The sequence below is a fragment of the Typopeltis vanoorti genome, chromosome 11 (assembly GCF_054136105.1).
Source record: "Typopeltis vanoorti isolate ZY-2024b chromosome 11, IOZ_Tvanoo_1.0, whole genome shotgun sequence".
In the NCBI taxonomy this organism is placed as follows: domain Eukaryota; kingdom Metazoa; phylum Arthropoda; class Arachnida; order Uropygi; family Thelyphonidae; genus Typopeltis; species Typopeltis vanoorti.
In genome coordinates, this window is record NC_143559.1 from 61,219,138 (window position 1) to 61,291,226 (window position 72,089).

At 35.5% G+C, this 72,089-nt stretch overlaps 3 protein-coding genes across 3 annotated transcripts in view; 1 reads left to right on the top strand and 2 right to left on the bottom strand.

The window, feature by feature from the left end:
- Positions 1–18,170: 18,170 nt before the first annotated feature.
- On the bottom strand, positions 18,171–18,902 carry LOC150101646 (lactosylceramide 4-alpha-galactosyltransferase-like). The gene has a single exon (XM_090399876.1). The coding sequence runs from the start codon at positions 18,900–18,902 to the stop codon at positions 18,171–18,173; it is 732 nt and encodes a 243-aa protein (XP_090256002.1).
- Positions 18,903–27,087: 8,185 nt separating this feature from the next.
- LOC150101647 (trace amine-associated receptor 1-like) lies at positions 27,088–32,512 on the top strand. Its single transcript, XM_090399878.1, has 2 exons — positions 27,088–27,159; positions 31,493–32,512. The coding sequence occupies exons 1-2, from the start codon at positions 27,088–27,090 to the stop codon at positions 32,510–32,512; spliced, it is 1,092 nt and encodes a 363-aa protein (XP_090256004.1).
- A 38,989-nt stretch (positions 32,513–71,501) lies between these two features.
- The window catches only part of LOC150101648 (kappa-type opioid receptor-like), a 12,008-nt gene continuing 11,420 nt past the window's right edge, over positions 71,502–72,089 (bottom strand). The window contains exon 3 of the mRNA XM_090399879.1: positions 71,502–71,911. Coding sequence (XP_090256005.1) covers positions 71,502–71,911 — 410 coding nt within the window. The remainder of the gene's footprint in view (positions 71,912–72,089) is intronic.

Consider the following 72,089-nt stretch of genomic DNA (forward strand, 5'->3'; position numbering starts at 1 on the left):
ATCTACACTTGATTACAAACAAATAATATAAATAAATTATACTTTTAATTTAATGATCTATAAAAATATTACTAACCTGTATTCGTAAAGTTCGTCACCAATAGATTGTCGACAAAATTCCGAGTGTGTTACAATACCGCACTCTCTTTCGAAGTGTGTATCGTATTGAGAACGAGGGTATATACTCCCATCGCGAGTGCCGGTAATGATCTAACACAGTTTGCTGATGCATATTTCGAAGTTAGCACATAATTTGTGTCCTCTGTACATATGAAGTAGTTCTGTCTGTTTTAAAACCTAAAACACAGAAACGGATGTCATACCCTGCCCTTTCAGCAGATGTATTGTATGCTGCTATATAAAGCAGACAGAACCTAGTGGTTCTCTGAAGATAAAAATATTTTAAACGACATGTGAAAGAAGCAGGATGCTGTATTAGTAGCCTATCTATTTAGACCACTGGAAAAACCTGCAGCATTCACGATCAAAAGATGACCCCTCAGTCAAGAAACATTCAGTAAATGTCAGTGAGCTAAACCCTACGCTGCACGAGACTATGTGACACTAGGAATTCTCGTCAGTGTAAAGCTGTTCAAAGATCTGCATGTCAGTCGTAGAATGTACCGAGACAGCTGTGCAGCCGTGGTTGTTATAGAAGAACAGTAGCAACAATGACAGATTACACTGGTGTGGAGATCATCGCGACTGGTCTATGGAGCATTAGAAGTCGATGATGTGGTACGATGAATCACACTACGGTTTTTTCCATCGGTGGAATGGTAGTGAGAGTATATGATGGCTGGGGAATTTCTTATGCCTATGAGGCCTGGTAAGAAAATGTCTGACGGATATGCAACACTTCCGGATAAATAGTGCTTCTTATTTAGTGGCAGTTTTACAGAACTGACTCATATGTCCTTCAACATAAAAATGCACCGTAACATAAGAAAAGGGCTATTGCGATATGGTTTTAGAAAAGAGATGGCAAAAAACTACCAAATTCGACATGATTTGGATCTTTTTCGCTCGATAGAATACCTTTATGAGAAAGAAGAATGAATTCTTTTGACCTGGTCACGTGGTCACATTAGAGAAAGAATGAACCAAACTATTTCAACATATTCTCAGTATTTTGACATAAATAATATAATATTAATCAAGAAATATTGAATGAGTTAACATGTTATAAATCATTAATTCAAACAAAAATACAGTATGGCCCCCCCCAAAAAAAACCACAACGATGTACGTTAAGGAGTAAAGGGGTTTATTAACAAAGCAAGATATGTTTACATTTGATCCACGACTATCGGTGAAGAGCGTAATCTACCATCCAATTAACGACGGTAGATTACTTGCTCGAAATGAGCACCTTGTTTTTCAAGACAGGTTTCTTCGCGCATACGAAGGTTCTTCGTCATCTTGGAGAACAAAGTTTGGGACATCTGCTGAATATATCGTGTAATTTCATCCCTTAGTTCATTAAGGTTTGAATCATAGGCTGATCATAGTGGAATACTAGTTCCTTCAACATACCCGAAACGGAGGCACCAAGTGATGTGAGATCAGGAGACCTTTAAGGGTACAGGCATTTTTTGCACTTCGTGTGCCCTTTGCATTACGGCAGAACACCACTGGTACGTCGAAACCTCTCGATTTAGTCAATGATACTATTGCTAAAGGCACATTTACGGAAACGACAAACAAACCGCCCTCAACCTTGCTGCAGTCGTTGTCCATTTCCTCTACCAACTGAACGAAAATAATGCTCAGCAATAAACATCTTTTCTTCCAAATTCATCACCATTGCAACAGCTAAATATAATGGCATTGACTCTGCAAGAGCCATTCTATTAACGTGCATGCAGTCGAACAGCATATCTCACAGCTTGTGTACTGAAATGTGGATGGGGTGTTTGTAGTTTTTTTTGCGCAATAACTTAGTTAACAGTTTCTTCTATTTGGTTGAATCATTATGGATATTGCATACAACGCGTAAAGACACACACACACACACACACACACACACACACACACACACACACACACACACACACACACACACACACACACACACACACACACACACACACACACACACACACACACACACACGCACGCTACCTATATATGTGCCTGACAATTTTGCATTTGTTTCCTGTAGTCAAACTATCCTGACTGACTAGAGATAGTGCCTATAACTAACGAATATCATCATCATCATCAAATTCCTGCCATATACTCTCAAGGGGTGTATAGATATGATGGTACTACATGAAAAAAATTACATCATTACTAACTTCCTATCTACAATTTTCCTCCAAATCAGTCTGTTACTTGTCAAGACTCCAACATTATCAGATCTTATATTTCTATCGTCTAAGGCACTTTGTACCGTATCAATCCACCTATATCTTGGTCTTCCTCTGGGTCGTTTTGCTGCCAACCTGGCAGAGCACACTTGTTTTACTAATCTTTCTTCGCCCATTCTGTTTAAGTGACCATATAAAAATGATGACAAAATAAAAATGATGATACGACATGACAAACTAACGAATATTATTCTATTTAAAAACAGCAAGCTTTCTGATGACTTCGAAATTAATTCGACATTAAAAAATATTCGAGTTCTTTCTATTTCGATTTTTTTCTTAACATTTTTTTCTAATTTCTTCTTCGGTATGTAACCACTAAATGTTTGTACTTGTATTTATGATTGAAATGAAGTTAACATAAGATATGTGACAAATGGGGATACTCTCGGCCAGATATACATAGAGAGAGAGAGATCGATTTTCATAGCAAAATATGTGACATTAGTAGGTTAGCATTGCAATTGCCGTTTCACTGCTAAGAACGATACGGTGCAATCATTTAATATGCCATAACTTGTTCTTTATGATAGTAGTATTTAATGTCCTTTCGCTGAAGTACTGTAAAATCCATCTCTAATAATTAAATCAAGAGTGATATCATCTTGCGCCAAAAGAGCAGCCGTATCTCGAGTGAACAATTAAATTGTTGTGTCAAATTCACGTAGTATGACATCATTGCTGATCTTGACTGTTTTGCTGTTTACTGTTTTTAGAATGAAACTGCTATACAAATTCTTCACTTTGAATAATTCTATTTAAGTTGCGTTATTTATTAATAGCAACAATTACTAATTGCTTATAAAAATTGTTACTGCAAAGTTGGATGTCATCAAATAATGAATTATTATTCATTCATATAGAATCATTTTTCACTGCATCCAAAACAAAAAAGGACTCTCATTGTGTACGAAATGTGAGCTTGCATTTCTTAGCACTGAATGCTAGTGTTCATCTATCATCTCATCACATCATATTTTACATTATAAAAATAATATTAATAAATCACACTTTTAATTTAATGTCCACAAAAATATTACTCACCTGTATTCGTAAAGAACGTCACCAATAGATTGTCGAAAAAATTCCGAGTTTGTCAAAACACCGCACTCTCTTTCGAAGTGTGTATCGTATTGAGAACGAGGGTATTTGCTCCCTCTGCGAGTGCCGGTAATGATCTAACACAGTTTGCTGACGCATATTTACAAGTTAGCACAGAATTTGTTTCCTCCGTGTACATGTGAATTGTACACTACACGTACATCTGACTATGATCCTAATTAAGTACGAGTAGTACTCTCTGTTTTGAAATCTAAAATACACAAACTGATGTCATGCACTGCGTTGTCAGCAAATTTATTGTATGCTGGCGTATAAAGCAGACAGAACCTAGAGGTGCTCTGAAGATAAAAAATATCGTAAATGGCATGTGAAAGAAGGAGGAATGCTGTAATAGTAGCCTATCTCTTTACATAACTGGAAAAGCCTGCAGCATTCACGATCAAAACACGACCCCTCAGTCAAGCAATATTCAGAAAATTTCGGTGAGCTAAACCCTTCGCTCCACGAGACTATGGGACAATAGGAATTCTCATCGGTGTAAAACTGTTCAAAGAGCTATATGTCAGTCGTAGAATGTACCGAGACAGCTGTGCAGCCTTGGTTATGATAGAAGAAAAGTAGCAACAATGACAGGTTACACTGGTGTGGAGATCATCGCGACTGGTCTATGAAGCATTAGAATTCGGTGATGTGGTACGATGAATCAGACTAATGATTTTTTTTATCGGATGTATGGGAGGAGGCTACATGATGGCTGGGGAATTTCTTATGACGATGAGGCCTGATAAGAAAACGCCTGACGGATATGCAACACTACCGGATAAATAGTGCTTCCTACTTAGTGGTATTGTAAAAGAACTGACTCATATGTCATTCAACATAAAAATGCACCGTTAACATACTACAACGGCTATTGCGATATGGTTTTAGAAAAGGGATGGTAAAAAAAAAATATCAAATTGCACAGAATTTCGATCTTTTCCGCTCGATAAAATACCTTTGTGAGAAAGAAGAATGAATTCTTTTGACCTGGTCACGTGGTCACATTGAAGTAGCAAGTCATCTATAGTTGCTTATTCTATTTTATTTTCCTTGTTTCATTTCAATAATTTTCTTTATTATTTTGAGAATAACAGAACGGATAATATTTTATTTCATTTCGTTTTCCAACCTTTATTTTTTGGTCTTGTTAAATATTTTATCTTGTGCCAATTTAATATTATTATAAAGGATATTTTCAGATTTCGAAATACATTTTTGGAAGAGCAGCTGCCTGTATGTCATCAGGCATTCGATCTTGTTTATGTTTTTTTCGCACGTACTAATTCTTTGTTGGCAAGTTTTCATAGCATTTTGTGATCCCGTAATGTTTCAGAGGATTCCGACTTTGCATGAAGTGTAGATTTATGAAGCAATAGTTTGCGTTTAAGCACATTAAGTAGCTAGGAGGCAGCTACTTAATGTGCTGGCTATCTGTTTGATTAATATTAGAATATTATATTATGTAGTATATTGGGTGTGTCATAGCATGTGGTAATGTATGGAGAACACGTCTAGTGTTGCTGTACTACTGAGATTTTTATGTGGGGTAAGTTTATATCTCAGTAGTACAGCAATATCTAGTGTTCATCAAAGGATAATTATTATCTGGCGATGATGATAGTTGTTGTCATGTTGTGTACATTAAAATATACATCACACTAAAACATTTTATTTTTATGAGAGAATGCGGTTTACAATTTCAAGAGATATTGAAGAATTTAAATCACTCCAATGCTCCTGGAATACTCATACGTAAGTGGACAGTTCTCTCTTGATTCGATTTCGTATGCACAATTTTCTCCAATTCGCACTGCTTAGTTTATTGAAAACGTGAAAAAAATAACTTTCATTAAATTTATCCACAGTGTTTCTTGCAATTGATGGATCGAAATATTTTTCCCATTTCAAATACATCAAAGGAAAGGCCATACTCTGATTATAAACTGTAATGTTACAATTATTATTTGAAGGATCTTTCTTCACTGCACAATTGGACTTTAACACTCTCAGTAAAAATTGGGGTCCGTTATGCCCCCATAAATCACCTCTGTATGTTTTGGAGTATTCAACAAGACACTGAAACAAAAATGGGTGAAGTTTGTCAAAGATGAGAATGGCACATGCCACGTTTTCATTACATTCCTTAAATAATGCATTCCGAAATCTTTCTAAGGAACGTAACATCAACGTATCTAAATCAAGGTAAATTCCTCCATACTTCCACACTATAGTGAATCTCAAGGCATCACTGAGATGAGAAACTTTGTATGGACTGTTTTTCCAGTCAGATTTCCACAACCATTCTTTCAGTGGAGTATCTTCCAGCATTTCGTGTACATCCAGCTGTCTGAAGTTTGTATTAGGATAAGCTCTGACCAAATCCAACATGAGTGAGGTATATTGGATATCTGAACTCTTTACGAACACCGTGACGCTCATGTCGGGATTGTGTTTAGCTGCAGACTCAACTGCGCATGCCTGACGTCCATTTAGCAATGGTCTACCCGAAGTCTCCAAGAAAAATATATTTGAAGAAGTTTTGGAATAATCACGATCGATGATCCTGTAGGGGATGTGCTCTAACATATTATGAAATAATAGTAATTATTGCAAATCAATATTATTTCTGTTTTTTATTTTATTTAAAACACTTATAAAATATTATTAATTAAAACAAGAAATCTATTTTTTTTTATAACAGGGTGGGGAGAGATAAGTACAATACTCAGGATAGAACTTAAGCGAAATACCCGGAAGCAAAAATATTTGCTATAAAATGTGTATAAATTTTCATCTTTGTCACGCAAACCGAATCCAGTCTCAAATGACTGAAGAACGGTTTATACGAATTGCATAACATGTACTGAATATCAATTGAAAGGCGAAACGAATGATAATCTTAATCTTATTTGTATAAAATACTGCATCCATGCATCCCATATATTACTAAAAAGTTAATTATAAAATATCGTTTTGTTCCTTCGCTTTTCTGCTGTGTGATCTTCAATCATCACAAAGTCGGATGCTACAAGAATGGTGGAGGAACAATAATTACACAATATCCATTCTTACTTTGCATTATTCTTTTATAGTTACATTTGTTGTTAAAAACGGGTATTTTAAAACTGATTAATTCCCACTTTTCTTAAGTACGTTAATAAAAACATAACTTTGGTTCCTTATTTTAAAATATTTAATTCGCAGCTGAAATAAGAAGTCCAACACAACATAAAACGCTCTGCGTCAATCCTTATTACATCAATGCAATCCTGACTTTTTAAAGATACGAAAATAATTCTGGATTGTTTTTATTAAAATGCTTAAATTCATATATGAATCTTATTTTTTAAATGTTATCTGTTTTATTTAACAAGACAAAAGAAAAAACTTACCTACATCATCCCACTGCAGTTTTGTTATAATTATAAACAAAGACAGTCCAACTACAACCACCACTAGCAGCGACATCTGGATTTTCTTCATTTTGTTCTCTTAAATGCTGAAATAAAACTATCTAAAAGTATACATATTATTTCTGCTTCATTATACATAAATATTACGTTTGTATTTCAATTTATAATCATTCAGTTGATAATAAAAATACGAACCAAGTAAGTGGACAAATCGACTAGTATTATAATAAAATTATAATTGTAATAATTATTGTATTACCTCGTGTATTAAAAGCAACATTTTAGAGATTATAAATAGGCTTCATTAGTACTAAAATTTTATTTCTCATAAAATCGCATCTGTAAATAAACTTAAACTTAATCAGTTTTAATATTTAGTCACGACATTTACTTCATATACAGAGATGATAGAACATTGGAAACGGCTCTCTCATATTTACACCAAATGGGAAAAACCTTCTTGTAAATCTGTCCCAACAAATCTCTCATACGAAAACCTTGAAAGCAGTCTAATCTGAAGAGGATCCAGAAAAATGCTATCATTTTACATTCTTCACATTTTATAAAATGAATTTCCTTAAGAATAATGTAAAACAGTATATATATAATAACAGTATTTCACGTGATATCGTGACCTACTCCAGTAATGTTACTGAGTACGTAAAAAACTGTACCTGAGGAATTTAGCAGTGAATTAAAAAAAGTATATCGAGGGCATTGAATTAGCATTCTAAAATATTCACACATAATTTGCCATTCCTATTAATTCTTTAATTAATTTTATATCAATTTCTTTTTTTTTTTCGTATTAAAGTGACTAGGAAAATTCAAATGTTTTTAGGTATTTCCTAAAAGATAAATATTTCAACAATTTCTTTAAAACGTATTTTATGTAATATACAGTAGCTGAGATAATATACTTATAAGTAGAATTAATAATCGTAAAAACAAATTAATATTGGAGTATCCGTAAGCTATTAACCGAAATTCTTGTGTAATGGGAGAATTCACACAGGCATTGGTACAATGCGAGATTTGAGATCACAAGACAGTTAGGCGGGGGGAAAAAATCATCATCATCATCATGCATTTCAAGGATTTAGGCCTAGATGTCCTGGTCCGGACTTAGACGTCATCATTGAATCGTTTAAGAGGACGTTCTGGTTTTATTTTTCCTAATGGCTTGTACTTTAAGGCTTGTTTTGGTAATCTTTCTATTTTCATTCTTTGAACGTGTTCCATCCCTTTATGTTTATATATTTTTAATTTTTTCCTATTAGTGGTTCTTGGTTTAATTCTTTCATAATTTCTTCGTTTCTTTTGTGATGAAATAGGGTATACTTTGCAGTTTTTCTCATAAACTTCATTTCTGCTGTTGTTAATCTTTGTTTGTCTTTTTGTTTTATTGTCCAGATTTCGCTTCCATACATTAAGTCTGGCAGGGCTAATGTATTTTATACTTTTATTCTGGTTTGTTTTTAAACTAGGTTTGGTTTAAATATAAAGTTAATTACACCTGTTATTTTTAAATATTTTGCAATTTTTAGGTTTATATACTTTTCGTTTTCATCCTAATCCTGTGGATTCCTCTCTTTGAGAGGGTTGCAGCTGATTACTAGGGAGATACTGTCGCAAGGTGGTTTGCCGTTGACTTCTTTAACGTAAGTATTTATGACTGTAACCTGTGTGTTCATGGGGCCGGTTTTCCAGCTTGGGGGATGAAAAACCCCAGATAAACTGACAGAAAAACCCTGCTGTCCACGACCGGTTAACTTGGCTATGGTTGAGGAATTTCCTTGAGCTCCTAAAGACGTCGACGGGAATCGAACCTAGTACATTCCTTCCCCAGGCATCTGGTTGCGAAGCGCAAAGTCACTTGGCTAACCACGCGGACTTCTTTTTCATATGTTATCAAAAATAGTAATAAAATAATAATTACTAAAATAAAGAGACAAAAGACTTCAGTTCTGCGATGCAAAATTGCATAAGCAAAGCGGATATTAGATCCAGCATTATTTCAAAGCCGTATGTAGAAATTAGGAAAGTTTTGTAAGGTAAGTTGACCAGAGAGCTTACGGGAATACACTTCTCGGCATTCACGAGTTGCCTTAGTGCGGACTATGGCACCAATAAAAAGTCGAATATACAGTCGCTTGGGCGGCGCGTATATCTTTTAAGTAGGAGTAGTCCGCACTAAGGCAACTCGTGAATGTCGGGAAGAGTATTCCCGTAAGCTCTCTGGTCAACTTAGCTTACAAAACTTTCCTAGTTTCTACATTCAGTTTTGAAATAATGGTGCATCTAATATCCACTTGCTTACAAACAAATAATAGAAACAAATCACACTTTTAATTTAATGATCTATAAAAATATTACTAACCTGTATTCGTAATAAACGTCACCAATAGATTTCGACAAAATTCTGAGTTTGATAAAATACCGAACTCTCTTTCGAAGTGTGTATCGTATTGAGAACGAGGGTATTTACTCTCGCTGAGAGTGCTGGTAATGATTGTTATGTAACACAATTTGCTGACGCATATTAGAGTCAGCACACAATTTGTTTCCTTCGTGTACAAGTGAATTGTAAACTACACGTACATCTCACTATGATCCCAAAAAGTTAAGTAAGAGTATTCGCTCTGTTTTACAATCTAAAATACAGAAACGGATGTCATGCCCCGCCTTGTCATCAAATTTATTATATGCTGCCGTATAAAACAGGCAGACCCTAGAGGTTCTCTGAAGATAAAAATATCGTAAATGACATGTTGAAGAAGGACGAATGTAGTATTAGTAGCCTATCTATTTATACCACTGGAAGAGCCTGCATCATCCAAGATCAAAATATGACACCTCAGTCAAGAAACATTCACTAAATTTCGGTGAGCTAAATCCACCGCTCCACGGGATTATGTGACACTAGGAATTCTCGTCAGTGTAAAACTGTTCAAAGATCTGCATGTCAGTCGTAGAATGTACCGAGTCAGCTGTGCAGCCTTGGTTGTTTTAGAAGAACAGTAGCAACAATGACAGGTTACACTGGTGTGGAGATCATCGCAACTGGTCTATGGAGCATTAGAAGTCGATGAAGTAGTACGATGAATCACACTACGGATTTTTTTCATCGGATGTATAGCAATGAGATTACATGATGGCTGGGGAATTTCTTATCCCTAATTTATGACGGATATGCAACACTTCTGGATAAATAGTGCTTCTTATTTAGTGGCAGTTTTACAGAACTGATTCATATGTCCTTCAACATAAAAATGCACCGTGACATAAGAAAAGGGCTATTGCGATATGGTTTTAGGAAACAGATGGCAAAAAACTAAAACATTGCACAGAATTTCGATCTTTTTCGCTTGACACAATCGTTTTGAGAGAAAGAAGAACGAATTATCCGACCTGGTCAAGCGGTTATTTGGTCCTATTGGAGAAAGAATGATCCAAACTATATGACTGATATTATCTCAACCTTCAAGCGTATCAATAACTTATTTTGACATATTCAGTATTTCGAAGTAAATAATACAATATTAATCGCAAAATATTGAATGAGTTAACACCTTACGAATCATTACTTCAAATAAAAATACGGTTTGGCACAAAACAAAATCTATAATGATGTACGTCAAGGAATGAAGGGGTTTATTAACAAACCAAGATATGTTTACATCTGATGACATGCACATCCACAACTATCGGTGAAGCATGTAATCTACCACCGAATTACGACGGTAGATTACTTGCTCGAAATGGGCACCTTGTTTTTCAAGACAGGTTTCGTCGCGCATGGGAAGGTTCTTTGTCATCTTGGAGAACAAGGGTTGAGACACCTGCTGGACACATCGTGTAATTTTATCCCTTAGTTCATCAAGGTTTGAAGGTGGATCATAGTGGAATACTCGTTCCTTTAACATACCCCCAAAGGAAGTCATCAAGTGATGTGAGATCAGGAGACCTTGAAGGGTACGGGAATATTTTGCATTCGTGTGCTCTTTGCATTACAGTAGATCACTCTCGGTACGTCCAAACCTGTCGATTTAGTGAATGACACTATTGCTAAAGGCACACTTACGGAAACGACAAACAAACTGCCCTCAACCATGCCTCAGTCGTTGTTCATTTACTCTTCCAACTGAACGAAAATAATGCTCAGCAATAAACATCTTTTCTTCCAACTTCATCACCATTGCAACAACTGAATGTAATGGCATTGATTCAGCACGAACTCTTCTGTTAACGTGAATGCAGTCGAAATGCATATCTCATAGCGCATGTACTATGAAGATTCCTGTGGGTGGGGTTGTCGTAGTTCAGTACTTTTTTTTTTTTGAGCAATAACATAGTTCACGATTTCTTTGATTTGGTTAAACCATTATGGAAATTGCATAGAACGCGTAAATAGACATCCACACCCACGCGCGCGCACGCACGCACACACACACACACACACACACACACACACACACACACACACACACACACACACACACAAGCTACCTACAAGTGCCTGAAAATTTTGCAATTGTTTCCCGTATCCGCAAACACACACAAATCCAAGCTATGCTGACTGCCTAGAAACAGTGGCTATAAATAACTAATGTTATTCTCTTTGAAAATAGGAAGCTTTCAGATGACTTGGAACTTAAATCGAAATTAAAAAAATATTCGAGTTCTTTCTATTTCTGTTTTTTTCTTAACACAGATTTTTTTCTATTTCTTCTTCTTCGATATATAACCATTAAATGTTAATTGTATAGTTCGCCCACTGATTTGAGGTCCCTCGACACTTCTGCGCATGTTAGAAAAAGGAGAATCCATTCCGATAATAGGGTAATCAGTCTGTCTCCTGGGATGTAATAATAAACAAACTGAGTTTGTTTATTATTAGAGGTCGGAAAATTTAGCTTTTCTTTTACGAACATTGCTGTTTTTAAAGTGTAACTATTTTGCTTGTATAACAGTTGGAAAAATGTACGTAGAGTGTTAATAGGTGTAAATACTGCGTTCTACATAAAACAATGTCACTTCGCTCCATGATAAGTTTCCTTTTATTCTGGGCCTTTTTAAAACAAAATCCGATTTCATGAAGCATTTTCCTTAAAGTTTCTCTTTTCCAAGGAAAATGAATTTTTTCCTTAAGCACAGGAATCAATTTCGGAACAGTTGGCACTCTTTTCTCGACCACGTAAAATTCGTGAATAGCTCTTCTTATAACGTCTACATCAAAATCATTCAAAGCTATGATTTCGATGGTTTCTTTCTCTAGCGCTTTTTTTAAGAGATTTAAATTTTGGCTTACCCTCACCTTTTGATTCCCTACGAATTCTTTTAACAGTCGACCCCGATACGCCCGCACTTGCACGCTTTATGACTTGAGAAAGGGGAAAAAGAAGACGGCCTTCTGACGATTCTTTTTCGCAGAATGTCAGCACATTATTCAACATTCTTTTGCAAGAGCTACTGAAACTTGTAACAATAGAACTTGTGGACTATACTGGATCCATCATACAAATTAATAATAAAAAAATAATGAAAAAGAGAACAACAAAAATCAAGCTAGTACTAGTACAGCAAGCACGTGATTTCGCATGTTGGCGACCAATTCGTACATCCTTCATTTCTTTCTACCCTTCAGCATGAATCGACTATTCTTGGCACCAAGCCAAGAAGGGATCTAGAAATGGTGGGCGAACTATACCTGTATATATTATTCAAATGAAGCTAACATAGGATATCTGACAAACAGGGATATTCTCAGCCAGATATGCATAGAGAGAGGGGGAGGAGGAAAGAGATCGGTTTTCATAGCAAAATATGTGACATTAGTAGGTTAGCATTATAGTTGCTGATTCACTGCTAAGAACGTTACGGTGCAATCATTTAATATGCCATAATTAGTTGATTATGAGAATAGTTTTTAATGTTATTTCGCTGAAGTACCGTAAAATCATATCTAATGATTAAAGCAAGAATGAGATCATCTTGCGCCAAAAGAGCAGCCGTATTCGAGTGAACAGTTAAAGTGGTTGTCAAAGTCACGTGGTGTGACATCATTGCTAATCTTGTCTGTTTTGCTGTTAATTTTTTCAGAATAGAACTTTTATACATTTCTTCATTTTAAATAATTGTACTGCAGTTGCCCTATTTTTTTTACTAATTGCTTATTACAAATTTTATTGCAAAGTTCGATGTGATCAAATAATGAATTCTTATTCATTCATTAGAAAGGTTCTCACTCCATCCAAAACAAAAAAGGACTCGTGTACAAAATGTGAGCTTGCATTCCTGAGCACTGAATGTTCGTGTTTCATCTGTCATCATATCACACGGATGTTTCTGTCACGTACAAAAGAGAGTAAAAAGATCAGAATAAAAGAATTTACTCGTAACGTGTGCAAAGCATGTGCTAGTAGAGTGCGTCAGAATTCGTAATACAGATGCAGAAGAACTGAAGTAGATTCGAAGCGAAGAAGGTATCTGCTCATAACTTTAGATGCTACTTATTCCGCTAATCAGGTTGAAATTAACTGCACTATGGTTTGACCGAAGGTTTTTTTTTTATGTAGTTATATATAGTCTCGTTTCCAATATTTAAGATATATATTGCTACATATATATACTTTTTCAGCTTCTAAGGTATGTAGGGTGTTTAGGATAGATCAGATTTTAATGACCAACCCAGGGCCGCTATTGTATCGTTACGGTGGTACAGGCCAAAACGTTTCGTGTAACATCACAAAGAACATAAACATCAGTCACAGGGGTCAAGGTGCTCGACGTTGCGACCACCAAATTAAAACGATGTATTACACCTGCGTAGTAAGTTCTCGCGCACGCTTTCAAAAATGCCAATAATGGTTTGGATCTCGCCCGTTGCAGTCAGTATACATGCCAACAATTCTTCTACCGATTCCAGAGGGGTTGTCGTACACGAAGTTCTTATTGTCTCGGGACACCTTTCTGTGTCCTGGGACAATGTGCAGTGAACGTGTAGGCCTCGCCACTGGTCCACCTTTGTCAATAATTGCCCACCAAACGTTCGTTGAAGGTAGTGTCGGATGTCTGGTGAAAGAGTCTGATGGCACACCGTCGTGCTGATACTACATGTGGTGCGTGACGTGGAACGACGCATCCTCGAACAACTCTGGCAATGTCTCCTGCAGTTACGTCAAGTATTTGGGGTCGTTCAGGCGAGGTGGAAGAATATGCGTTACGATCTACAGTGAGTGTTGTCCTTGGACCAAATGTGACTGTTTGGGCAATTTCACTTACCTTCCCTAGAAAATACAGTTCTTTCCTGGGAAATGAGGCTCTTCTGCACAACGTTGGCTGAACCACCTACACAATTCAAAATAGGTTGGTGCAAAATAGGTTGGCCTGCTGCCTGCTCGAACTTTATACTAGAAGTTATGGAGCCGATCGGCATTCAGAGTTCAAGAAGTTATGGGGTGAGGGCCACTTATACCATATGCAATGCCAGGGTATTGACAGGAGGGTTTTCTTCAATCTGAGAAAGCAGTTCCGCTCGGAACTCAGATAAGGAATACTTGGAGCTTCACCATCACACCTTTTTCCATTAACGGAACCTGTTTACTGCAACCATTGATTTCCAAACAGGATGTGCATTTGAGTTGGACGATGTGGGAAACGTTGTGCGCAAAACCAACGGGCAGCCCTCCCATTACATTGAGCTTCGCTGTACATTAACATTCAGCATTTGTATAATTTGATACTGTCCATGAATGTGACGTGCTAGTGATGTGCTTTAATGCGACACTACGTTTTCATCGCTAGGGAGAGGACTTTTCTGGTTTCAACAGGAACTGAACCTAAGATGTGATTAAAACTATTGATTGTGGCAGATTCTATCGAAATGAATCAATTTGCTGATCACCCGTTTGTTGTGGTTGAATTGATGATAGAATTACGTAAACATCCTTTCCCTAGTCACCTCGAACCACCCCTGATGTTAATGGCTTGGTTCATACTAGTGGCTGAACTCATGTCAGCACAGACCCAGAAACGTTTCAACTTGTATCTTTGCAACATCGTGTTTGGGGATATAAGTTCTAATCAAAACCTATCTACCCTGACCCCCCCTCTCTAATATATATATCTCTGTCATAATTAGGGTGTTTTAATGGGTTCTGAAACACCCTGATTATGACTGAGAAAGAGAGCATAAAGACTTCATGGAAGTGGAAGCACCGATGAGAAAAAAATCTAGTAGGCCGAGAACAAGCAAAATTTAAGTGGTTTTCTGTGATTAAATTGATTCCGGAATGAATTGTCGGAAGGAATATAGGCGAATGAAAATAATCTCTAAATCAAATATTTACTTTCGTGTTTGTTGTTTAAGAAAAACTTGATCAGTTTTTGGAAAATATGAAGATGACTCAAAATTAAGAACAACGCTATTGATATGATGGGTGAAGCGTACGCTTTTCATATTCTATTCCCCTTTGTCTGTTGAGAAATTAATAATATGGTTTTATGGCCAGCGAGATTAAGTGTAATCAGTGGATAGTGGAATAGCTCTAGGCTATTTTTGCTTGTAGTGATCACATTCCTTGTAGCTTGTTTCATCAGTTGATCTGAATGCATAGCAGCATTTGAGAAGTAAATATAGGTATTATTTCTGGGAAATTTCCATGTTACTCCTCTTAAAACTATTATCTTTACAGCTACTTTTGCTTGCTTTCGTTTATGAGTGTCGCGTTTTTTAAAATACATTCGCTTTTTACTCAAAAATTCATAGGGTATTATAAGTGTTATTTTAAGGCTAAATATATGCAGGTAGGAAGGGTAAATTTCTTCCTCTACTAGTCTTCATATATCCTCACCATGAGTATCAAGGATTTAAACTTAGCGTGGCCTGTTCCAGACTTAGAAATCATCGGTTTAGATGACGTCCTTGTTTTCTTTTTCCTAATGGCTTGTACTTTAAGGCTTGTTTTGGTAATCTTTCAATTTTCATTCTTTGAACGTGATCCATCCATTTATGCTTATATTTTTTAATTTTTTCTATTACTGATTCTTGGTTTAATTCTTTCATAATTTCTACGTTCCTTTTGTGATCAAATAGAGTACACTTTGCAGTTTTTCTCATAAACTTCATTTCAGCTGTTATTAATCTTTGTTTGTCTTTTTTTTTTTATTGTCCAGATTTCGCTTCCATAGATTAAGACTGGCACGGCTAATGTATTGTATACTTTTAGCCTGGTTTGTTTTTGAAATAGGTTTGGTTTAAATATTGAGTTAATTACACCTGTTATTTTTAAATATTTTGCAATTGTTACGTTTATATCGTTTTCATTTTCATATGTGATCATACATCCTAGGTAGTTAAATGAATTCACCTGTTATGATCTTTTATCTATTACTATCTTAGTTCTTGCTGGATTTTGTCATTTAAAGGCCATAGTTTTTTATTTTTCTGTTGATATTGTCATACTATAATCCTTGACTATCTCATTTAGATCTAAATTTGCTTTCTGTAAGTTATCTAAACAATTTGTAATTATTATTTGGTCGTCGGAAAAAAGGAGACAGTCTGCATATATTTACCCTTAAAATACACTTATAATACCCTATGAATTCTTCAGTAAAAAGCCAATGTATTTGAGAAATAAAAATACTGCTAATGAATGGAGAAAAGAAGAGGTACATTGGATGTTGGTTTCACGGTGAATCTGTTCATTTCTGGTGAATCATGGAGCATCTAGATCATACGTGAACATTTGTTTTGTGCTGTTTGTACTCTTAGGATGTTACAGTTAGATGTGTGGCTCCAAGCTAGCGAGGTCTAAGTAATTATAGAACGTATTACCATCTGGAAGAATTATAATTTAATATTTTCGTTTAGTCTGATGAGGCGGTTAATCTTGGAATAAAGTTGATCAATTGCTTTGGATACTTTAGTGCAAATGAGTTTTATATGGATAGTGATTCATATTCCTTTGTCCAATTGTATTTATAGGCATTCAGTTTCTGTTTACCATGGGATTTTAGTATTGATGACCTGAATACCTCCTTTGTTGGATGTAGTCTTCTGATGAAAAGTATGGCAGTACTCTTTTGCGGGCGTACCTGAATCTCCCATCTAAGAACCATTTTTCTAAGGCAGAGATATTACACCCTCTGTCCGAAAAGAAACCGACCTTTTCTAAAATAGAAAAATCTAATCGCGCCACCTGTTGAACCTTTTTGTTGTCGAAAGCGGCAACCTTCGCTAATGTTGTGTCGACTCTTTCTGATATTTGTTTCATAGCTACAATGCCAAGAGTGACAGTGTGTTTTGACGAACGGTCGGTCGTCACGATATTCATGCCGTACGCGAGCACCTATGTTGCTAGTTATTGTGTAGTTAGCGCAGAAGTAGTAATTTAATATTGCTGCGTAGGTACAGGTGTTCTGTAGTTGCATTTGGAATAGCGACTGCATCATCGTAACGTTTCTTTTTATTTATTTATTTTTAAGGGAAAAGTCGTAAAATATTTTAGAGACTCACAGGTACTTTATTCGTATAATTGATCGGTTTGAAGAACATTGCACTGCGTTACTTGATTCACGAGTAGTGAAGTAGCAATAATGTTTATTCTGATTTATTTTCCTTGTTTCATTTCAATAATTTGCTTTATCATTTTGAGAATAACAGAACTGATAACATTTTATTTTATTATATTTCGTTTTCCAACCTTTATTTTTTGGTCTTGTTAAATATTTTATCTTGTGCGATTTAATATTATTATACAGGATATTTTTAGATTTGGAAGTACAGTTTTGGAAGAACAGCTGCTTGTATGTCATCAGGCAGCCGATCTTCTTTATGTTTTCTGCAGGTACTAATTCTTTGTTGACAATTTTTCATAGCATTTTGTGATCCCGTAATGTTAAAGATGATTCCGACTTTGCATGAAGTGTAGTTTTATTAAGCAATAGTTTGCTTCTTAGCACATTAAACAGCTGCTATATAGCTGTTTGCTGGCATATCTGTTTGATCAATATTAGATTATTATATTGTGGTATATTGGGTGTGGTATTAGCTTGTGGTAATGTATGGAGAACACGTCTAGTGTTGTGATACTACTGAGATTGATATTTGGGGTAAGTTTATATCTCCCATTAGTGTTCATCAAAGGACAATTATTAACTGGCGATGATGATAGTTGTTGTTGTCTTGTTGTGTATTATTAAAATATACATCACACTAAATGATTTTATTTTTATGAGAGAATGCGGTTTACAATTTAAAGAAACATTGATGAATCTAAATCACTCCAATGCTCCTGGCCTGCTCATACGTAAGTGGACAGTTCTCTCTAGATTCGATTTCGTATGCACAATTTTCTCCAATTCGCACCACAGATTCTTCGCTTAGTTTATTGAAAACGTGAAAAAAATAACTTTCATTAAATTTATCCACAGTGTTTCTTGCAATTGATGGATCGAAATAATTTTTCCATTTCAAATACGTCAAAGGAAAGGCCATACTCTGATTATAAACTGTAATGTTACAATTATTATTTGAAGGATCTTTTTTCACTGCACAATTGGACTTTAACACTCTCAGTAAAAGTTGGGGTCCGTTATGGGCCCATAAATCACCTCTGTATGTTTTGGAGTATTCAACAAGACACTGAAACAAAAATGGGTGAAGTTTGTCAAAGAAGAGAATGCCACTTGCCACGTTTTCATTAAATTCCTTAAATAATGCATTCCGAAATCTTTCTAAGGATCGTAACACCAACGTATCTAAATCAAGGTAAATTCCTCCATACTTCCACAGGACAGCCAATCTCACTGCATCACTGAGATGGTGAACTTTGTATGGACTGTTTTTCCAATCTGATTTCCACAACCACTCTTTCAGTGGAGTATCTTCCAGCATTTCGTCTACATCCATCTGTCTGAAGTTTGTATTAGGATACGCTCTGACCAGATCCAACATTAGCGAGGTATATTGGATATCTGAACTCTTCACGAATACTGTGACGCTCATGTCGGGATTGTGTTTAGCTGCAGACTCAACTGCGCATGCCTGACGTCCTTTCAGCAATGGTCTACCGGAAGTCTCCAAGAAATATATAGTGGAAGAAGTTTTGGAATAATTATAATTGATGGTCCTGTAGGGAATGTGCCCTAAAATATTATGAAATGGTATTAATTAATTATTGCAAATCAATAGTATTTCTGCTTTTTTTTATTTAAAACTCTTCTTATGATATTTTATTAATTAAAAGAGAAAAACTATTTTTTAAAAAATTTTCTTACAACCGGGTCAGGAGAGATGAGTGCAATACTCCGGTTTGAACTAAAGCGAAATACCCGGAAGCAAAAACATTGCTATACAAAATCATAAATAAATTTTCATCTTTGTTACGTAAACCAAATCCAGTCTGAAATGACTGAAGAACGGTTTATACGAATTGCATATCATGTACTGAATATCAATTAAAAGGCGAAAATAATGATAATCTTAATCTTATTTGTATAAAATACTGCATCCATGCAGCCCATACATTATTTCAAAGTTAACTGTAAAATACCGTTTAGCTCCTTCGCTTTTCTGCTGATCTTCAATCATCACAAGGTCGGATGCTGGGAGAGAGGGGAGAGGAACAATAATTACACGAAATTTATTCTTACTTTGCATTACTCTTTTATAGTCGAATTTGTTATTAAAAAAGGGGGTATTTTATAACTGATTAATTCCCACTTTTCTTAAATACGTTAATAAAACATAACTTTGGTTCCTCATTTTAAAATATTTAATTCGCAGCTGAAATAAGAAGTCCAACACAACATAAAATGCATGCATCACTCCTTATTACATCAATGCAATCTTGACTTTTTAAAGATACGAAAATAATTCTGGATTGTTTTTATTAAAATGTTTAAATTCACATTTGAATCTTATTTATTAAATGTTATCTGTTTTATTTAACAAGACGAAAGAAAAAACTTACCTACATCCCAATGCAGTTTTCTAATAATTATAAACAAAGACAGTCCAATTACAACCACCACCACTAGCAGCGACATCTGGAGTTTCTTCATTTTTTTCTCTTAAATGCTGAAACAAAACTATCTAAAAGTCTACATATCATTTCTGCTTATTTTTACATAAATATTACGTTTGTATTTCAATTTATAATCATTCAGTTGATAATAAAAATACGAACCAAATAAGTCGGCCAATCGTCTAGTATTATAATTATAGTTATAGATTTAATAATTATTATATTACTTCGTATATTAAAAGCAACATTTTAGAGATTGCAAATAGGCTTTATTAGTACTACTAAATTTTTATTTCTCATAAAATCGCATCTGTAAATAAACTTAAACTTAATCAGTTTTAATATTTAGTCATAACAACATTTATTTCATATACAGAGATGAGAAAACATTGGAAACGGCTATCTCATATTTACACCAAATCGGAAAAACTTTCTAGTAAATATGTCCAACCAATCCCTCATACGAAAACCTTTGAAGCTGTCTAATCTGAAGAGGATCCAGAAAATGCTATCATTTTACATTCTTCACATTTTTATAAAATGAATATCCTTAAGAGTAATATATAGTACAGTATTAGTCATCCATGTCACGTGCTATCTTGACCTACTCTAGTAATGTTACTTAGTACTTAAACAACTGTACTTCAGGACTTTAGCACTTAATTAAAAAAATAAAGAAGAAGAAGATCGAGTACATTGAATTAGCATTCTGACATAATCACACATAATTTGCCATTCATTTTAATTAATTAATTAATTTTATATCCTTTTTTTCGTATTAAAGCGACTAGTGTAATTGAAATGTTTTCAGGTATTTCCTAAAAGGTAAATGTTTCAAACAATTTCTTTAAAACGTGTTTTATGCAATATATAGTAGCTCAGATATTATGCTTATAAATAGAATTAATAATTACAATATTATTACTTCTATTATATATATATTGTTTTATTACTTCTATTGTTTTAATATTGGAGTATCCAATATTAAAACAAATTAATATTGGAGTATCCTTAAGTTAACCAAAATTCTTATCTAATGGGAGAATTCCCAGACATTGCTACAATGCCATATTTTGAGACCACATGACAGTTATGCGAAAAATAATAATAAAATAATAAAATAATAATTATTAAAATAAAGCGGCAAAAGGCTTGAGTTCGGTGACAAAATTACATAAGCAAAGTGGATATTAGATCCAGCATTATTTCAAAGCCGAATGTAGAAACCATGAAAGTTTCGTAAGGTAAGTTAACCAGAGAGCTTACGGGAATACACTTCTCGGCATTCTAGAGTTGCATTAGTGTAGACAACTTAGAAGATATAGGCGCCGCCCAAGTATCTGTATATCGCCTTTTTATTTGTCCATTAATGTGAAATAATGGACGAATTAGCTTACTTTACGAAAGTTTCATTGTTTCTACATTTCGGTTTTGAAAGAATGCTGGACGTAATATCCAGCTGCTTATAAAAAATAATATAAATAAATCACACATTTAATTTAATGATCTATAAAAATGTTACTAACCTGTTATCGTCAAGTTGGTCACCAATAAATTGCCGACAAAATTCTGAGATTGTTAAAATACCGCACTCGCTTTCGAAGTGTGTATCGTATACAAAGCGTGAGTATTTACTCCCTCTGCGAGTGCCTCTAAGGATTGTTATCTGACACAGTGTGCTGACGCATATTTAGGAGGTAACACGCAATTTGTTTCCTTCGTGTACATGTGAATTGTAAACTACACGTACATCTCACTATGATCCCGAAAAGTTAAGTAAGAGTATTCGTTCTGTTTTAGAATCATAAATAGAGAAAGAGATGTCCTGTCCTACCCTGCCCTGTCACCAAATTTATTATATGCTGCTATATAAAGCAAGCAGAATCTAGAGGTTATCTGAAGAAAAACATATTGTAAATGGCAAAAGAAGGAGGAATCCTGTATTAGGAGCCTATTTATTTATACCACTAGAAAAGACTGCAGCATTCACGATCAAAATACGACCCCTCAGTCAAGAAACGTTCAGTAAATTTTGGTGAGCTAAATCCACCGCTCCACGAGACTATGGGACACTAGGAATTCTCATCGGTGTAAAACTGTTCAAAGATCTATATGTCAGTCGTAGAATGTACCGAGACAGCTGTGCAGCCTTGGTTATTATAGAAGAAAAGTAGCAACAATGACAGGTTACACTGGTGTGGAGATCATCGCGACTGGTCTATGGAGCATTAGAAGTCGGTGGTGTGCTACGATGCAACAGCTACATTTTTTTATTGGATGTATTGGAGTGAGTGTACATTATGCCTTGGGTATTTCTTATGCCTGCGTCTGTAATCGCAAATGATGACTGAGATATAATGGATGAAGTTGTTTCTCCTGTTGGCCTCTAAATAGAGAATATGTCGGATGTGCAACACGTGTGGTTAAGGCAGTGCTTACTACAAATTGACAGTTTTACAGAACTGGCTCATATCTCCTTGAACAAAACGATGCACCATTCCATACCATACCATAAGGAGGGCTATTGTGATGTGGCTTTCGGAAAGCGATGGCAAAAAACTACCTAATTGCATAGGGTTCCGGTCGTTTTCTGCTCGATCGATAGAATACCTTCGAGAGAAAGAAGAATGAATTCTTCTGACCTGGTCATGTGGTCATTTAGTCACAATGGAGAAAGAATGATCCAAACTATGTAACTGATGATGAATGTTTATTTTTCTCTTGGTTAGACTATAACAAATTTAGTTTAATCCTTTATCCAAGTGTGAGCAAACAAAGTTTGTGCCTGAAAGTATCTTCAGGACTGGGGTAAGGTAGTACAACACCGGGAAACTCGTTGTAAAGGTGGAGCAAGCTAACATCACTCCTATCTCAGTATTTCCCATAATGCAAAACACATCTCCTTGCGGATATGTCTAATGTTATGCATTAAGGGAAGGGCCACTACCCAGACCGGTTCCGACCTTTATTGAGGTCTCTTCAGTAGGATCCAGGCCCAAGTGGAGATACCAGGCAGAAGCATTAGTAAGGGCATGTCTATCCGCAAGGAAATGTGCTTTGCATTATGGGAGATACTGAGATAGGAGTGATGTTAGTTTGCTCCACCTTTACAACGAGTTGACCGGTGTTGTACTACCTTACCCCAGTCCTGAAGATACTTTCAGGCGCAAACTTTGTTTGCTCACACTTGGATAAAAGATTGAACTAAATTTATTATATCTAACTGATATTATCTCAACCTTCAAGAGTATCAATAACTTATTTTGACATATTCAGTATTTCGACGTAAATAATATAATATTCATCGCGAAATATTGAGAGAGTTAACATCGTATGAATCATTACTTCAAATAAAAATAATATATGACGCAAAAAAACTACAACAATGTGCGTTGTGGAGTAACCGGGTTTATTAACGAAGCAAGATATGTTTACACATGATGTGTACATTCACAACTATCGGTGGAATATTTGACGAATAAAGCGTTAACGCCATGAGACTAAATGCTTGAAATGGGCACCATGTCATCCTAGGCTTGTTTTGTCGCGCATGCGAAGGCTCTTTGGCATTTGGAGAACAAGGGGTGGGGATATGTGCTGGACATATCGTGTACTCTTCTCCCTTAGTTTCATCAAGGTTTGAAGGTGGGTCATGATGGAATACCCATTTCTTCAACATACCCTCAAAAAGGCATCAAATGATGTGAAATCAGGAGAACGTGAAGGATACAGGAATTCTGTGAACTTCGAATGTCCTTTTCATTGAGACAGAGCACTCCCAGTACGTCGGAACCTCTCTATTTAGTCAATGATGACACGATTGCTTAAGGCCCACTTACGGAAACAACGAACAAATGTCGTAGGCTTCCAAACTACGTATGAACGAAAATAATGCTGAACTATAAACGTCTTTTTTTCTAACTTCAACACCATTTCTACAGCTAAATGTAATGGTGTAGACTCATCCGTTCTTCTGCATGCAGTTGAACGGCATAGGGCATGTTCTGAAGGAGATGTCGAAGTTCGTATTGTTTCTTTTTATTGCGCTATACCTTATTTAACGGTTACTTTGATTTTTCTGCCACCATTATGGATATTGCATATTACGCGTACTACCCCCTTCCGCATGCACAACTACCTACTCCATCAGGGCGAGACAATTTTGCAATTGTTTCCTGTAGCAGAAAACATCTATTCCATGACCAGAGCCAGTGCTTATAAATAGCGAATATTATATTATTTCAAAATAGGAAGTTTTCAGACGACGTGGAACTTAAATCGATATTTAAAAAATTATATATATATATCTATCTATCTATATATATCTATATATATATCTATTTCTATATATATATATATATATTTATATATATATTATATATATATATATATAGAGAGAGAGAGAGAGAGATCAGTTTTCATCGGAAAATATCTGACGCAGTGAAATAGTGATCACAATTAGCATTGTAATCACTATTTCACTGCTAATCACGTTAAGATGCAATCATTTAATATGAAAATATTTGTTCTTTATGAAAATGGTTTTTAATGTCCTTTCGCTGAAGTATCGTAAAATTCATCTCTAATAATTAAATGAAGAATGAGATCATCTTACGCCAATAGAGCAGCCATATCTCGAGTGAACAGTTAAATTATAGTGTCAAAGTCACGTGATGTGACCTCATTGCTGACACTTGCATGTTTTGCTCTTAACGCTTTTAGAATAGTATTGTTATTATACGTTTTCCTTTTAAATATTTGTACTGCGGATGCGCTTATTCATTGTTTATATTAATTGTTGGATGTGATCAAATAATGCATTATGCATCCTAAAAAAATGTGTACGATATATGAGCTTGCAATCCTGTGCTGAATGTTATATATATATATATATTTGGATATATATATAAATTTTAAACTTTTCACCTGATCTGACTCCCCCCCCCCCGTGAGTCAAATCCTTATAACTTGTCAGCGCTGAAAGACAGCATAACGCAGCATGTGCGCAACATCAGTCCCGACCAGCTGCGATCTGCCGTTGAACACAGCGTAAAGCACGCAGTTTGTGACATACCGGAAAGGGCGGCACATTGAACAGTACAGCCCCTAAATACATTATGTAAGTCAATAAAAATGTGTTATTGATGTTTGTGTCGCTTTTCTCCTTCCTCTCATGCACACAGAATAATTACGACATCTACATGTACAGTAACGTTTCGCAGCACTTGGTTCACTTCACAAGGCTTTAAACAAGGATACTTTAATTTTGATCACTCTATATTTGAACTTGGTAGGTGGCATTGTAATCGCTTTTACTCTATTAAGCGTACGGTACAATAATTTAGCATGCTACACTTTACTGAAGATGAGAATCTTAAAAAAATATAAAAAAGACTTACTCCAGTAACTTAAAATCATCTCTAATATGGCTTGAAAATGAGATCATTTGGCGCTATATTTTTATTATTAGAGCATGCGTGTTTTGAGCAAACAAATATATCGATAGCTATAACAATGTAAGTCAGAGTTCTGTGACATTATTGTTAAACTTACTTGTTTTGTTGTTAATATTTTTTTATATAAATTGTTATTCATTGGGTTATTATTCATTCACACAGAAATGGTTTCTCATTCTTTCCTCAATAAAAATTTGGATTCCTGTTCCTGATTTTTATAGAATCACACGGGTAAATACTCTTGTAGTAGTTACGTGTGTGATGAAGCTGACTTTGACCAGATGCGAATCTGTCAACAAGGTAGAGATCAAATTGTGCTAACAGAATTGCAGGTGGTACCAGCTGTTATTCGGCGATGATGCGTTCAAATTTGATAGATTTAAATTAAAGGGGATTTTTTTTGTTGCTTTCCTCTGATAAATTTATGGATTGTGCAAGTGGAAAGGAAGTTGTCGTTACTGTTGCTCTAAAAATCACATATATTATTGATTTGATTTTTTCCTTTTTTTTTAATCTTTGCAGAATAATACACACTTTAAATAAACGAAGAAGTTTGAATGTGTTGAAGTGAGAAACACTAAAGAATATTATGAAAATATCTGAACAGACTGAAACAAATGGGTCCAGAAGGTGTTTGTGTAAAGTCTTATAAATATTAAAAGAAAAAAGCGAATACGTTATCTTAGGGTTCCCTAAGACACACACACACACACACACACACACACACATATATATATATATATATATATAATATAAAAGCATCATTTAAAGGAAACATTTTACAACGATATCCGAGTATTTTAGTTAATAAGAATTAATAAATAAATGCAAAAATGTAGGTTCGAAAATGCACACACATATAAAAATAAAATAAATAAAATATCGCAGCAATTTTTTTCTAAGAGTTTTCGGCATTATAAAAAACTGTAATTGAAAGATTCGACCCTGTAAGGGATAAAATTAATCATATCTGACAAACCCAAGTCAAATTAAACCGAAATATTAAAGAAAAGTAGGTCAGTCAGATATTGAAGATACTGAAACGTTCCTAAACCCGAACAGATTTCTTCTTCTTTAATTAATACAACATCTAATTTGAGTAAATCATTTCAAATTGCAGAACACGGTTCGTTATTTAGAACTTTGACGAAATTTTGCCCCCTTCACAAATTAAAATGGGAACGTAATAAAGGGAAAGTTCAATCTGATGATATCTACAAAAACTTAAATTTTTTTTTTTACATTCCCTAAATGAATCATCTTTGATTTACGAACTTATTACAGGATTCATGTTATGAACAAAGTTGCTATGCTAATCTCAACAATTCAATACTTGCAAATAATTCTGGATTTCGCTGTTTAGTAGTATGTGGACAACAATCACAAACATATCATTCTTTCTGTTTAAGTCACTTGCAATAAACGTGACGTCACAATGAGGAAAATGGTTTAACACGCCTTCCAATGGAAAAAAACAAATAATCCGCTTTATCAAAGCTATACCCATTATTTTCTTTGGAATAACTTGTTTTTTTCTCTTTCTTCTTCTTTCATGCTTAATTTATCTCATTACTCATTCCTTTCTTATCTCCTTCTTCAACCGTACTAACTACGTGTTTCATGACCAGCGACTTATTTGGGCATTATTCACCACTCCGCTGAATACTTAAGGACGCATCCCTCAATTACCATTTACGACTTGCTACTAATGGCCAAAGATTTTCCCTATCGAAATCAAGGGATTGAGAAAATGGCTCTCACAGTGCAAATCACCCACAAGGTAATTTTTCCTGGTTGTTAATAGCTGCTTTATTATTCTCGTTCACTAATGTACCATCCCGTTCTCCATTCTATCGATCTATTATACTAAGAGCACGTGCATCTAGTCCCCCACTGACACAGCAAATCCCGAAACCAAAAATCGATATTCTCACCAACGACATCGTTAATTGTGTAAGGATTAACAGTATTACTGATAATTAAAACTTTTGTTTGCAATTACATCATTTAATCCTTAGCTTAAAAGTCAGTAAACATAATAAGAATTCAGGGGCATGAAGGAGGATCTGATGGATAGACGGAAGAAGAAAAACAAAATTCTGCATTCATAATAATAATAAAAAAAACTTTTTTTTATTATAACCTAAAGATACGCCCTGCAAGAAGACAGGCGATGTTTTCAATGTTAAGTTGACGTTTGCCTGTTGTGAGAAACAAGAAACGCATTTTTTTTACCATGGAAACCATGACTTCACATCCATCTTGTTCAACAATGAGCAAACAATCTATAATTAATTATTTATTATTAAACAAAAGTCTATATTTTGTCAGTTTAAAAACATGGTCGGAAATTTAAATTTTCAAAAATTATTTTATTAAAGTCTTTATTATGTCACGAAATTTAGGACGACTAAGGAAGATACTTGGAAATACTCTCGAAGAATCCAAGGGATTAGAAAATAGTACTATTTAATACTTATTTAAAGGGTCCCTTTATTAATCTTTGAAAAAAAAATAGATAAGTCAAAAACCATTTATGGTTTTAAATGTAAGGCTGTTGGATTAGTTTTAAAACTCGTTCGCTTCTTCCTGTAAAACACAAGGGGCGGTGGGGGGGGGTAAAAATCGATGTCACTTAAAAAGACATTACCTGAGAAAAACATCTGCATGTATTAGCATCACATGATCTATTGCGTCATTTGCGTATCATCTGATTTTTCGACAAAAAATGGGCGGTGATTTGTCACGTGGGACGAATTTGCATATCCCTCAAGTACAATAAAACCCTTTTTAAAATAAGATTCAGTAGCGTCTTTAACAGACTGCCCAACTTTGTACTGTTAGAAAGAGGACTTTGAATACAGCAAAAAATTAGGAGTATACCAGGGATTTTTTGTTGAGCAGAGATTAATAGGATTTTGTAGGATTCTTTCCAAGGAAATGGATCCTCAAGAAATTTTGGCTAACTCTACTGATGAGTATTTAGTTTTTAACCAGGTAATCCTAATCCATTAATATTATCTTTCGTTGTCTTTATAGTCATCGGAAATTTGAAAGCTATTAGAGACCCCTAAAATGAATTTTATAATGTATTGAATTGTTTATGGCTTTCGTCATACATAGCCAAAATGAGAAATAATTATTTATTTAATCAGATAAATTTCAATAAAAATTCTAACAATATTTGAATAGCGGAAAGTTGTTTCATGTTCCTGTTGTCATAACGCATTTTGTTTGTTGCTATTCATATTGTCACTTTATAAGCTCATTGTTGCCAACAACAGGAAGAGTTCTATCTCCATTCAATCTCAAAGTATTAATGTTCCTGCGGTTCATCTCTACCTACTAAAGGTTTGAAACCTGTAGCATATATAAGTGTAGTAAGTGGACTAAAATTAGAGGTCTCTAATAATAGCATCCGAATGGTGACCTCTTAATCATTTATAAATTCATAAGAATAGAAATAAGTCTAATTGACGGATTGAGTGATTGACGATTGAGTGACCGAGCAGAAGGCGATCGTAGAGCACAAGGCCAGCATAAAGAGTTCTTGAAGAGATTCCGAATTCAAAGAATTGAAGGAGCAAGCTTCTTCTTATTATTTGAGAACATTTTATTAATATAAGAATAAGAAATATATATATTGCAGATGCCAAAATTTCAGGTAAGTAGGTAAGATAAGGTAAAGGCAAAGACTGAGACAGGTGATCACAAAGTATAGTGATTCTGAATATTGTACAGCAAACTCAGACTAGTCTTAATCATCATCATGAACAGTCCGTACGATGAAATAGACTTTAAGCAGCTACTTGCAATTTTCCGACATGTAGGAAACCTGCTACATAGAAAATGGCCGGGGCAAAGTAGAGATCCATCAAATCGCGGAAGTCGAATCTGAGGACTATCAACCTTCAGAACCTCTCCCCACCACTTCTCAAGATGACACAAGAAACAACAACCCAGCCACAGATACTGGAACTGCAATTCAACCCCAAACTATGCACATGCAGACTTGCACTTCATTGAAAAAATACACAGGCATGTCCGCTGTGCACTCCATCAAACCAGCAGCCAAGAAAACACGAGCTACGCTACACCAAAGGAAGTACACCAAATCATCAAGAGCCTCAACAACAGAAAAGCCCCAGGTCCTGATGAGATTTCAAACCAAACCATAAAAGCACTCCCCCATAAAACAGTTATGCATCTAGTGGCGATCATCAACGCGATGCTAAGACTCAACTACTTCCCCACTCGCTGAAAACGGGCAGATGTAATCCTCATCCACAAACCCGGAAAAGCACCTCAATTCCCCCAGAACTACAGACCTATCAGCCTCCTATCAAATCTGGGAAAAATCGCGGAAAAGATAATTCTGAACTGCCTACAAAACGAAACGGACAAGATCGACCTAATCCCAAAAGAACAATTCGGATTTCGCAAAGGCCACTGCACAACTCAACAGGTACACAGACCTATAGAATTCATAACTACTGGATACAACTGGAAACAACACACAGGTGCAATCTTCCTGGATGTGGCGAAAGCCTTTGACAAAGTATGGCACAAAGGCCTCATCCACAAACTAATAGCTACAACATACCCACTAAACCTCGCCAAAATCATAGAATCCTATCTGAAAGACCGAAAATTTCAAGTTAAGCTACGTGGCCTCAGATCCTCCATGAGAAGCATCATAGCAGGTGTCCCGCAAGGCTCCCTCCTATCGCTTCTACTCTTCAACATTTTCATCTCAGACATACCAAACACACCATCAACCACCATGGCTTTCTATGCAGACGACATGGCAATACTGACCAGATCACTCAGGCCACACAACGACTACAAGACGTAGCAACAAATCTTGAAGAATGGTTTCAGAAATGGAGGATAGATGTCAACGCCGACAAGAGCACGGCCATACTCTTTACAAGAAGGAAAGCAACCCACCACGGAGCAGTCATGATATTCAACACTGATATCCCATGGCAAAAAGAAGTAAAATACCTGGAAATCAAACTGGATAACCGACTCAGCTTCAACCCTCACATCTCACATGCCTGCAACAAAGCCAGCTCAGCAATAGCTCAACTCTACCCGCTACTCAACCGAAGAAGCAAAGCCAGTACAGAAAACAAACTAACAATGTACAAAACAATCATCAGACCCATACTAACGTACGGATCGCCGGCATGGAGCCATGCCTCCCCCAGCAACATCAAAAGACTACAGGTACTACAAAATAAATGCCTCTGAATGATCTTCGACGCCCCGTGGTTTGTTAGGAATGCTCTCCTCCACCAAGACGGAAACATGCCAGATATACCTTCGTATGTCATCCAGACTGCTGCCAAGTACTTCGTCCAGGCATCATTCCATCCCAACCAACTCATTCGTGATGCATCAAATTATGATGAAAACGACAGATGGAGAAACAAACGCCCGAAGGCAGCTCTGATCATCGCTTCAAACGATTCTACACAGCCCTAATTCGGGAGAGCCACGCGCTCAAAAATTTCTCATTTTCAATAATCACAATCTAGCGATGAAGGGATAAAAATCCAAGGGATTGACGTCCATCTCGCCATTTAAGTTAACAGTTAACAAGTCTAATGATTCGAAATCTGGTAAATACATTGAATAATAATCTTCAATTTCTGGTCTTGTATAATTTCTTGACATACGTAAATGCAATACACCAGTTTCTTGTTCTATTGTTTGATGTTGACCTTGTCCTAACTGGATATTTGATAATGAAATGGTACTGAACAAACCTTTAATGTATCAACGATTGTTGTGAAAGCGACAACAATATGTCAGATGCCTATTGGGCGTCTAGGACGATTTTAACAATACAGCTAAGATTTATATTAACCATTGTTGTGAAAGTGACAACAATATATCAGATGCCTACTAAAACATTGTTGGGCGTCTAGGACGATTTTAACAAAACAGTTAAGATATCAGGTATTAGATTTTTAACTGATCTTTGACTATCTTTGCAATGATGGTTCGTACTAACGTTCTAAGAAACGGAGAGCATTTATTATTTATTAATTATAAGCTATTTTTCTACAGTAATATACAAATGAATATCACTTTTCTTTTGCTAGGTTTCCACTGAATTCTTGACGTCCAAAAATGCAAGTGAAGACTACATCGTCAACGAGAACTTGCCATTAACTCGAAATATTGCCGAAATAATATTTTCCTCTCTTGCATTTGCTATCGTTGGAATCATTTCGGTGGTGGGAAACTTTGCAGTCATAGCCGCTTCCTACTGGGACGAATGTTTGCGGTCGCAAGTCGGCAACCTCCTCATAGTGAGTCTGGCTGTTACTGACTTCATCACCGGCCTTGTGGTGATGCTTCCGTCGTCCATTGCCATTCTCTTCGACCGTTGGGTATTCGGAAGCTTCCTTTGTAATTTCCAATGTGCTTGGAATTATTGTTTGGCCACGGTGTCGAATGTCACCTTGGCTATGATCAGTTTCGATCGTAGTCTTGCTGTCATCCACTCTCTTCATTATCCCCAGATGATGACCGTCCCTCGGATGTGTATGATGATCGCTTATAGTTGGCTTCAAGGATTTGGAGTTGCTTGCGTTCCTATAATAGCCCAGACCATAGATTTTGACTATTGGGAAGCAGTTTGTTCGATGGCTTGGGATGGCACCCTTTTGCCCAGCGTCTTCATGTCGGTGTGTTTTGTCATTTGTTTCATTATTCCAGCTTCGTGCATTGTTATTTGCAACATTAGAATAGTCTGGTCGGCTTTTAAGATTCAGAAGAACTCCGTAAGACCCGCTATGGGGACTCGAACTCAAACTACAGTCGGAAATATAAAGAAGGACCAAGCTGATAGCACTAGTAAAACTGTCAAAAGCATGTATGTGGTAACCATTGTGTATTTTACTGTGTTTGCTCCGTTTGCTTTCAACAAAGTTGTTAAAGCAACGATGGGAGAGGTGGCAGCGCCCTATTGGTCCAGTCTATTGGCTTCTGTGTGTCAGTTCATCGCATCGGGAACTAATCCTTTCATTTATGGTATACTCAGGAAAGATTACAGAGATGCCTTTAAGAGATTACCAAGAATTATGTCGGAAAAAATCAGACAGCTGTTCTGTGATTAAAACCTTTGGATTTAAAACGAAATTGTTGTTAGCAAATAAAATTGAAAAATTGCACTTAAATTATTGTATTGTGGTGTCACAGAATACAAAATTGTCTTTAATTAAAACAATAATTGCAAATGGTTTCACTGATTTTAATAATGATTATGAACATCAACAATCGTAATACAATTCGTCTGCATGACAGCTGCGCGCGCATCGCAACAATGAATATCTTTAATATCATTGCCGTTAACTGACTGCCACATTATAAAGGTAACTTTATTTCCAATAATATCTAAATAAACTCCTTTTTAAGAAAAAAAAATGCAGGATGAAAATTAAAATTATGTATATTTATTATACAGCTAGTATAAAATACAGAATATTATTATTATTATTAAAAAATTAGCAGTCACGACAAAATACCTTACCATTGCTTTTTCATTTATATATTCACTAGATTCCACTTGCAGCGCCTCCAAGCGGTCAGCAAAAAAAATCCTGCTATTTGGGGAGAAATTAAATATAGTTTTGAATACCTTCTAGGAGATTGAATATTTATAGAAACCGTATAGAATGAAGGCTATATTTTGTCGTAAATCTTTTAAATTTTTATTTAGTATCAACTTAAAATTCTCTTCAATTGTGTACTTATTAACAGACGTGCCAAATATCTTCAAATAATATAGAAATTTAATTTTTAAAAAGATGCATTTTTGAATTTCAGCTTAAATAAAGTAAAGAACTATTCTATCAAATCCCATTATAGTTTAACAGATCATTAATCTTTCACACGAACTAGTTTCAAGAAAACAATCACAAAGATGTTTGTTTTCTAGGTCTATTAGTTCAAAACTCAGTGAGAATGAAATATGCAAATTTCGTTATTTTAGAGAAATTATAGTTTTTAATTTAAATAAATTAAATATTTCTTGCAATTAAACATGAATATTACTTTACTTGAATTTTATGTGTTACGAAATATTTAATTTAACAATTATCTGATTAACAATGAATTTTAATATTAAATCTTAATGAAAAAATAACGAAAAAAAATATAATTTAGCATTAAAACATTAATTCATTCAAGCTTAATTTATTCGATATAAACAGAAGTTTTTTTTTTCCATTTCTAAGAAACTCGTTTTGAACTGTTGCAGGAATTTTATTTCCGAGTAAAAATTCTTGACCTTCTATTCAAATAAAAAAAGAACAACCCAGTTCTTGATTAAATAAAGTGTTTTCTTTTTCTTTTCTTGAAAAAGAATACATATAAAAACCAAACTGCAGTTCCTTATGCATTTATGATAAACATATAAGAAGCATTTCAGTTACAATGATTTGAACAAGATAAATTTCTTGTCGTGATCTTGAAAAACAAATACGTTTTTTCCCTTATTGTCATTAATTATGCCAACGGTATTGACATTTCACCTTCTTAAAATAAAAGTGTAAAATGGTTCTTCAAGAGAATATTTTTTGTCAAATTATGAAAAAAAAAAAGTTATTAACACGTATTTTAATAGTATGTTAAAAGAGTTATTTTAATAGCGGTTTATAATTCATAATGGAAGCAAGTCTAATATTATCTATCTTCTGCGTTTAATTACAACTATAGAAAACGAAATGAGCAAAAATTGGCTCTAATTTATCCATCGTTTGCATTTAATTACAACAATAGAACAAAGAATGACTAAAATTAACTGGTATATTGAACTATCGTCTGCATTTAATATAACAATAGAAACAACAGCCAAAATTAGCTTTAATGACTATCGTCTGCTTTTAATTACTACAATTTTATGCTGGCAAGTGATTTGATTATCTGTGGAATGGCGGTTTCCACTAATAGAACCAATGCATGCACTGCGAAGTTATTTCCAGTTAAGCTGTGACTACTTGTGGCTAACAACGCACCATCTACCCAGTTCTATCGATTGTACGAACATCTCTCATGGATTAACCTTTACTTTTTTTTGCCACCGTCCTACGTACATTTATATTGACTACATGATGACAGGCTTCATCCTAAAGGCTTCTTTTTTCCTTCGGAAGCAATTGCAGAAAATGATCATTTGTTGTCAGAATAAATATAAGCCTGTCTTATCCCTCTTAGTCCCTAAGGTATTTCGCGTGTGAAGATTACACGAAGAAAAATATGTGGTTCTTAAGATGACAGATAGTGAACACGCTATTAGAAGAGTGTGAGCTCGCAATTTTTTTTTTTACTGAGGGTGACGTATAAACGGATATCCGATATCGAAGAAAAAAAAATTTTGTGACCGCATTTTTTTTCCCCAAAACTATTATACAAACCGTTTTTCTGCTTAATAATCAGAATATCTAAATGAAAATATTCTTTTCAAGTTTATGATTGGTTGCCATGCTTCAGATAAAATAATAATAGCTATTTGGTATCTAAATTTAAATAAATGAAAACAGTTATAAACAATGGTCGTTCAATTGTAATTTTTACTAAAATCTGCAAATTCGTATATTGCAAAATATAAAAATTCAATCTATTGTTGTGGTTTGTGTGGACTGTTAAAATCTTGCAATATTTATCTATTTATTACATTCAATTTTTGCTATCCAGATATTCGATACAAGTTCAACAATACTTAGACAACAATAACTGATTCTTAACAATGGATAAATTACGTAAGATTTCAACAATGAACTTAAATGCAGATATTTCATGATATTTCAAAACAAGCAAATAAGATAAAAGACATGTCTGACAAAGCTTAGAAGTTTTATTTAAGAAGAATAGTCATCAGAGACCAGTTGATTTCGACGATGTCCTTTAGATGGGAAGAACCGGGTTCGAATCCCATTGTTAGAATAACAATGAGGTTAACAATGAATAAGGATTGACCATCTATTCGTCAGATACGATTTTGAATGCTTGCATGGATACGATGTGAGTCTACCAATAAGCGTAAAACAGAACAAACATAATCCGAGTGATTACGTCGATCTATATCTGTTGACTATATTTCACAGCTTAGAATCGTATCTCCTAGTAATACTTATAATAATAAAATGGACAAAACCTAAATAAACACATAAATAATTTTAAAAGTGGTAGAAAATTTTACGCTTGCATTAAAATAAAATTAAAATAATTAAATAAATAAAAATTAGTCTGGTGAGGTTTACTGTCCGATGAACCAGTAGGCTATTTCACTCTCCCGACACATTCGATGGGTTGATTTAAGAGATAGATTTTTTTATGTCGTCCCAAAGTTCATTGACCTTTTTTTGCAGTGTAGGGCGGGATTTTATTTTCCTGCTTTTCTTCATGTAGTTGTAATCATCAGGTTATGTCACTCACGATGTTTACATCCACTGTCACAAAATAATTCGGTTTCTTTTTTTATTTCAGCAATTTAGGAGAAAAGCAATAAATAATACATTTACTGATTCAAACAGTTGATAGTAGACACGTCTTTCAACAATCTTTTAGTGTTATATGAAACTTCAGTGATTTCATTGTTACAAACAATGCGTACAAACCATTGTTGGGAAAACATGCTAATAGTCAATAATAGGTTACTCTAATTTGCTTTCAGAACTCAGGAACTTTCTCGTAATGCCTTTAAACCAAATCGAAAGTTCAATGTAGCTGGAGATAAGAAAGATGCCACACCGTTTTTTATTTTATTTTTTCCCTTTACAAAGAACACGCAGTTTCCAGCTGTCATTTCTGCGCATGCGTGCAACATGACCGTGCAGTCTTGGAGATGTTTTCAGGATCTTTCTAATCGGATACTGTTGCATGGTCAGCTAGTGCGGTCCGTCACACTTTGATGCTTTGGCTAACGAAACTGGGAGAAATATCTCTATCGGCGAAGATACGACAGGACTGTCCGATTGCAACGACGCGCGAGAATCCGATGATGTCGCGCGGATGTCTGGCATATCTGCGGGAGGAGTTCATTCCGTAAATCGATACGAGCATCTTTGTCGTCTTGGACGGGCAAGCGACGATCTCTCGTAGCGGGGGCCACCGTTAGGTTGTTGCATCGAAGAAGGGGTGGCAGGCTAGCGCGAAAAGTAGGTGACTTCGGCACACACCGCCAAAAATAGCAAATATCTTAAAGTGAATCCGTACCTAGACGAATCTTTGATCTCATGTATCGGATGCATTTCGCCAACGAGGAGAGAGGTCAGCGAATGAGAAAAGAAAGGTAAGCTTTGGTGAACTTTGTCCATCCTGTCTAGAAATAAGGTCACTGCTTTCCATATTGTACGTTGATTAAAGCAGTTAGAGTCAAGGAATGTTTTCCTTGACTTAATGAGTTCAGCTGTAAGAATGCGTTGTTGTATGATAATAACAATTAAGGAGATAAATGACCTACTTTCGCAAAAGCAAAAGTTATAATAACGTGTATATTCAATCACGATGCATCTTCTGCTTATCAACAAGCATCCATGTGTGCAAATATTAAACTATTAATACTCCAATTTAGTTCAAGTAAAAAAAAAGTGTATAATGATAAAAAGTTTATAATTATTTTCAGTTCTACCTATTGTGTAAAATTTATCGGATGCAATCATTGCTGACGTCATTAAACATTGTATTAAACGAACAAAAATGAAAAAAAAAAGAGAAAAGACTGGATATTCTTCTATTAAAATGTAGATTTTATTGCATACGCTTAATTTTGTACAATTCATTTTTTCAGATTTGACTGTAGATTTCAGACGCAATTGTTGCTGGTGTCATCATTAGACATTGTTTTAGTTGAACAACAATGAAATACGAAAAATGAACTTTTAATATTCTTTAAGTAATTGTTGTCAGCCGTATAGATTTCATTGCGTTTAGTTACTTTTGTAGATTTCATGCACGATTGTTGTACGTCATTAGGCATTGTTTTAACTGCACAACAATGGAAACTCAAAATGCCTTTTAACATTTTTCTGTTAAATAATTGTCGCCAGTTATGTAGATTTCATTAATCAATTAACAAGAGTATCTTTGTCCTTTACAACGTGTACCGTTAATAGCTTAAAATAAACAATAATGTATTGTAAAGATCTATATTTGTCCTCTCTAATACCGGTGTTGTCGTAAAACTCGGGAATAAACAAGCCATACAAGCTCCTAAAATATGCGAGTTCTCTGCCCCAGCTAAATTATCCAATGCATTTGTAATAATCACTGGGGACATTCAGGATTTAATTGCTTATTAATATAACGTCACGGTAATTAAATATGACTGACGCAATTGAGAATTTTCTTCCATGTTATTACATAGGTCGCTGTTTTGCACTGATAAATGAAATAATTTTAAGATTAAAATAATTTCTTGAGTTCGTTTGTTATTTATTATGTTGATGACACAGGGACCAGACAATTGTTTGCTTTTTTTATTATTGTTACGATATAAGCATCAAAAAAATAAAAAATAACCAACGATGATTTCGCTATTTCGCAAAGCAAGACGTAGAACTGCGTAATAAATGAATTCAAATGGGCATCAAATAGCTCTGCGTTTAAATTGAAGTCTGGTGGAACGCGATTTGGACCTAAAAGCAAACTACGCATAAAATAGTCATCAACTCGAATACATAGGATGCATTTTCCAAATGGAATTCTTTCGCTTCGCTGGATTCAGTTCGACTATTTCCTGTTTTATGTAGAGTCACCGAAATAAAATAATAATAATAATAATAATAATAATTTTCCTGTAGACTGGAACATATCACTAAGCAATAATAACTTATTCAGCTGCTGATTAGTCTGTACAAGAGCGGGGGGGGGGCGATAAATCAGCAGACTGTTGTTAAAATATCATCGTCTATTGCCAATTTCGTTCTTATCAACATAACTGTTCATTTCACGCTGGTCTATTTCCTTTATTTTTTGCGTAACTATCACCCATATGGAACTTGACCTTCGGGCAATCACAAACATCAAGAGAAGATTCGAATTCGCAGCCTGACAGACGCTAACCACTCAATCAACCAGGCCAGCAATATGACATGGAAGCAGGATGCCGTATTGTTTTTATTATTATTTTATTATACAAAGAGGAATAAAAGAGAAATATTTATAAATTGGGAAAAAAGCTTTATTTTTTCAAGTACTCAAAGTAAAGCTGATTTTAAGGAAGAAAAGAAGACATTAGAGTATAGTTTATTTTTAAACTAAAAAAAAGACAAAACTTGTAGTTCAACTTGTTGAAGCTTCAAATTCCTATGTTTATTTAAGGAAAGATAAATGAATGCTAAGAATTTTATCATTAAGTTTTCATAAATGTTTTATTTATTTGTTGTTGTTGTTTATGTTTTTTTTTAAATACAATATTGTCAAATACAGATGCGATATGTATTATGCACAAATCCAACATACACACAATCCCTACACAACTTAACCAACAAAGTGATTTCGAATTCAATAACATCTAAACACGATGTTCAATCAAAAAAAAAACGTGATTCAATTCATTAGTGGTAATAAAATGACTCAGAATGACCATGGATTTTATTTACAAAACATATCGACGCAGGACATATATGGCGCAGAGGGTGAAGCTTGACCCTGTTGTCTGTTTCGGGAGCAGTGATGGGAGAGATTTGTGAGCTATTTTAGCTCGCCCTGAGTGGGCAGCAGTGGTTATTCGTTGTTGAGTGTTAGGATGGTTTTCGGTCTTTTATGTTTCCAGTGATCATTACCGTCATGGTTTCCGGCTTGTTGTATTAGTTGGTTTGGATGTGTGGATGTCTTCATAAAGAATTTTTCTGCTAGGGAGCGTAGTAGTGGAGAGATGTAGGGGATGTTTATATCCCAGTGGATCTCGGCGTTCCTGATGAACCACGGGGCGTCCAATATCATTCGCAGGCACTTGTTCTGTAGTCTTTGTAGCTTGAGGATGTTTGTCTTGGAGGTATGGCTCCAGGCTGGGGAGGCGTATATAATTGTGGGACGGATAACTGTCTTGTACAGTAGAATTTTGTTTCTTGAGCTTAGTTTGCTGTGTCTGTTGATCAAGGGGTATATTGTTTTGAAGCTTTGGTGCATGTGCCCTTGATGTGGCTGTTGAAGCATAATCGTTTATCGAGAACTATTCCGAGGTATTTAACTTCAGTTTTCCAGGGAATTTTAGAGTTGAACAGGGTGTTGTCTCCATTGGGGGATGCTCGTCTTCTTGTGAAGAGTATCGTTGTGTTTTCTGGGGGTTTAATTGGTGATACGTAAGTAAAGCCAATCTCTAAAAATTAAGACGATCCCCAGACCACTCAATAATGGCCGAAAGACCGTCCATCTCAGCGTTGGCTCCACTCAATGATGGCCTTCCACCCACCACCACCGAGCAGAACCGCTCAAATTCCGAATAAAAGCATTCACCGACACGGCCCCACACCGGGACGTGCCGGAAAACACCTTTCCCGGAGACTCAAATTGCTCCCTTAAGGCAGAAACCTTAAGAGAGAGAACTCAAACTCTCGAATCTCACCGTCCAATTAGTCGCCTCTTACGACATGCATGGATTTGCATTGATGCTATTCTTATCCTGGCACCCAGTCGCCAGTGTGTAAGAAACATCGTGTTTATATATATATATATATATATATATATATATATATATATATAAAGGCATATAGAAAAAATAAAGGTGTCTTTAGGAATTTATTTTTAATTTGAATGTTTTGAGGTAAAAAAATTAAAAGCACTCTTATATTAAAATATTTTAAAGGATTACAATTTTATGTATAGAAAATTATTCTTTTTTTTTTCTAAAAAGTAGTTAATTGATTTTTGAAATTAATGCATGGTTTGTGTATCGTTCATATTGTGGGAAAACTTCATGATCTGCAAATTTCATTCAGTATGATTTTGCAGGAATGTAGGAGCTTCTTTTCAAATCTGTTATCACTACCTTTAGATTAAAGAATATTAAAAAGAGTATTAAAGAATATCATTTTAAATGGCATTATGAAACCCACGAGTATAAACTGCACCCTAGCTTCACAACCAATCGCCGAATGGTGGTCACTCCTTGATTCTAAAGGTAAGCTTTCGCGCAAAAATACAGCCACCAGAGGAATCTGAATAGGAATTCAATCCCACGCAAACTGCTGCAGCAACCAAAATTACTTCAGTCTTGCTCTGAAGAATACCAATCCATAGAAGTTATCACAAGTTCACATTTGTAGCACTCCACAAGAAGAACCTAATAAGGGTGCGACGTAGGCACATAAACTTCACTGATGTATCCACAAAGTTTTTTTTTTTTCTTTCAATAAATGTCGACAAGAGTCCGCCAGTACCTCTTATATATTTTTCAGTACTACAAAAACATATACAAAATTAACACAACGTTCATCGATACCACCAATAAAATACTCCCTAACATGATAAGATTCTCGCCTTCAGTACAACATAAAACAAATCTTCCCATCACGCTACGATTTGACAAAAGCCTGCACTACTCTACGAAAAGATAAATTTCTCAATATAGACGGACTCACTACTGAATTTTACCAATAATTCTGGGTACAGCTGGGACCTATTCTGCATAGAATATATGACAATACAACTACTAGTAGCCTCCTACCTAGTATAGCATCTATCGATAAGCTTATCCCAAAGAAAGGCGTTCTTACAAAAGTAGGAAACTGGCGACCCATCTTCAATTAAAACGCCAACTACAAGCCTACAGATTGAAGCCCTATCTGAACGAATTTTCTACCGCAGTGAACGTATCTACCTATTCATCTGCTTAGAAGCCTTCGGTTTCATTTCCATTAAGATGCTATACATCAACGCATACTTCTGCATGAAGATAAACAACAGACTCACTAAATCCATACCATACAGCAGAGGAATTAAACATGGTATCCACTTTATACGATTGCCAACGAACTTTTCCTGAGCCTATTAGTCTTGCTCAGGCAAATCTGTCCAATTTCTCTCTCTCTCTCTCTCTCTCTCTCTCTCTCTCCTACGAAGCTATAACCTTGAACCATACCCTGATGATGTTATATCCAGCCATGGTGACGATTTCTCTAACATAAAAAGAGCATACCAAGAATATCAAACAGCCTCAGGAGCAAAACTAAACATACAAAACCACAGGACTGTGGTGTGAAAAATGGAGAAGCCAAACCGACTTCCTCCATTTCTGATCAGTGGTCTGCAGAGAGGATACAAATACCTGGGAATTTACTATAGTAAACACGCCATCTTATGTGGATAATAACTGGGAAATTCTTACCAAACGTTTCAAGCAAGTGCTAGGAAAGCGGACGATAGCACGGACTTCTGATTTCATTAGAAGAAGAGCGATAATCATCAATGGCCAACTTCCTTCGGATTATATATTAAAAATTCTAGCTCTTACAGAGGGCAACGTTTGTATCAATCGGCCACAAGACCTTTCGTACACTGTTTTTCATAAACAGTCAGCATTACGAAAAGTGTATAAAGAGATCGCGAAATATATCTTCTCCTCTACCACCAGAGGTCTCTCCCTCTCTACAGTCTTAAGAATGACAACTGCGCATATGCCGTCTTATCTGAGGACCTTCTATAGATATACCTTGATCTACAACACACGATGAATGCAGTTTCATTTCCGTAAATACTCAAAGAACCCCTCTTTCACAATAACATCACTCCTACAGTAATCAAAAACTTTTCTTCCTTGCATGGAATTGGCAATAGGTTATAGCGGATATTTTTACCCAAGTCTCAAGTGGCACTGTCCCAACCTCTAGCAACCCTTGAATATGGAAGCCAAGCTGAAAAAAAAAAATTAACACCACCAAATATGCGTTTCATATATCCATGTCAGATATTGAATCTGAAGCAGGCCTTCAAGAACCAATAGTAGAAAAAACTGATGCCTTCATATCTTTTGCAAAGAAGTAATACGATGGTGGCACTTAACTGGAAAAAATACAGTAATCACCTCCACCGTAGAATCCTTCGTTATCTCATCAACCACCCACTAATGGAATCTGCTTTACCGATAACCATTAAACATGACGCTGACATACAGTGGAGAATGTAGCACAACAACCTACTATACTACACAAATTTCACTCTGAATTTTCTGCAACGGAACTGGAACTATTATCCACCTCTACCTCGTGTGCCCTGTAAACAGTAAACCGATTTGTTCATCTCGGGAAACTGCAGCTGTATCCTGCGGCCTGTTGTACACAGCAACAGCATCTTGCAATAAGCTTACTTCCGTGGCCCTCAACAACCCGTCACGACCTCAGCAGCAGGTCTAGAACAAAAACCTCAGACCACAGAGACATTCGAAACTGGCGTCCAATCTTACGAACCAACATAACGGAACCAAATCTGAAAATCAACTTATCACCATTATAATACGTAATACCCAATGATAGTAATCGATGCATCAGACATTGTATGCACAAACCTCAAGTGACAAATTAAACTATGCAAAAACCACTGGCTGGTGTGCATCAGTCTAGAACCGACTCTCTGATTTTATGCACCTGGTGAAATGAAGGACACAAATACTTAGACATACACGTCTTGGCAACACCCAAATATATTAATACGCTGAACTGAACTTCAAACAGGTGTAGGAAAGTGGAATAGCATACGTACACCGTTTTCACTTGGAGGAAGAGTAGTAATCAGCAACCAGATGGCTACGCGTGTCTATGTCACACCTACAAAGTACTGACATCTCCATGAAGACTTTCCCCATCACATCCAAAAGGCAATGACACGTTTCTTCTGGAACAAAACTAACTAAACAAATTATTCTACACTCTGAAGCCACTTGATTAGGGAGGCCAATGCCTCAACTCCTATGAAAACAAACTCACATATTTTAGGATCATCTAGAGGACTTACACTGCCCACAATCCTGCGAATGATCAAATAAAACAGATTATATGCGTTGATTTTGTGCATATGCATAATACATATCACATCTACAGTAATCCGAATTTCCTAACAACGTTTTTTTTTTTTTTTTGAATAAACCTACGAATTTGAAACCTCAACATAAGTTGATGGTATCAGGAACACGATCGAAAACTAAATCTTGGAATGGTTATTAATTGATTAGCTGTTCATATTAAGTGTATTTGAATTTACTCGAATAATTCATGCATGACATCATATTATAAATTAAAGATACCAAGAAATTATATACTTGGCTTAATCCTTTATCCCAGTCAGGAGCAAACAAAGTTTGCTCCTGACGTATTTTCAGGACTGGGGCAACTCGTGGTAAAGGCGGTATGACTTCACATCACTTGCCTTAGTAGACATCAATAAAGGTCGAAACTGGTCTGGGTAGTGACCCTTCCCATAATGCATAACATTATGCATGTCTGCAAGTAGATGTGCTTTGCATTATGGGACACTAACGAAGTGATGTGAAGTCATACTACCTTTATCACGAGTTGCCCCAGTCCTGAAAATACTTCAGACGCAAACTTTGCTTACACTTGATAAAGGATTACACCAAGTATATAATTTCTGGGTATCTTTAATTTTTAGTATAACCAAGTGAAAAAACTTCCAACAACATGACATCATATTGTTCTTATTAATAATTTATTATTAATAAGAACAATATGATGTCATGTATAGAACAATATCTATATATATTCTTTTCATAGACCAGGAAGATATATAAATATATATAGATATTATATATATTATTTTCATATATATAAATATATATAGATATATATATAGATAGATATTATACATATATATTCTTTTCATAGACCAGTATGCAAACAATTAAGTTTGCGCCTGAAACATAGTTCAAGTCTAAGGATGGTACAACACCAGGGCAACTCATTGTAAAGGTGGATAAAGTTCTGATCAGTATTCTGAGTATTTCCCATAATGTAAAGCACATCTCACTAAAATATATATATGTATATGTATACTGCAATACATTATGGGTGGGGTCACTACCAAGACCGGTTTCAATCTTTTTTGAGGTCTCCTCAGTGAGTAGCTGTTTGAGCTCAGTGAGTAGTTTTGTATTAAAAGCAATTTGCCTTTAATACAAAACATCATACATCCCCTCCTTGGAGACGTGTTTTGGCATTAAGGGTAAATATTAAGATTAGTGATCAGAGCTTATGCCACCTTTACCACGAGTTGCCTTGGTCTTGCACTACCTGTAGGATCAGCTAGACTTGCATCACTTGCAGGCGTAAACTTGACTTATTTGTCTGTTTGCTTACTTGGGAAATGGAGTAAAACCAGGTTTAAAATTGCTTGGTATTTCTAATATATATATATATATATATATATATATATATATATACAAACGAATATATATATATATTATTGACAAATGACATTTATGTCTTTAGGGGTGAACCAAGATATATGCTTTTCATATTCCCCGCTATCTGTTGTGGTTACAGTGAGGGTAAAATTTATGAGCAGTTTGCTCGCCCTGAATGGGCATGGAGATTATGCATCGCTATAGGATGCTAATATAGCTTTGGTCTTCTATATTCGAATATGTCCGTTGCCTCGTATGCTGCAGCCTGCTGAAACAAATCGTTGGGATGTGTGGACGTCTTTAGGAAAAACGTGGATGCTAAGGATTGTAGAAAAGAGAAAATATAGGGAATATTTGTATCTTTATGAAGTTGATTGTTTCTAACATACCAAGGGGCGTTCAGAATCATTCTAATGCACTTGTTGTATCTTGGTGATGTTAGTATTAGATGTGTGGCTCCAGGCTGGAGAGGCATAGGTGACTATAGCGCGAATCATCATCTGGTATAGCTGCAATTTGATTCTGTTGCTGAGCTTGCTATTTCTATTAATTAGCGGACAGATCTGAGCTATGGCTTTAGATGCCTTTGCGCACGTAGACTTGATGTGTTGGTTGAAAGATAGCTTTTTGTCGAGAATTACACCCAGGTAATTTGTTTCTGTCTGCCAGGGAATTTTAGTGTTGAATAGTAACACATCTCCTGCAGGAGACATTGGCCTTTTTGAGAAAAGAACGGCTGAGCTTTTCTGGGGGTTGACTTCCAATCTCCATTTGGAGAACCAACCCTCCAGCTTTGGAAGGTTTTCTTGAAGCTTTCTGGTAATGAATTGGGATCCGAAATATCTGGTTAGTATTGCTGTATCGTCCGTATATCTCCCAAAATGGAAGATATCGGATTGTGCGGGATGTCTGACATGTATACAGAAAACAGCAATGGAGCCAGTAGAGATCCCTGCGGCACTCCCGCAAAGATGGCGCTGGGACGATGTAGAACCGTTGATTTCGACTTGCATTGATCTATTCTGAAGATATGAATGGATTAGATGAACCATTTTTAGTGAGGTACCGGCTGAGGTAAGTTTGTACAGGAGTTCAAAATGCCAGATTTTGTCAAATGCTTTGGATAGGTCTAGGAAAACAGCTCTTGTGTACTGGCGCCAGTTGTAGCTGGTGGTGTTGTATTCGACAATTCTGTGGATTTGCTGAGTAGTACTATGGTGTTGCCGAAAACCAAACTGTTCTTTATGGAGGAAGTTTAGGTCATTTACTGAGGTTTGGAGTCATGCGAGGATGAACTTCTCCGCAACCTTACCCAGATTGGAGATGAGACTGATTGGACGATAATTTTGCGGTAGGTGTGGGTCCTTGCCTGGTTATTGCTGGGTGAAGCATAATTTATTTTAGTTCTTAAAAGAACTGGGCGATGGACTGATTCCTTGACTCTTTATCCCGTCATCTGAATGAAGAAAATCTGTGTGGATGGGATGTTATTGAGCTAAATGCTCTAGTCATGGCTGGGTAGCGGCAATAGACGAGCCTCAGTTAAAATTTCATTGGCGATGTGTAAGTAAAGCCAACTCTAAAAATTCGGACGATCCCTAGGCCACTCAATCGTGGGCGAAAGACCGTCCATCTCAGCGGTGGCTCCATTCAATGATGGCCTTCCACCCACACACCACCACCGAGCAGAACCGCTCATATTTTCCGAAGGAATATTATTTTATTCACCGACAAAGCCCCTCAACGGGCCGTGCCGGAGAACACGTTCTCCGGAGACTCAAATTGCTCCCTTAAAGCAAAAACCTTAAGAGAGCGAACTCAAAACTCTCGAATCTCTGCGTCCCGGGGGGTAACAGCAACAGCCGAACCTCAGTTAAAACTTCATTGGCTACAGCATTGCCATTCTTTACCCTGGAAGTCCTAAAAAGGACTCATTTAAATTTATTGACATTTTGCATTTATAAGATTAATAATTATTTTAAAAAATAAAAGGTGTTTGAAATAATTTACTTTTATTTAAAAGATTAAAAAAAAATTTAAAAACATTTTCACTCTTAAAAACAAACTAAAGGATACAAACTTTATTTATTTAAAGTTTTTATTATTAATTATAAAAAATTAGCTAAATTATTTTTGAAGTTAATTCGTAGGTATATTATTCCTTTTCTGGAAAGATTCAAGATCCGTGCATTTCATCCAGCGTATTTTTGCACGATGGATATGTTATTTGGTTCTGCTTCTCGTCAAAATAGCTACAGGAAATAATTTTATAAGAGCATAGAAAACAGAAACAAGTCACACTCGCTTCCAAATATCATCATGCAACCATTAATGGCTAACTGTTAATCACAAGAGCTTTTGGAAAGAGCGCATTAAAATTGGTAACTTTTTTTTGTTTCATACACGCTGTTGTTCACTAATCTGTTGCATGTGCATTGTTCTGAACTAAGGTGTAAAAATTCGTAAACACGTGAAGAAAAATTGTTAATAATTTCTGTTTAGACGTAAACTGAATTATTACATGCAAGATCAAATGATACGTAACATTCAAGGTATTTTTTTAGCGAAAACTGTGTTTAAGAAAGTTATTCAAGTGTCAGACAGTATGAGACCAGTAATACAATCAGTATATAAGTAAAATAAGAGACTGTATTCTTTCGACTTTATTTTATTTATTTTTATGTCCACACTAGATGATGCGAAACTTTAAGATCGCATTATTTTGTAAAAAGAAAGGTAAACAATTTTTTTTCTTCAAAAAATTTAGACTATACTGATTTATAATCAAATAAAAGAAACAAAAGTGCAAGACCCATTGTTGCATTGCAGCAATGCAATGCAACAATGGGTGCATTGCAGCAATGGATTTTAACATCTTGCGTACCAACAATGTCCTTTTATATATATATATATATATCCTTTTTTTAATACAATTAATTTTCCGTATGAATTTTGAGTTATTTTCTTTTAATTCTGGAACAGGACACATGTTAATGACACCAAAACAACTTTACTAAGAAACTTTTTCTTGTTGCATGCTCTTCAATAAAATCAGTCTATCTACATTATTGTTCGACATTAAGTTTATCGACGAATATTTTTTTATTAAGGAAAAATGGAACTTTATACCTGAAGGATGCCATTTTAGTCTAAGGCAGAAATTATCATCTTCCAATTAGATTGTGATGGAATATAAAAAAAAATTAACGAAATGAAGATGTAAATTTTAAAATTTAGAAAGCCAAATTGTTCTGCGAAATTCTATGAGATAGACACGCAGCTTTCTCATGGAATTCCAGGTATTTCGTGCGCACACTAACAACACTCAACTGCTTTTGGATGTCATCATGTGATTTATTAAGCAGCCACCAGGATAGTATTGATCACATCTTCTTCAGTGGAAATATTTCGATCAACAAGCACGCCCCGTAGGCAACAAAATATCAGTGGACGAACACACACACACACACACACACACAAATTTACACAGAAGATGCAGACAACAATATAATTCTAAAATTCTTATTGTTAAAAAATTCCATCCGATTTTATTTGTTGCAGCATGGCACGCGTAGGTGGTTTAGTGTTGATGCCTTTAACAATTCAGAATCGTGGAGGCATTGTTGTCGGTCATTGGATAAATCGATTCTCTCTGTTTAGGCAGCACTTCAATTATTTCGTTTGTATCTAAGAGCGTTCTACAGTGTGTGAAATGGCCTTTTCCAAAAAAAAAAAAAAAAGGAAAACAAACACGCAGGAACCATTGTGTGTGTGTGTGTGTGTGTGTGTGTGTGTGTGTGTGTGTGTGTGTGTGTGTGTGTGTGTGTGTGTGTGTGTGTGTGTGTGTGTGTGTGTGTGTGTGTGTGTGTTCAATGTTTGCGTGAACCTAAAACTAAAATAACACTGCTGCAAATATGAATCAAAATCTCTGAACTAAGTTATTGTTTTGTATAATTTTAAAAACAATATTTAGTCAAATGTTGCATCTGCAAATTTGGGCCGATTGAAATATACACTACTCAATTTCAATAACATTTTTCAAGTCCAAGCCGAGCATACGGACAGCTTGCATACGGACGGACACATAAAACTAACATGTGCGAATGTATTTTTGTGAAATGAGCGCACCAAAAATGAAAACATTCCCCAAGACAATAATCTCCGATGTGCAAATCAAATAATAATTATTATGATGATGATGATCGGAAGACATGAATTCTGCAAACAGGCCTACGAAAGAGTGTAAAAGATTTAAAGAACCGAATGCAGATTTGGACGGTGCATCGGTCCAATCACATTTAGAGTAAATTTTTAGCATTCTCAATCTAATCCTGTTGTTATGTTTAATCTATGGTACAAGTGTAATAATAATGGATGCAGACACGAATCCAAGTGGCTGAAATGAGGTTCATGTGAGGGGTTGCGGGGCTGACAAGACTCGACAGAGTTAGAAGCTCTGCAATTCGGGAAACCCTCAATACTCAACCGCTGCTTCTCCGTGTTGAGAGATCACAGTTACGATGGTACGGGCACCTGGTCAGAATGCCACAACAGAATGCCCCAGCAAGCCTTCTTTGCCAAGCCAGAAGGTGGGAGGCCACGTGGAAGGCCAAGGACTCGCTGGATATATTATATCCAAAACCTTGGGTGGACACGTCTGGGAGTCCCACCAGAACACCTGAGCTTGGTGACGGAGGATCATGACCAGTGGAAGTTCCTCTTGTAGCTGCTGCCCCCACAACCCAATTAGGAAAGGTGGGCCTTGAAGATGAATGGATGGATAGTAATAATAATAGGTTTGGTTGTTATTGGTTATATTTGTGTCTACATTTGGGGAAAAAACAAACGCAACATGGTTTTAATGAAAATAGGAAGACTATGATATTACATGCATATGTTCTTTGGTCAGTTTGATATCGATATTATTCTACGAAAGAAAATATTCAAATATCCTTTAAAAACCAACAGTAATGTACAACATTTCAATATTACATCGTTAGTAAAATGTTAAAAGCAATAAATATACATAAAACGTTACTGGCTGGATGGGTGAACATACATGATTTTCGTATTCCCCTTTATCTTTAGAAGAAAATGTATAGCTTGTTTGATCAGCGAGTTTGGGTGATTGCTTGTCTTGGTAAAGAATTTTTCTGCTAGATCACGGAGAAGGGAAGAGGTGTGTGGAATGTTGACTTCTCAATGGATCTGGGAGTTTCTAATAAACCATGGGACTTCCAGAATCATCCTCAGGCATTTGTTCTGAATTTTCTGCAATTTTGGAATATTTGTTTCAGAGGTATGGCTCCATGCAGGAAAAGGGTGAGTGATAATCTGGCGTATTACCATCATGTAGATAAATAACTTGTTTTGTATATGTAATTTGCTTCTGCGGTTGATCATGTCATGGGGTAGAGTTGAACTATTACTTTGGATGTCTTCAAACCTATGAGTTTGAAAGGATTGTTAAATTGGAGTTTTTTATCTATTTGCACTCCGAGATAGTTGACTTCTATCATGGAATCTTAACTCCAAAGTGGTGAGTCTTACTTGCTGAGGACCTTTCTTCTGGAAAATAGCATGACAGAACTTTTTTGAGGGGTATACTTGAATCCTTTAGTCGGCCAACCACTTCTCCGGTATGTTGGTACAGCCTTGAAATTTTCTGCTTGCCAGTTGTGGGCTAAGAGATCTTGCTAGTATTGAAGTATCATCCGCATATGGGGCAGTGATGGTTGTTCTCGGGTTTTGTGGGATGTCAGCTATGTAGATTGAGAATAGAAGCGGGGCCAAAAGAGAGCCCTGTGGTACACCTGCCATGATTTTACGTCTGGTTGATACTATTCCGTTTATTTTAACTGCATATATCTGTCGCTGAGGTATGGGTAAATTATTTTTACTAATTTTATTGGCATGTTAAATCCTATAAGTTTATAAAGAAGGCCCTGATAAAAAGAAGACACCTTTTCGAATGCCTTTGCAGTAACAATGAATACCTGAGCTGTATGAAGATTCCAATTGAAGCCTTTTGTAATATTCTCCACCAGTCGGTGTATTTGTTGCACAGTGCTATGATCTTTCTGGAATCTGAATTGTTCATTTGGAATAATTCCAAGCTTATCTGTTTCCGCTTGAAGCCTTAAGAGGATGAATTTTTTCGGTAACCTTTCCAAGACTGGATAAAAGACTGATAGGTCTTTAGCTTTCGGGGAGTTGAGGGTTCTCTCCTGGCTTCTTTAAATGTATGATATCGGCAATTTTTCAAGCTATGGGAACGTTTTTCTCTGATTTAGTCCATGATTTCCTCAGGAATCCGATTGGTCGGGTGGAAGACAGTGGTTTGCGTAATTGATGCCATTGGTTTATTGATTTGGCTGGTTAGGTTTACAGCTATGTCTATCTCCTCTTTTTTGTGGATGACGAGTGTTGGGCCGATAAGTTCCGGGAGAATTCTAGAGAGCTTTTCCCATGGTATAAAGGAGTGCAGGGGAGAAAGTTGCTCTTCCGTAACTAGTTTAAGCTGGGTAGTGTTTGTAATCTGATGATAACTCGTTTATCGTTTTCCAGCTGATATTGGTATCCGATGTTTCTGAGAATGACGATGTCAAGAACATCTGAGCTTCCAAATGGTTTGTGATGGGTGGGCTCAGTGGGTCCAGCTACAACTGCAGAGCTTAGTGTTGTATAATTATATAAAGTACGGCCTTTATTGTTGGTTGTGGAGCTAAACCAAGCTGTATGATTGGCGTTAAAATCTCCAGCTATAATAATGGAGTCTGTGGAGCCGAGGAGGGAGTCTAAATCAGAAGACATTGACGTTCACACTAAACAAAGCCGGTAGAATCAAACTTTATGCAGTGTAGAATGCTAGGTGGATTGTATGCAGCATACATTTTGATTCTACTGGCTTTGTTTAGTGTGAACTTCAATATCTTTTATCTCTAGGTTCACAGTTTGGGAGTTGTTTCTGACATTATGGCTTAGATTGTTTGATGAATATGGCTGTGCCTCCTCCACTGGCTCTAAGTTTATCAGTTCTGTATGTTGCATAATCACTTAGTTTTGGATTGTTGGCTGGTCTGAGATGCATTTCATTGATTAAAATTATGTCTGAATTATATCTGTGAGTAAACTCTTGCAGCTCAAGAATCTTATTGGTTAGGCCATTAGCATTCCAAGCTATGAACATGAGGGAGTTTGGTTTGAATTTGCTTTTATTCATGACTGAGAGCTGTCAGAATCGACTGGGGGTTCCTTGCAGGAATATTTTTGTGGAGGATGGCGAAGGGATGGTTTTGCTGAATTGATGAAGCATATTGGCTAGAGTAGCAGTTAGTGTTGGTGTTAAGTTGGGGCTTGTTTGTTCCTGAGTTGCATTTTTAGAGCGGACTGCTTCCGCATAAGTTTTGGCTATGGATAGAGTTTGTTTTCTTTCATTTTGGATGCCACGAGTGGCACTTTGTGAAGGCGGCTGAGTAGTTCTTGTTGCCCAGCGATTTTTAGGTGGTGAATGCATCCTTTGTAATTAGCAGGATGAGGTCCTCCGCAGTTAGCGCAACTGGCAGAAGTGGTTCTTGGCTTGGTGCAGTTGCTGGTCTGATGGTCCTCGCTGCATTTCAAACATCTGTAGGCTGGTTTACATAATTTTAGTCATGCCCAAACTTTTGGCATCTATGGGTGCCCTGCTGAAGCTTTTTGTTATCTTGAGGCCGCATACAGCTGTCAATTCGTATATCGTTTTCTCGTTAGCTAGTGCGAAGGTGTGAAATGGTAACATAGAAATGTCTAGCATTTTAGTCATCTTATGGTAATTGGTGACAGCTGCGTATTGGATTTTCATCCTCTCATCGGTATTTTTGGCTCAGGAGTATGCGATGTTTTGTTCCTTGAGGGTCTGGGAGATTGAGGTCCATTTTTACTTATCCTGAAGAATAACTGGCTGGATCTTTTCCTTTTTGTTCTGGACATCTTGTGTTATTAAATCCTCCTCCATATGTTCTTTAGCTGTCTTTGTTCTCCTTGGGATTCAGTCTGTCTAGGTTTCTATGATGATGGGACAGTTGAGAATTCCCCTTCTGCATCCTCATCTCCTTCCGCGTCCGCCAGTCTGACCGTACAGGTTCAAAAAACCTGGCCACTCAAAATCAAATTTCTTTAGGAGTTTTTTAAATAGCTCAAGTGCTTGATCTTCATTTAAATTTTTTATGATATCATATAGTTTTCTCCATTATTGAATGACTCGCTCCTGCTGGTTGAAGAATATTCCGATCTCTAGTGGCATTGGTCTTTAACACTTCATTTAATGAAGTGTTAAAGAGAACTGACTCCCAAATAATCCTGTGAACTTTAAGGCCCACTAGCAGAACCCGTAGATCTCCCTGCATGCAATTTACCAGTTTAATACTGTGGACACACAGTGGCGTCTACTTGCAAGCCAGCGTATGTTTAAAATTTTTAAATACCCTGGGATTTGGGGGAGTGTCATGGCAGTAAATCAAATCCTACATCCCTAAGAAACCAAATATCCACCACTGGTCCTCGTGTCGGGTGGGGCTTCCACGGCCATTGGACCTCGTGCACTTTTCATGCAGAGGGGGGGGGACAATGGGTTTCAAGTTGCATCAGCGCCAGGGCAATGTAAGAAACACGAAACACCTTTAGAAGTAAGAAACTAATCAAACGCAGTAATGTCACTCGATTTCAACCAACTACTCAGGGTTACCACTCAGCAAAAATATTTGGTACCAACTTATGGGAAAAAAAGGTACTAGATCTCAAAAACGAGTGGTACATTTTTATTTGCTTTCGTTTCATTCACTCTATTTAGGGCATTTTAAGGTTATTATCACAGATGAGCGAAATGGAAAACCGCCAAATTAACACATGTAGGACAAATATGAAAAAAAAGAGTCAAATTCACCTCACTGTAGTCATCTATGAGTCCAAGAGCTGCAATTGTCAATCATCAAAACAGAAGTCCCAATTGTAACTCTAGCACTTCACATGTGTATTAATTTACCACATAATGTTTGTCTCATTTTAGTGTTTAAAATAATGTAACATTAAATTTTCAGTTATTTAATATGCTATTTACATATTTACGGGTGTTCCCACTCATAAGAAAAATATGGAAGTATTTATTTTGTATTTACTTGAAGTATTTATTTATTTTAACTATTTTTCTAAATTAATTAACTCTATAGAAATAGTAAAATCTGTAGCTGATAAATGTTTCAATTTTTCTTCTGTCAAAGGAGTCCTTTCATCAAGAGAGTTTGTAGTTGATTTCTAATTTTATTCTTATTTATTTTCCCTGCTGAAAATATTCTTTCAGCAGAAACTGAATGAGGGAGGCACAGTCCAGCTTTAACTAACGTTGTTAAATTAGGAAACATTTGTTCTCCTACAGCATTTTTCATTTCAAAAACTTTATTCAAAGAAAAAAAAAAGTTCTTGACCTTTTTTCAATGCTTTTACAATCTTCAAAGTTGCCATTCTTCATATACGTTTTCTATATAAATGTCTAAAAACTGACCATTGTAGGCTGGATTTCTCTTTTCAATTGGGTCCAAATTACGCTGTGCATCAATAAAAAGTTGTTGCTCGTATTAAAATATTTAATTTTTTCATTTGTTTAACGCCGAGAAGTATTTAAATAGCGAAGAATATATTTTCATTGGCTAACAGCAGTCGGATTGCGTGATTATGGGATCGGGGGGGAGGAAGGTTAGTGAACAGTGAGGGGAAAAAAAAGAGAGAGAGAAATCATGCTTGTGTCACTGAATGTGACATATGAGGAGATAGGAGAAGAGAAAAATATTAAACTCATATGTCTAACTCTCATATTGTTATTTTAATTATTATTATTATTATTATTATTATTATTATTATTCGGAAGGAAGGAAGCGCTAGATCTGTCGGTGAACGTACTAGAACACTAAAAATTTATAAAAAGTACTAGATCACCACTAGTACTTTCGTACTAGTGGGGTGGTCACGCTGCCCCTAATCCTTCCGAGAAAACTGTAATTGCTTGCTTATCACTCGCAATAAGATATGCAGAACGTTGCTGACTTGATGGGTGAAGCATAAATGCTTTCATATTCCCCTTTGTCTGAGTGGGGGAGTTCTTTGAGTGGACAGTTATCGAGCGTTAAGCTCGCCCAGGAAGGGCAGTGAGATTAGCTGAGATCAGCTGAGCATAGAATTGAATTGGATCTTTTGTATTTGTAGAATTATGTTTCATTGTAGTCTGAAGCTTGCTTAATCAGCGGGTTTGAATGATTGTTTGTCTTGGTGAAGAACTTTGCTGCTAGATCATGGAGGAGGGATACGATGTAGGGAATGTTGACTTCTCGGTGAATCTAGAAGTTTCTGATAAACCATGGGGCATCCAGAATCATTCTCAGGCATTTGTTCTGTATCCTCTGCAGTTTTTGAATATTTGTATTCGAGGTGTGGCTCCATGTAGGAGATGCGTCAGTGATGACTGAGCGTATTACCATCTTGTATATGAGTAGTTTGTTCCGGATATCCAGTTTACTTCTTCTGTTTATCATGGAGTAGAGTTGGAGATTCCTTTGGATGTCTTTGAGCTTATCTGTTTTATATGATTGGTGAATTGGAGTTTTTTGTCAAACATGACACCGAGGTATTTGACTTCATTCTGCCATGGGATCTTGACACATAGAAGGTGTATGTCTTCCTTGATCTGAAACTTTTTTTTGGTGAACAGGATGGCTGTATTCTTCAGTGGAATTGTTTGGATCCTCCAGTCCATCAGCCATTTCTCCAATGTGTGAATACTGTTTTGGAGTCTTTTGATAGCTAGTTTGGAACTGAGAGATCTTGCTAATAAAGCGGTATCATCCGCATATAATTCTGTGATTGTTGAACTTGGATGTTGTGGAACATCAGCTATGTAGATAGAAAACAACAGGGGAGCCAGAAGAGAACCCTGCGGCACACCTGCCAGGATCTTGCGTCTGGTTGATACGGTTTCGTTTATTTTTACTTGCATGAATCTGTCTTTAAGGTACAATAAGATATCCTTATAGTCCTTATAAGGACTAGCTTAAAGGGGTGAAGCAAGAATGCGTTTCATCTTCCCCGTTATCTGTAGAGGACAGTGTAGGGATAAGGTGTTATTGAGCTATTAAAGCTCTGATCATGGCAGGAGGGTAACAGCAATAGCCGAGCCTCAGTTAGGACTTCATTGGCTACAGCACTGCCATCCATTACCCTCCGAGGGTATTAATAACCGCATCTGACGGTCGATTCCCAAGGATATTGGAACTTGGAACTTCTTTGGGAGATGGACCGAGTCCTTGACTCTTTATCCCTTCATCTGATTTTAGCTTGTGGATGAGAGGGTTATTGTGGGTAAATTACCCGCTCATTGTGAGCAATGTAAGCTGTATTAGCTTTATCTTGGGATGGAGGATTTTGGTTTTTTATGTTTGAAATGATCTGAGGGTTTGTAGTCTGCTGCCTGTTGAATTAGTTGATTCCAGTGATTATCTGTGTCTGTTTCCAAAAGATATGAAATAACACCTAATTTCTTATAGCGGTTATATTTAAAAAGAAAAAAATGAATGAATATTTAAAAAGAAAAAAATGAAAAAAAAATGAAATGAATTATTTCAAACGGTGTTTGAAATAATTCATTTCATCTTTAAATATTCTCAAAAAATTGAAAACTTTTTAAATTATTTTTAATCTAGAAGTATACAATCTCTTTTTATAGAATAATATATTTTATTAGTCTTAAATAAATAACAAATTCCCTATTAAAGTCAATACGCAGTTTGCTCTTTCTCATATTTTGAAAAGATTCAAGAACGGTATTTCCTTCAGTGTGATTCATCCACTGTTACTGTTGTCACACCACACTTGCAAGAGCTCATTGTTGTGCCTTTCGTTTGCTTGCTATACGTTGTTATATTATTAGCCAACAATTAAAAGTACTTTACTAAAGATGAATTCAGCAATTAATGAAGTGTTAAAATTGTCGAAATACTACGCAGTATTGTTGCTTAAGAGGGTTGATGAGATGTCAGCTAACATAAATGAACATTGGGTTGTAAAATATGAAATAATTCATTTCATCAATTGAATTATTAACAGTCTTCCATCTGTTCGTTAGATAAATGTCTTATAACTGAAGAAAATAATAGAAAAAAAAAGCAAACCTTTGAGGAAAGTATGATCTACAGATGGCGCTTCCTCAATCATGGAGAAGCGTCAAGGATTTATGCTAAATTACACAGTAAAATGAAACTATCTGTAAGATACGTTTTAGCAAACAAGGTGTACGACTCATTGTTGAATACGCAACAATTGGTTTTAACAAAAATGTGCAACGCTTTGTTGCGGGCACAAAGCAACAATGTTTTTTTGTTGTTGTTTTTAAATCGCTATGAACTGTTGTTATCCTTCTTTCTTTTATCTTTTGATGCAATCAATTTTCAGAGTGATCTTTATTTTTTTTTTATTTGGGAACAGAACGCATCTGGATAAAACCAGGTTCGGCAAATGAACATTTTCTGCGTGCTCTTCAATAAAATCAGTCTGGCTACATGATGATTCGACCTTTTTTTTAATTTTTTTAAACGAAAACGGAACTTATGCCTGAAATACGATTAACGATATAAATTTTAAAATTTTCTAAGCTAAATACTTCTATGAAATTCCTTGTAACGATGTAAATTTTAAAATTTACAAAGCCAAACACTTCTACGAAATTCTTTGAGAAAAACATGCAGCTGTTTCCCGTGGAATTTCAGGTATTTTATGCGCACGCTAACAGCATACCCGACTCCTCTCTGGATGTCATCGTGTGATTTATTAAGTAGCCAAGAGGGTTGTATCGATCACATCTTCTTTAGTGGAAACATTCGGATCAACAAGCACGCGCCGTAGGTAACAAAATGTCAGTGGTCACGCACGCACGCACACACACATACAGAGAGAGAGAAAATGCAGGCCGGAATGTAATGCCGAAGTTCTTATTCGAGTTAAAATATGCGAGCAGATTTTATTTGTTGTAGTGTGGCACGTGTAGGTGGTTTATTGTTGACGCCTGTAACAATTTAGACTTGTGTAGGCATTATTTGCCACATTATTCATCCCATTGGACGAATCTATTCTCTCTGTTAGCTTCTGTTTAGCCAACACTTAAATTATTTCGTTTCCTTCTGAGAGTTGATGCGGGCGCGTGTGTCTGAAATGGCCTTTTCGAGATAACGCAGGAACCGTTTATGTGTGTGTTGGCCTTTTCAAGATGCGCATGACTTGTATTGCGCTCGTCTTCTTCCTTCTAGGAAGCTGCTCATGCAGAAAAAAAAATCAATCGATTGAAGCGATGCTTTATTCATCTGTGGAATTTTCCCTCTTTAAGTGTGACTCTCTCTCTCTCTCTCTCTCTCTCTCTCTTTCCTGTGATCCAAGAAGCTAAAGCTGAACAAAGACGTCAAAGTTTTTTCTTATTTTTTTACAATCTGATTAAGAAATGTCTCCGATTTAAGAATTTAAGAGGGATACTTCGATGTGTCAGCTCTTTGAACATCGGATAGCATCAGCAGTAATCTGAACGAAAAAAAAAGCAAGAATAAATCAAAACTTACTTTCCATGTTTTAACAAAAAAGGCCTTCTACCGGCTTTGATTCCTTACTTTTACAATAGAACTTCTACTGGAGTTTTCGAAGAGAGTAGAGAGATATGATACGATCACGTGATAGAGTAAACTAAAATCAAGGTCTCTCTCGCATGAAATTTCGAATGCGCTCATCCGTTTATGAAATCCATCGGATCTCTTCCTACCAATGGACTTCGTATCAGTATAAGTATACTAAACGCGCTATCTCATGTTTAACTGGTCTTGAATTTATTTTTTTTTTTTAGTAAGAACATCTCATTTTTAATTGCAATTTTCTGAGTAGGAGATGTTCCTAAGAAAGACCGTAATCCTCTCGGATAGTACTGTAGTGAATTTCCCTGCCTTACAAGCCAAACATTGAACTTTTTATGCTATTTCAGATTTCAAATAAATAAGATGGCGGCCTCACACCTGTTAATAAAAATCGTTTACGATCTATTCATGCTGGCGGGATTTGAACCCATGACCTGCTGATTGAAGAGTTGAGACTCTATCAATAGGTTTACCAAGTCGGCAATATTAACACATTTGTGTCAAAAGCGATGTTGGTCTAATTGTTTGGTTTATTTCAAATTAAGCCTTTCTAGCAAATTTATCTGCATAGCGTGAATCCTATCATTCTTCTATTATCGGTGGGTGATTAGTTTGGTCTCAATTGCTGAAACAACCAGAAGCGGTCCGTTTTGAAAGGCGTCTGTGTTATCTTCTTTTCTGCATGATATGAGAATCTAAAGATAAACATTCATAGAATTTTAAGAAACTAGAGATAGTATTGCAATCGTGTAATATAAATACTTTTTTTTTCAAAACAGAGGTAAGCTATGAAAACATAATTGAGCTTACAAAATTTAATTAATCTAAATTAGCTTGCAAAATGCAATCAATATAATATTTACTCACTTTGTTGAACCACCTTGTTTTTATAAAGCTTGAATTAACATCCAAGCAGAAAAAAACCAAATTATCCATTTTTAAACTTTTTTTAAAAAAACAAAACACCAATCGGGACTTTTTTTATGTAAAGAACAACAGAATACGCTAAAATATCTTTGTCTGCTAAAAAAAACGACAATGTACTATTATTTTCTCACAGAAAGATAGTATAGTGTTCTATAATAATGCCTCTTTATGGTGAATCTGACTACGAAATTAATGTTGTTTTATCAATAGCAATAAACACTATTTCAGCTCTCTTAGATGTCAATTGTAAAAACAGCATTAGTCTAGTTAACATGATAAATATTCTTGGCGTATCAATTGTAACTTAAAAGTGTCTACACAGTTCTACATCCTCGAGTTCCCCTCCACTGCTTTGAGCAGTTTCTCTAACTTTTTCAAACTGTTGCATACTTGGCAATTGCAAATTTCTATAGCGGCACAGCTGCAAAACTCTCGTATAATTAACAGTAAATTTATAGTATTTTATAGTTTACAGTACATTTGACAATATTCAAATTCTATTACAATATATATTTTTCGAAATTCGTTGTAATAAAATTAACAAAAACTCAAATCCAACATTTGAAGCTGGAATAGCTAAACGTAGCCTACTCTGTACTGACAATCATTGTCGTATTACTGGCGGTCAATTGGTGGTGTTTTTGTTTAGATTTGCAGCCGAATAAACCAATATTACATAAATATTAGACTGGCGAAAGTTCTATAGAAATAAAATTGTATAGATAGGCAAAATTGCGCTGTAATTTTCACGAAAATATTTTTTACTAACAAAATTTGACTGCACACCTCTGGCTGTCTCGTAGTACACCAGTGTGCCGATGCACACCGTTTGAGAAACGCTGGATAAATCACGAGGGGGCAGCGCTTTTCATAAAAGTTTTGCGTAAAGTAGAAGCGGAAGATGAACGGTATTTAAAGCAGCAATCACTTTTTTTTTCCAGAAACTTCTTGACAGAAAATTACTCAATTACATTATTTTCTTGACAGAAAATTATGTAATTGAGAATTACATTTTCCCTATCACTTTCTTGAGCCTTCGTAGCTCAGTCATTATCGACGGTTGTAAAGACCTGTGTTCGAATCCCGTCTATAAGGCGAAGAACCTTGATGTAATGATGAACTTTTGTTTTCCAAAACCTTCTTTCCCTTCACAGTCAGGCTTAATTATTGCAGTGTTTCTCCCAATAGATGAAGCCCCGAAGGTCTAATTTCCACGCTTTTGGTTAATTTAGTATAAATTGCTCCCTTGCGGACGAAATAGAATTGGTGAGATTTCCTTATCCAGGTTTACTCTCGAAGAAATTGTCACATAAAAAGAAAAATGCCGCAATAAATAAATAAGTAGGAAGAGCACTGTTGCGAACAACTAAAGGTTTCTAGTAAAGATCTGCTGTTTAGCGTAACGGATAAAAATGTAATTGAATTTGCTTACCGAAAAGAAAAGAAAGAAGGAACAAGTAAGGGGGGGAACGCCATTGAAAGCGTGCAAAGAACCGTTGTTTGATATTTCATTTAACTTCCATGACAGCAGTCGCACGCATTGTGACGCAACAATACAGTCTGCATCGCATTGTTGCGTGCAGTTTTTTCTTTTCCTTTTGTAGACGACTAAAGCGTGTTGAGTGAAGCGTTGAACAAAAAACTCATTTGTAACCATCAAAACCTGCTTTTCTTACTTGCCCAAATACGTTTTCTGAATTCTAAACAACTTAGCATTCAGAAAACTAAGTTTTAAGTTCAACTTAGAAAACAAATTCAGCATCCCATTTACAAATGGAATTTATTGGTGGGAAGAGGTTGAGAAGCAATTTCCACACTTCTAATCTGTGTTTTTAATTCTGCAGGTAACCGAGCCTTGAGCATGGGCTGTATTTGCTCCTTCTTTAAAGCTCTGACGTCATACCACGGTAGCCATTTGAGTGCTCGACAAGTCGATCGTCAAAGAAAACAAAGAAGTCGTCGTCCCCAGTGGCAACCCTCCAGGGAAACACCTCCACCTTGCACACCAGAGAAAGACCTGGATAAAGTACCCGGATTTTCTTCGCCACTGAGACCCAGACCTCCTTCTGAAGAGGACAGACTTCTCAATTTCACCCCACAGAAACAAAAACTAGGAGATTGCGGAAGACAATCAAGTTTCTCCCACACCAAATTTACGGGATCGTTTCAGAAGCCGTAAATCGAAGTCCAGACTCTCATTTGCTTCGTCTTTTATCCAAACTGATTACTGAATTTAAACGATTGCTAAATACAACTTACCGTTAATAAGTTAAAAAAAAAACAAAAGTCTGTAAAATGAGAAATAAGTTTCGTGAGACCTTTAAAATCCTGGTTATTTCAGCCAGGGATAAACTCATATCATGGCGTAAGCGCATGCTCTGTGCGATGACTCATGGCTTATATAAAATACTAAAATTCATCTGCGCCTTTTGTCAGTTTGCTTGTATGTAAAAGGCTCAGTTACTTAAAACTGCGCTTCACTTCATTATCAAATAATCTACATTCAGAAATATTTCTGTCAGTTTTTTTTTCTTAGCAAAATTGTTGATTTTTCCTACCTCAAAATAATTTATTCTATTTAATTGTTTGTCCTTTGCAAACTGTTAACTAATGAAAATCGTCTGCTTCATGTGTCACGCGCGCGTGCAATCCCATTGTTGAAATTGAGAAACGTTGTATTATATTTGCTTTTAATTAATTAGAGTCATGAAAACTAGCTACAACAATAAAAATGAAGGTTTAGAATTGTTAGTTGTCACGAATAATAGCGCAAAGTTTGTTCCGTGTGCTAATTGAAATGGTTTAAACGATCATTTGACTTTGAAACGGGAATGGTATTTCTAACAATGGATGGAATTGATGACGATATAAAACAAAAAAAGTGACTTGTAATTATTAGAATTGATATGATTTTATTGCATTATTTTATATTAAATTTGATTAATACAATTAATGACTGGATTTTTACTCTTACGAAACTGCATTTCATTTATTTTATCATCAGGTTTGAATATCATCTTTAATCATCTTTATTTAGAAAACGTTTTTTCGAACAAAACGCAATCATTAATTTAAACCATGAAGTGATTATGTTTGCGTGCAGGAAAAATAAATACATTTTTATAAAACAAATGAATATATTTATATTATAAGTTGGATTCCTCGGTTTCATGTGTTTCTCATGTGTTCAACTATTAAAGAAATTTGACTAGGATTTAAAACAAGCAAGAAAGATTTTTTTTCTAAAATTGAAAACCGAAGTTTGAGCAAAATGACATTTACAATCTAACGATTTTAAAATTATATTCATTTCTCCGTCTCTGAAGAAATCAAAATGGATACGTCCTTGGGAAATTCAGGTAATAACAAATTAATAATTATTTTAAAGAACGGTCATTTGAAAGAAATACCCACATTTATGAAGCTATTTATTGCGTGTCAATAGTCGAAATCGGATTGTATTCTCTAATGAACGGCATACGTATAAAATTTGAAGAGTGGGTGGTTATAATAAACAAATATAGTATAAAATATGCTAATTTACAAAGACAAATTGAGCCCACAAACATTTGGAATGTGAGATGCATATTATTTCATACCCACCTGGATGTTTCGTACCATGGATATCAGGAGGACTTTGTGAATCGTGTTTTGTTCGTGTTCATGTTTTATTAACAGGTTTCAGTACCACTTTACCGTTACTACAGGTTTAACATTACGGAAAAATAACTGCTTTACAATCGTTATAGTTTTTATAGTTATTGCTACAAATCGTATTTTTAATCAACTGAATCTTTTCCCGTCATTCTACCGAAGTTTTGAATATCAACATGGGGTTTTGTTCTTAAGTTTTGATTATCTCATCTCTGACTCCACGGAATATTTCTCCATTCCTAGAATGAATTGATAAATAAACGAGTAAAGATATTGATCGTAAAACGCTCTTTCTTCCGATATTAAAGTGACATTGAAACCTGTTAACCAAATAAGCGCACTTGATTCAATCAACAAAGCTCTCACATCCTTATAAACATTCAGATGTATATGAAATCAATACCTTGAGAGGACTGTATTCCATACTCTGCCGAAATGGATGATTGAAGCATATAAAAGGGAAAGATAAAACAAGGCTACCTCTCTTGTCATAAGAATGGATGAACAATTTTAAATTAAGTGGTATCAGGGGTTCTTACCAACCTCTTTGGACGAGACAGCCCAATGCACCTTAGATTCGGATCCTACTATGGTGTAGAAGGACTTCTTTAGTTGGCAGATGATTTTTATCGCCTGGAGTTTTGACTGTCACCCCGCTAATCTTTGGACTCTAGAAGGGTTTGGAGATTATATACCCTTTAGATCCCCCATGGTACTAATGTACGGCTGGTTTACTTTCGTAAGTTCGGTTTCACACTGCAATATATTAAAAAAAAAAAATCAGCTTTCAACCTAATAACGCAAATGTGGACACGTGAAATGACCCAGCGAATCTGACGTCATAGGTCAATCAATGAAGCTTATTTTTAAGGAATGCAATTTGACTATGGAAGTTTGTGAATCATATTCAGCAATTATGTTGGGTTAATGTGATCCCATACTTTTATGTATTGGTGAACAGATTGAAGACAGCACAACGTACCAAATATACAGTCTAAAAAAAGTCATGGGCTATAAAACGTGATTTTTTTTTTTCGAAAGATAAGGAGTCAAAACCAAATCTGTCTATAAAAATTGAAGTAAATAACATTAGAAACATGAACTATTGAAGTATGTATCAATCAGTAAAGTATTTTTATTAGTTTCAAAACCCATGAATATATGAAAATTCATACAGTATTTGATATAATAATAAAATCAAAAATTATATTAACTTTATAATGATAACATTAGATTGATACACTATAAAAATGTTATTACGATGTTTTTATATAAAAAAATCTATTTTATGGTACAGACAGTAGAGTATTAGAAATATCTATTCGTATTTTAAATATTCCATTCACTTTATCAATGTATAATTAATAATCTGGCCATTTGATATATGTATATTAATATAGAACACATTTTGAATGGATAAAATATATGATATTTGTAATAACTGAAGTTTTTCAAATGTACAAAATAAAATTCTCTATTTATATGTATAAATTAATACTATACAGTAATGACCTGATCGATTTTGTTATTTGTGTTTAAAATTCCAAAACAAAATTGTTGCATTGAATAATGAAGGCAAATTTATATCTGTAATTTTTATAATGACTTGTAAACGTAACAATTGAGAGAATGCTAATGTAGATGGCAACAAAGAGCATCGTTCTCAGAGGGCGCTGTCTAAGTAATTGTTGAGCCTTGGAATATCCTAAACAATCTGAAAGCAAACTACAATAATATGTCAATTGACACTTTTCATTGTTGTGATTTTTATTCTCTAACGTAATTGTTTTTCTCTATTCTGAATATTTTCAAATGTTTGAAACTAAGCTGTTGTTATATATTTCACTCTGTACTTAAGTGTGCGTAATTTATCTGTGCATTGATGTTCTTTACTTGTCTGCAAACATATATATATACATTTAATGCTTTTATCTTCTCTATTTAAAGCCAACATGACTTAATTTCACTAAATATATGCAATAGTTGTACAGCTAGCGTCTTACATATCCCCAGTTTAACGATTTCTACACATATTTAACAGCGCCACCATGTGGTGGATTACTAAACCATGCCATTTTGTTTTTCTTCTTTGCTAATGTTTTTCCATTATTGTGAATCTTATTATCCTATTGTTGCATTTATACGTATTTTGCTATTACTTCGAATATGCATATAAATCTATTGTATGCACATGTATTTCTGGATCTGTGTGCCCTCACACGTCCCATTTGTCCCTAATAACAAACATATCATTGTAACAAGTCCAATGCAGTTTAGATATCCAATGGAGAAAAACAAAAGTCCAGGAAAAAAGAAAGTGAAAGATACGCAACAAAAAATACCCACCATATATATATATATATATATATATATATATATATATATATATATATATATATATAACATGATCAGTGATGGATTGAAATAGTAAATTGAATTAATCCATCATGGATTTTATACTTTTATTTTCTAAATTTATAGTTGAGATTTTTCAGGTTCCATTTAGCATTTTTAAATTGCCAGTCGAACACATTCTCTTCGTAAGATTTAGTTTTCTTAGGGAAACTTCGTTTTTCTTTTTCTTTTTTTTTTTTTTGTAGGGGGGTAATAAGTACCTCTTTTAATTGCTGAAAACAAGACTGTACTAGTAACTCACCTAAACGCAAAAACCATATCCTTTACTTCATTGAGGATACATTTTTCTTAGGGTGCCAAATATCTTTTGGCCTTCATACGAAAAATTGAAACATAATTCTGATAATCATATCTGAAAGATATTGTTTATGTTTTTCATTTTAATCGTATTTATTATTTTCATAAGATATTGATTTTTTTTTTCTGTGTGAGGGACGAAATATAAAAATATTCATAGTTGTGACAAATGATAAATGAAAAAATATTTGTTTCTTGTGCAGTTCTGTGGAAATTCTTGTCGCGACTTGCCTCTGGAAGAAGAGAGACCCTTCTTCCAGAGGCAAGTAGGGTTTTTCTCTCTTTCGGACACCCCGCGTTTTTAATTCCGTTACTTAATAAGAAAATCGACCGTAGAACTCACACTATTTAAAACAATTGTTATGATAAAAGACCACGAGATGGTGGTAGTTGTCTTCCGTATCGCCTCCTCGTGTGTGTGTGTGTGTGTGTGTGTGTGTGTGTGTGTGTGTGTGTGTGTGTGTGTGTGTGTGTGTGTGTGTGTGTGTGTGTGTGTGTGTGTGTGTGTGTGTGTGTGTGTGTGTGTGTGTGTGTGTGTGTGTGTGTGTGTGTGTGTGTGTGAAAATTTACTTGTTTGTCCAATCTTCTAAATAGAAGTGTCAATGTTGTTGATTATGGCCTTTAATACTACCTCTCCTCTTCGTATCCTTTGCGTCCGTATACTTGCAATGTGCCCTTAATATTTTCACCAACAATCTCCCTGAACTGCAAAAAAAAGTTTTGTATTACGAAATAGAATTTGGTGTTGCCCTGTCATTTGTAATAAATTCGTGAATGTAAGTTTCCTTGAAATCCCACTGTCCACATAACCTCACTGTTTATATTAAGACCGCATCCACTCTGTCTTCCATTTAAAAAAAAAAAAAAAAAACTTCCGTTCTTTTTATGAGCGGAAATAGGATTGGCACGTTCCCAATCAACGCGAGAACATTCGTCAATAAACAGTCGTCTCAAAATATTAAATAATGGTCGAAACAACTTCGTAATTATTCTGTGTTTACACATTTTTTGTCCTTGTGCAATTCGTCCGAATGCGTACGCGCGCGCGCGCGCGCACACACACACACACACACACACACACACACGAAAATAAATCTTTGAAAGTATGAAATAATGTTACTATGTATACATCCAGCCGATAGTTTCTCTTTATCTATCCATCCAGTTGGGTTATCTGAATCTTCCTTTTTTTCCTGGCTTTCACATATCCTGGCTATACACACACACACACACCCTTGCTCAATTTTTTCCACTTAGTTTAACTTTTCTACCTGCACTTTGTATGATATTTGTGAAGTGATGTGGGTTTCCAGCCATCCCACTGCTATTATATATCAATCCCCGTGCCTTTACTTTAAAATGTACAAACGTTGATGCCAAATAAAGCTTTACCTGGTTAAATACTTGAGTGTTTCATGAAATTAATTGTAAGATAGTCGATCATTAACTGATAAACGAAATTTTCACTATTTCGTTTATCAGTTACATATTCTTACCTTTATTTTTCCAACAAAGACGGGTACGTCACAATTGTTGACATATTGCTAAAATCGATGCAGATATCGTCTGTAACTTGTTATGTGAATTATATTTCTAGTCAGCATTAAATGAACTTTATTGTTTACATTTAAACGAACAATATCATGATATTTCCTATGTAACCGTGCAACAATTGCCTTTCAGAGACTTTGCGCGTGCCTCCAAATCAAAGCGCGCATGCCCCATGTATGCTTGAAAATATAATAATCATTAAACATGTTCAACACGAACAATACGATTGCAATAATGAAATCATAATTATATCCGATAAATTTAAGTTGATTATTGTATCTTAATTACTGTATTTAAATACGACAATGATGATTGCTATAGGATATATTTTAACCTCCTATTTTTAATTAAAAACACGCTATTTTGGCTTCAGAATTCTGCAAATGGTTTGTATATTTACACCATAGGAATTGCACTATAGCAGAAAACAGAAATTTCTGCTATAGTTCAATTCCTGCTCATAGATGAAACGCTTTATCATCTTTATTTAAATTCCAACACTCTGGAAGTTGAGACTAAATAATGAATTACGGTTTAAGTACATGCTACGATATCTACTGTAAATAATAAACATTGGATCAAACCTCATATTCGGCATTGCTACTATGCGTAGTTTATAATTCGATATAGATTTCATTACAAAAATAATAATTAAAATTAAATAAATGAATAATAATAATAAGATGCAGTGTTTGCCATATATAAAAGTATCGTTCGTAAAATTAAATCTTAATAAAAGTTCTAATTTTAATTAAATAAAGTTTTAAGACTGAGGGGGGGGAAGGTATAGTGTAACGAACCTTGGTTTTGTTTTATTTCCACTTAACACACTTCTATTTCAAATGTAGTAATCGTATCATCGCTATGAAGTTATTGATCTCTGTACAAAGAAACAAACAGACCAAAATAACATTTCCCTTCTTATGGCGTTTCCATAGAAACAGAATCTCAAGAGAAAACCAAGCTGGCTGCTCCTTAAATAAATAATAAAAGGTTGTTTGTGTCTGTTGCTCTCCCTGACACTGCGAGGAATAAAAAAAAAAAAAAGAGAGAGAGAGAAAGAACTACAACATCTTAAGAATATAGATTCGGATGAATTTCATTTTCTTCGTTATATACTTCACCTGGAACAAAAAATAATAAAAGTAGACAATTTTTTTCCTCATTCAATACACAATAAACGCAACCTTCGGTAGACATTTGAAATTCAGATAGATTTCTGCCGTTGCTTAAGTGCAAGCTTTGATTCCCAGCAGATGGTGCGTTCCTGAAGTGTTTTTAGAGATTCATTTAATAAAATTTGTTTTAACTCCTTAAGGAATGGCTCTAGAAAATGTGACATTGTGTGATAAGACGAGAAGGGAATGGATTGTTTCGAAATTAAGGCTGAACAGACTAAAGCTATGAGACCAGTGAATTATATGTATTAAATGGTATGTTTTTCGTGATGAAAACCCAGAGTTTCTATTGAGGAAAACCCTTCCGTCTACCTTCGTGTGAGAACTCCTGAACAGGGTGTTTGGCGTGGGGAAGGATTATATTTGGAACTCGTTTTAGTCATAAAGAAGTTAAATCATTTCATAAAAATATCTGTTTATTTTTATTATTATTAGAATTACAGTAATCTAACATCTTCTTCTTCCTTTTTACGTATTAGGCCTAGGTGGCCTACTACGGAGCTGTCCTTAGCCCTTTCAAACTATACCCGTCCTGTGGATAAGGTGGTTGACCCTATGCCTCCCGGTGTGTGTCAACAGATGCGTGTGTTTAGGGTCAGTTTGCCTGTTCTGAGGGACGAAAAAAAAACAGAAAACCAAGTTTTCTGGTTTTTCGTCCAAAAAACACAAGAGAGATCAGATGAAGTTCTTCACATCACTAACGGGAATTGAACCGATGTTTTTCTGACCAAAGGGCTTCATCTATACCGACTGAGCGACGGAGGCTCACAGTAATTTAACGTAATTGAATATATTTTGGAACCACTGCAGCTGTGTTGGTTTCCTTTGGTTGGAAAAAACCCGGAGTCGAACTCCGTCCATGACGCAAGAAAACCTTTATCGGGTTTTTATCATTGAAGGTGATTAAGCTTGTCTCATACCGCAGTTTTTCATCCTTTAGAATTTAAAGACAAAAAGCTGGTGCTGCGAACACAAATGTCTACTGACATAAAGTCAGTAGACATAAATGGGAAGGAATTCAGCTCTTCTTAGAAGGAAGAGAATTGGATGGTTGGATAAAATATGTTTTAACGTTTTAATAAAAATATTTTTAAGATATTCAACAAATTGCTAAATACAAAGATAATTCAAGTTCTTAATTAATATTGTGATTTCACAATACACTAATAATGGTGTTGTAATCTGTAATTACAGTGGTTGCAAAATGAGAAATAAATTCAACATTGGGATCCCGTTATAGAAAAATACATTCGGTTTCCTCTCAAAAAAAAGTCCATAAACTAAAAAAATCATATGAATGGAAGAAGTCAAGTCAGCTGACTCGATATCATTCCTAAAGTTGAAGAAAAAAAATGTATATTCATTAGTGTTCACTTGAAGATTCACCTTATCTGTACAAGAAAAAAAGTGTGTCGAGTGAAATGCTTTGCTTCAGAGATGGATTAGGATTATCGTTCTCAACATTACTCACCTAGGTTTTAAACTCAATTCATCAGCTGGTGAAGAAAATTGGGGGGGGGGGGGGTGTTCAGAGAACACTTACATAGTATGCAGAGGGACTTTATTACTACATTTATGACAATCAGTTGGTCAATTTGCAATGTCATTTGTAGCATCCTGTACAATGAGATTATGCAGTTGTACACAAGATTTAATGAATTTTATTTTTTCCACGTATAAATATATGTGTAAAAAATAAAATAAAAGATGAGAGAAAGAATAATAGACACAGATAAACTTACGAAATACACTCAAAGTATCCTGTACTCATTTCATGTACGATTCGCCTACTATTCGTTTTTCTTTTTCTTGTGCAGCTCGTTCTCAACTTGTGGCTATGGATTGGTTCCCCTCCATGAGCTCCCGAGGAGAACCGATCCTGCAATCACATGTCTATAACCTCTTTGGTCGAGTAATAGCAATGGAGATTTATAATGTGATACTCGCCGACTATGTGGCATATCTAAATGTTGAACTAGTAGCAAGTTTTCCATTTGGTTGTGTTGCTGTAAAAACTTATTCAGTGACTCACCGAGTGTTAAAAAAGAAGTCTCTTTTATTGGTATCTCGTAACATTCTTATAACCCCCTAAAGTGTACTTAAACTAGACATTTCGTTCGAAGTCTAATGAATAATTTGATCCATTTTTGCACGAGTTGCTCGGCGACAACAACAACAACAACAAAATATTACTGTAAACAAAAAAAGACTTACGATGCAAAACAATGAATCCCCGAGTGATGCTAAAATCTGTAAAAATATGCAAATACAGAAATTTGAAGATGCCATCACCATCGGGATTGTGTACGGAAGCGGATATGTTGTCAAAGTAGAAAGAAATTGACGATAACGCAGTTTTCATACAAGCCTCGTAGTTACAAATCAGGTCGTAATCGAGTTAGTCGACAATCATTACGAATTCTTGTCGGTTTCCATAGTAACGGAACAAGGGAAGATCATTTAGTTTGACGCAGATGCATCCTTGTTTGGTGGTTTCGTGTAAGTGAAGCGTAAAAAATAAATACAAAAGCGAGCGAGGAGAAGGCGTAACATGAGATTTTATTCAAGCACAATATTTATGAGACAAAACTAGGGCACGGAATTTATTGTATCTTAGAAAGACAGCCGCGTGTAGCGTAAGATCCACTACAGACATTATTTTAGCATTGTGAGGAGCTAGAAATTATAATTAAAATTGGAAATCACCCTTGAAGGAGGAGATCACATGATTAGATTATTAGTATTATATATAAACAACTAATATTTAGTATATCTTGCGACTTTAACTTCCACTTTTTTTTAGAAATATAGTCCTAGATAGCATATTCATAGATCGGCATCTTCTTCTGGACAGTTGTTATGAATTATGGACGGTCAAATTTGACATTTGAAAAGCTATGCAGTAAACAATAAATTTTATAGAAACAATCGTGTATTACTGTGTTAAAGTTTTGGAAAATAATGAATACTTAGTGGTGTTTGGAGTGCGGTGTATCGTCTTCTATGCAGTAAAATCTTATAAACATCAAAGATTCCATCAAAAAAGTTCCAAGATCTTCATTTTGAGAATGCGAGGGATCTTCTTAAAAGCATTTCGATAATCTTTTCTTAAAATTCCATATATAAATGGGTTAGTACCCGAACACATAAACTGAGTGACAGTTGAGAAAAATACTGACCACGGTGGAGCAGCATCATGTCCTTTTGAAGCTCGGACAACATTCACAATAGCATAAGGAGTGAAACAAGCGAAATATATGGCGATCACAACGAACATACTTCTCACTGTCTTACTAGTACTGTCTCCTTGGTCTTTAGAAGATGATTCATGACCTACATTGACAGTTGACACATCCTGTCGAGTACCTACTGCTGGACGGACCACATTCTTCTCGGAGTTCCAAGCGGATCGCACAATGCGGTAATTGTAGTAGCCAATAAATAATCCTGGAATGAAAAATGAGTTAAAAAAACAAAAATAGACGTATGCTAAGATATCCGCCCGGTTTTCCCAACGGGGACTGCACACAGCTTGCGGATAATTGTAATCGGTTCCTCCCAAGATTAACAGAAGTAGTCCAACTATCATACCATCGGTCCAGGTGAAGGCAATTATCATGATCAT

Excerpts from the sequence above, each read along its gene's own strand:
- LOC150101646 (XM_090399876.1), bottom strand. The coding sequence starts at position 18,902 with ATGAGCGTCACAGTATTCGTGAAGAGTTCAGATATCCAATATACCTCG.
- LOC150101647 (XM_090399878.1), top strand. The coding sequence starts at position 27,088 with ATGGCCAAAGATTTTCCCTATCGAAATCAAGGGATTGAGAAAATGGCT. Across the intron at positions 27,160-31,492 it reads CAGTGCAAATCACCCACAAG|GTTTCCACTGAATTCTTGAC; the intron begins GTAATTTTTCCT and ends TTCTTTTGCTAG.